The sequence below is a fragment of the Megalops cyprinoides genome, chromosome 20 (genome assembly GCF_013368585.1).
Source record: "Megalops cyprinoides isolate fMegCyp1 chromosome 20, fMegCyp1.pri, whole genome shotgun sequence".
NCBI lineage: Eukaryota > Metazoa > Chordata > Actinopteri > Elopiformes > Megalopidae > Megalops > Megalops cyprinoides.
This window is the reverse complement of record NC_050602.1, coordinates 3,402,633-3,474,721: the sequence shown is the minus strand read 5'-3', so window position 1 is coordinate 3,474,721 and position 72,089 is coordinate 3,402,633. Positions and strand designations below refer to the sequence as shown.

General features: G+C 44.0%; 3 protein-coding genes across 3 annotated transcripts in view; 2 read left to right on the top strand and 1 right to left on the bottom strand.

The window, feature by feature from the left end:
- Positions 1-2,665, top strand: part of LOC118795572 (influenza virus NS1A-binding protein homolog A-like) — a 15,688-nt gene extending 13,023 nt beyond the window's left edge. Inside the window, exons 11-15 of the mRNA XM_036554152.1 lie at positions 1-18; positions 116-242; positions 587-718; positions 993-1,166; positions 1,457-2,665. The exon at positions 1-18 is cut by the window's left edge and continues 104 nt beyond it. Coding sequence (XP_036410045.1) covers positions 1-18; positions 116-242; positions 587-718; positions 993-1,166; positions 1,457-1,713 — 708 coding nt within the window. The 3' untranslated portion in view covers positions 1,714-2,665. The remainder of the gene's footprint in view (positions 19-115; positions 243-586; positions 719-992; positions 1,167-1,456) is intronic.
- Positions 2,666-29,191: 26,526 nt separating this feature from the next.
- LOC118795561 (E3 ubiquitin-protein ligase RING2-like) lies at positions 29,192-35,479 on the bottom strand. Its single transcript, XM_036554133.1, has 7 exons — positions 35,416-35,479; positions 34,158-34,253; positions 33,667-33,827; positions 32,760-32,975; positions 31,884-32,156; positions 31,299-31,470; positions 29,192-30,347 (listed from the first exon to the last, which is right to left on the bottom strand). Exons 2-7 carry the CDS (start codon positions 34,242-34,244, stop codon positions 30,246-30,248), a joined length of 1,011 nt encoding a protein of 336 aa, XP_036410026.1. The 5' UTR covers positions 34,245-34,253; positions 35,416-35,479; the 3' UTR covers positions 29,192-30,245.
- Positions 35,480-36,205: 726 nt separating this feature from the next.
- Positions 36,206-65,991, top strand: LOC118795704 (protein Niban 1-like). The gene is made up of 14 exons (XM_036554389.1): positions 36,206-36,382; positions 51,084-51,214; positions 51,905-52,033; positions 52,730-52,844; positions 54,278-54,442; positions 55,803-55,918; positions 57,271-57,375; positions 57,996-58,158; positions 59,250-59,437; positions 61,325-61,471; positions 62,107-62,214; positions 62,836-62,943; positions 63,320-63,431; positions 64,148-65,991. Exons 1-14 carry the CDS (start codon positions 36,328-36,330, stop codon positions 65,254-65,256), a joined length of 2,751 nt encoding a protein of 916 aa, XP_036410282.1. The 5' UTR covers positions 36,206-36,327; the 3' UTR covers positions 65,257-65,991.
- Positions 65,992-72,089: the final 6,098 nt, after the last annotated feature.

Genomic DNA, 72,089 nt, shown 5'->3' with positions numbered 1-72,089 from the left:
CAGATGGCAGTATTGATGGTACATCCCCTCTGTTACATCTCAGACGCAAGGTCTGCCACTGTCTTCAGTCAGTGGGAAGTGTTTCTGATCGCGGTGTTCCCTTGCTCCTGCGCAGGGTCAGCTGTACGTGATGGGTGGCTCCAACGGCCACTCGGATGAGCTGAGCTGCGGGGAGACCTACACCCCCCAGTCGGACGAGTGGACCCAGGTGCCCGAGCTCCGGACCAACCGCTGCAACGCAGGTGAATAGGCTGGCCCAAGAAAACATGCACACGCATACATTTTCCCTTGTGCTGGGGATAAAAAAACTTCCAATAGAGATGAATGTACCAACTTGAATATTCCAATTGGAAACTTTATTTAGCAGTGTAATCGTGATGTTTAAAAGTGAGGTCTAAGGTTAGGTTTTCGACCCTCTTTCCAGACCCAGAGCCTTAATGGATGAAATGTTGCCTGATTTTTACGATTCCATAATCCCAGCATTGAGGCACTGCAACACTGTAGGGGTGGACAAGTTAGTTTCTAGGGCTAGTTTCTGCAGGAGGTGCCAGCCGTTCCATTTCTGACCCCCTAGTGTGCTCCACAGGTGTCTGCTCCTTGAACAACAAGCTGTACGTGGTGGGTGGGTCAGACCCCTGCGGGCAGAAGGGCCTGAAGAACTGCGATGCCTTTGACCCCGTCTCCAAGACCTGGACCAACTGTGCCCCCCTCAACATCAGTACGTTGACCTGGGTTTAAATTCGTGGCAGCTGGTGGTTCTCAGCCTGCTTCCCAATGCAAGCTGCATAGGCCAGCCAGATCTGCAAAGAGGTTTGGGGCTTTCTGCCCTTTTAACCAATCTGCTTGCCACCTACTGATACTGTATTCTGATTGGACAACAGGTTGAGAACCATTGTTTCAGACCTGTCCTCCCTGGGTTTCTCTCTTTAAAGTTGAACCTTTAGAAGAAAGTGTGAGTGTTTTTGAGTGATGGGGGCTTCTTCTCTCCACAGGGAGGCACCAGGCTGCAGTGTGCGAGCTTGATGGCTTCATGTACGTGATCGGAGGGGCAGAGTCCTGGAACTGCCTGAACACCGTGGAGCGCTACAACCCCGACAACAACACCTGGACCCTCGTTGCCCCCATGAATGTGGCCCGACGAGGGGCGGGCGTGGCTGTGCATGAGGGTGAGCAAGTGAATTACTTTGCATGTGACATTGTAGCCCTAGCAACAACTATAGCTACCATTTAGACAACTCCTACTATAGAAGGTATACAGTATCGAGCTAACTATTGTTATGTCCCTTGCTGTAACAGTAATTATCCTCTAATTTAGCTATCAGCTATAAGGTAGTTAAGTGGCTACCTATAGATATGTATGCCATCCAAGGTCTCTAAGTGATTCAGAATAAGAAAGGTTCAGTTACCTGCTGTGAAATGACCAACCCGTGTACTCACTTATACGCTCCCCCTACAGGCAAGCTGTTTGTGGCGGGCGGGTTTGATGGCTCCCACGCCCTGCGCTGTGTGGAGGTCTACGACCCGGCCAAGAACGAGTGGAAGATGCTGGGCAGCATGACATCAGCCCGCAGCAATGCGGGCATGGCCGTGCTGGGCAACATCATCTGTGCGGTGGGCGGCTTTGACGGCAACGACTTCCTCAACTCCATGGAGGTGTACAACCCTGAGACCAACGAGTGGAGTCCCTGTGTGGAAGCCTTCGCCTCCCAATGAGGATGTGGTGCCCCACCGCACCGCACTGCTTCTCTCAAACTAACAGGCTTAGTGATGTCAATGTGTAGTTCTCTGTCTATGAGCGGGTTGGGGGGAGGTTAATGGGGGGTGGGGGGAAGGGTTTATTTTGTGATGGGCAGGAGCATTAATTTGGTTTGCTAAAAGAGCAACATGAAGCCTTTGCATATTGCATATGATATTTTGTGCTGTATATATTGTTTTTTTCTATTTCACTGTCTTACTAAAAATGCCAATGAGTACAATCTGCAAGTTTTTTTTTGTTTGTTTTTTTGGAAAGAAGGGTTTTTTGGAACGTGACACAGTTGATTTCCGTGCGAGTCGCCATGTACCTCATTTCAGCCTGTGCCACTATTAGTTGGTTTTGGAATGCAGCGCTTGATTGATCATGCAGATGGAGGGAATTCGATTGATTGGCTAGAGACCGACATTCTGCAGTTTCTCCTTACCAGTATGAGGTCTCTTATTTCGCATAGCTTTAGCTCAGAGTATCCGCAGACAAATGCCTTACTCAGAGAAAGGTTATAACACATACAGCCATCTATTTAAAGGAAAGCTTGAAATCGCTTCACCAGTATGGCGGGATCTTTTATGATTGCCTTTTTATATTTTTTGTATACGCTGCTGAGTGAGTTAGTCATAACATTGAAGTGGAAGACGGTGGTTAAAGGAAAAGCGATTGTGCCAGTTAGATTCGCACACACGCACACACCGCCATGCTTCAGAGCTTCTGTCTGCCGAAGAAGCCTTCAGAACTGCCATGTTACTAACTGTTCATACAGTTGAGGTGGTGTTTGAGCATTATGCTTTTCCTCAAGTGTTTTTTTTTTCCCTTGTTTCTGTTGAATTTGAGAATCGGAGAAGCTGGAGTTCTAAAAATTTTGTTACAAGCTGACTTGCTGATATTTCTTGACTAATAAACCAGTTCGACCCACTTTGCCTACAGCAGTTGTTTTGTTTGCCTCCATCCTTCTCTATTTCCCTAGTATCACTGAGGCTCTGGCTGAGTTGTGGTTGCTTGGGGGCTGTTGAATGGAAAAGAAATACCATTTTGTACTGTTTTCTCCTTGCGTTAAGGCAACAGTGGGGCTGCTACCCTTACCAACACATCCCTCAAAAAAGTACAGGCCGGCGAGGGGAATAAAATGAAACCCTTAAGACCAACGCAGCTTCTAATGTGCCATAGAGAATGTTTTTGATGGTTATCTCCACTCAGCTGCAGCCCTGCCTGAAAAGATCCCAAGATTTCTTTCCCTCAGCTCATCCATTTTGTTCTCAAAACAGCTTCATGTCTTTGGGACCACTCTTGGAACAGTGATTTCTTATTTTCCAATAGGCATCAAAGCTGCCGCCTCCAGAGTCGCTGAAGGGTTTTTCCACAAGGGCTTCATTAAGCGCTTTGGTGACTGCAGCACAGTCTAATTTGGGAAGGATTTGAGTAACATGACAGCAGAGGCGGTAGATGATGGGGGGATGCTTTGGCAGGAGAACGGCTTGCACAGCTAGCTTAGCTGCACGACTGCGACTGCAGGGGGAACCCAGCCACACCTGCAACTCCCAATGCGTCCCGGTGCTAAAGCCATGAGGTCATGGGCCGTTCATTCACAAAAAAGAAATCCCATACATGTGGCTTTACACATGATCCCAGATCGCGTGAATGGCTTTACACTGACTAAGTAGAGTGGCGAGCTGAATCCGACACAGATGAGAGAGGGTGAAGCTAATTGAAAAAGGTGCTTGGCTGATCTGCTGCTGCTCTCCCCCTCAAGGGTTTTATGAATCGTGTCTGGTTGCAGGAGAGGGGCAGGCAAGGAGGCCAGCATGAGAGCTGGGTCAGATGAGGATGAAGAGAGACTTCCGATTAGCTAATTGAATCACTGGGTTACCTGTGACGTGGCCAGACCTTTCTGGTGGTCCTGTGCACAGCTTTAGGCTAATCCTTTTTTCCAGCCCACTGACCTTTAATGGCTTGAATCCCTCCTGGACGAAATGTCCTCGGGGCTTACTTTAGATGTGTTACTATTAGGAGCTTTGTTAACCTTCTACATTTTGTCTACTATGTCATAAAGTATAAGGTTAACCATTTCAGTTGTTCTTTTTGCTCTCAGCTTAATTGAAGATCTGATGACTCAAGGTGAGATTAATGTGTGACTGTATAGAGATAGGCACACCTCTTTTTGGGCTCAAAGGGAAAACATTAATTTAGAGTTTTCTATTCAGCTGTCTTCTGAGGTAAAATGCTGATAAACAATAAGCCTTATGAAGTACAGTGGGGTGTTTCGTTAAAATAACCCTGCCCTAAAAAGAAAAAGAATCCTGATGCAGCATGTGCTCCAATGACCTAAAAACCCTGTCACATGCCAGGCCTTGTGGCCCTCCCAGGGCACAGAGAAATTCTTTAATATTACCCTGCCCTTCATGAGGTTGGGAGGCGGGGCCAGGGACACTGTGCCATGCCTTTGAATATCACGAGTTCTGTGTCACCTTGAAGTCATCGGTGGTGGGGCCAGGCATTTTAAATGGGCAGCTTTGAACACCGCATCCACACTTGTGGAAAATGACGCACTCACACTTCCTCATTTAGACACGAGCACTCACGGTTCATAATCTCTGCCTGCTCACGTCACAAATCCCCTAATCTTCCTTTCCTTCGTATTTAACAGACTCGCTGTCAGTCAGGACCTTGACAGCACGCTGGGGTAAACTCTGCCTGAGGCACAGACTCACCTGGATGAATTAGTAACAATACTGCGAACAGCAGAACAACGACTCAGTCGGGTTCAAGGTCCATTTTTATTTTTTTATTACTCATTGACAAAAAAATGCAAACTTATAAACGTTTCATTCATCCACTGTGGCGTACACCCTTGTGTTTGCATTTGAACCCAGAGGCAGAGGCAGTCCTGAACAGAAACCATCCTTTTCTTGGCACCTCCTTGCCTCCCCCACTCTCTTCTAATTGTGTCATGTTAAAAAATTGAACTTTTCATTTTTCAGATGATGACTGATTTCAGCTTGCACTCAACCTTATGACGGAGAGTGACAGAGAGCGTAGAGTCAGGACAAGACCTATATCTTAATGTGCATTACATCATCAGAGCCATATTTATAAGGTTAACAGGAAGACACGACAGGGAGGAGCACCATTTATTGTAAATATTCAGCTCAGGCATTCTATCAAACCTTTTATGGGCATATTATGCCCTTGTCAACACCATTGATGTTGTCACCCTTCTTCCTCTTATTCTTCCTCACATTTCATTATTTAAATACTTTGCAGATTATCCTGTGCATTCTTCTACACTTTACATTTTCTCAGTGTCTGTTACTTTTGCTTAAGTAAACAATTTTAGAGATGATACAGTCAAATATAAAGCCCATTTCTTGAGTTCTTGGTTCTTGTTGTTCTTGTTTAAAATCAGTAATTATACTTAAGTACTGCTAAGTCTGAGGTACTGTTTTTAGATTTCACCTGGTAAAACAGACACTGGTAAAACAGTTTAGAAAGTATTACATTATTTTATCATATTGTATATATAATGTATATATATATGTATATATAATATACAGATATATAAGTATTCTATTCTGAAGTTATGTGTGTCTTTTGTCATTTTGTGAATTGCTACTGTAACACTGGAATTTCCTCTTAGGGAAAAAATAAAGTACTCTATCTATCTATCTATCTATCTATCTACATCTGTTCTGCTTCAAGCACTGCTTACAAACAATAGTGCTCCTGGGCAATGTTAAAGAGACATTACTGTAGAACGTATCTTTCTTCTTTTGCAACCTCCACAGGCCAAATGGCGGAGATAATGACAGTCATTTAAATGTATCGAAATTAGTTAAATGGTAAAATTTTGCTGACTGTGATGAATATCTTGAAGAAACGAATGAGCACCATTCACTAGGTTTGATTTCCATTGGTGGCGTTAATCCACCTGGGAAAGCATTGTGCGTAACTCAGTAGAGTAGACAGGTATAACAGCCAATCAAACATTAATCAGACCAGGAAATTACAACAGAGCATTTAATTGCAACAGAACACAACACAACGGTCCACCTGTTACATCCGTGAAACGAAACAAGCGCAGCGCTATTCCGGCAATAAATCTATCCCAAAACGCATTGTTTCGATTTATGTTAGCAATTCACACGAAGGCAAGTAGGCTACTTATCGTTCCCAGTCGGTGCAGGCAACAATGTGAAGACGAGACTATTTGTCAAAACGACAGTTGTGGTACTGCCATTGTGCAAAATAAAGAGAACGGTGTAAATGCAGCATTAGAGGGGAAAGATCATTTCCTGCTTGTGGTGGCAAGGGGAAAGATACCCTGCCCGTCTCCCTGTGTAATTACCGGTAATTACATTCCCCAGCACTGTCCTGCAGCGCGCTTAATTGTTTCGCGCAGCTTGACTCGAGAAACTGAGTCCCCCGCCGCGGATTTCCAACCTTCATATGTCTGAGTTCACAGTGTGAATAATCAGAGTGAATACCCTTTAAACCACTGACATTTTCAGCACATGGGGGGAAAAAAATAAACGACCAACTCGAAGGGGATCGGAATAATTATTATCTCAATCATATTATTTGACAAACCCAAATGTAACTAGACTAAAAATGTTTCGGGAGAAAAAGTCCTCCACCAGCACTGGCAGGCAGAAAAGTGAGTATGAAACGTACACCTATACTTGAATATTAAGCGCATACCCATACCTGACGGCACCTTCCCACTAAAGAGCAATATACTACAAGCGTTAACGTGAACATTATTTTCTTTGTATATCATTAAGCACAGCACAATACATGCCTTAATAGTGGCTCCTTATGCAATTCTATGAGTCTATTTTAGAATATAATGTGAATTTATATTCTGAGTTTCATTTACATAATGTGTACAAATATACAAATATGAAATTAGGATTGTACTGTATCCTCATATTTATAACATACAAAGATAGTTTCATTTATTTTGTATTTCAAATTTGACCCTGCATTTAAAGATTTTTTTTTCAAAGTCCTTTGAAATCTTGTTCTCTCTGCGTCAGGTCTACGTGCCGCGAGTTCCAACATCGAGAGAGCAGAGGTCGCCTCACACCTCAGACACAAACAAAGGAGACACATGGGGAGAGTTTAATAAAACAGAGCATGCGGAATGGTCGGCAGGCGCTCGCTGCTTGTTTTTATTCATTTCAGGCCAAGATTACGCAAATGTGAAAGATTGTGTCGACACCTCCTTCTTATCGCCCTGCGCGGTAAAGTGACAACCCCACTCCAGAGACTCCTCACAACGCTGTGTGCTCCTTCTGCACTAAATCTACACCCACGTGCTGGCTGTTCGGCGGTTACGATTGTTGGACACGCCTTGTTTGTTGGCGATTCGCCAAAGTGCGGCTAAAAATGCAAAAAGGACTAATTCCATAGTCTGTTGAATCAACTTCAAAACAAAATGCCCTGTGTGTACTTTGGTTTGCATATTAAGCTTGAAATGGTGCTCTTGCCCAGGCCTGCTGGCCTTCTCAAAACATTTTGAACCTCTCAGTTGGTTTTGGCACTGTCTGCTTCAGGCAGCTGATCCTGGATCATAATTAAAATTTTTTCATTAAATGATTGGAGTTAGGATAAGGGCAGGCAAGCTGATCTTAGATCTGTTGTCAAGAGCCCTCACCTTCTGCAGGCTCTGATGTTAGTGTGAGCTTCATGACATCTCCGAAGGGCACCACCCCTTCACATGGATGCCATATAACATTTCTATTCGAACGAGGGCTACAGTGCAGCCTTTCCTGTGGACAGTCTGGCATGTCTTCAGGGTCCCCCTTTGACTATCCAGAATTCAGCACATCACGTAGGTAACATGCTCGTCCATACAAATGCACGCTTCATATTTCTGGGTTTTACTGGGTCACACTATCCATTCTATTCTTCTGTCGGAGATTCTTATTCCCACAGCAAAGCTTTTCCAAGCACTCTCAATTTCCCGCTGAAAATATTTCAGTTCCTCACCGGCGATCCGCTTACACTGAGGTCAGCTTTGTCACCATGGCTCATTAGGCAAGTGAAGAAATGTCTGTGCTGCTTCCACCTCTGGGTTAATACGTTTCCAATACTCATGCTGTCCACCTCTGGGTTCATATCATCTCTATGCAGTTCCACCGTTCTAGCAGCAAGCTTGCACACTTCCCCATGGGGCCCAGGAAACATGGTCTTCCCTCCTCTGAGACTGGAAACCCATCACACACCGAAGGGATTGGGACTCTTAAGCACACTGTTATCAAAAAGTGTACCCTGTCCCCTGTGTGCAGGTTTTTTAATTGATTTGGTGACCTTCAAGGTTTGGGAGACTGTAATCAAAACACTCCAGAAAAATGGCAGAATTGCACACAGCTCAGTTATCTCTCCCTGCAGAAAGCCCCCCCCCCCTCCTTGGCAATACTGTTCAGTCCTGCTAGACTTTCTCTGCAGTCTGTGTTTCTGCTCGTGCTTTATGGAGATACAGCTTACTCTCCCACACAATAGAAATATAGGCCAAGCAGTCCAACCATGCAGTTTCTTTAAAATGGGTAAAATAAACAGGGTGGAACAAAGTAATATTCCACTACTCTTAGTAAAGAACTCCTACAGTGGTATTGACAACTGGAGGCAATTTTGTCTCCCTTGAATGACTCTTGTGAGAAAAAAACAGCATGTCATTATACCACTATTTCAGATCCAAACGGCTGGCTAGGAAGGAAGTGTGAGGTGTGAACAGTGATGTCACAGCAAAGCTCAGGAAGACAGCGGAGCCAGAAGGACAGAGTGCTCTGTGAGCCAGATATTATACAGGATTTGACCAATCAGAAGAGACTGTGCATTGTGTCTGAAAAGGAACGCAACCTGCTCAACGTCTGTGCATCCAGTTTGAATATGAAAACTAATCCCACTACCCACAATACAGTGTAGCAGCTATCATAAACTACCAAACCTGCACTGAAATAGGCCTACTAATATCCAGTTTAAGTGTGGCAGATCCACTCAGAGTGCTTTAAAGATGGAAAAAAAGTATTTTAATGGAAATTCCAAAGCATTCATTTTGGCCAGAAGTGTTATCATGGTGTCACACATATAGCTGTGCGATTAGCTTTAAAAGGCCCCACATCACCTTGTTTGATCTGTCCTGGCTATGCTTTTGAGCCCAGTGAAGTCATTAATCTCGGTGCTGGCCCACGCTATTTTTCTGCCACCAACCCAGTGGCCATGCGCCAATATTTACTACCAGGGTGCTTATGGTGTCTCACCACTCCGTTAAGCTGCCGTGGGCACACCAGGGACAAGCTGTATACAGAAGCGAACAGAGAGCCATACCCAGGAGGTTGCAGGTTCCAGTCCTGGTTGATGGGGCACCACCATCATATGAAATAGCACACTGAGATTGCTCTACAAGGTAACTCTGTCTCCAGTGTTTGCAGTCAGCCATGTCGGACAATGCAAGTACTGTCAATGTAAATCAAACTGTAAAAAGCTTCTACTGTGCAAATAAATTGTGCATAACAGCATGAATTAATGGACAGGAGGGAGAAGAGTTGAACTGAGAGGAACATGCAGAGAGGAAAGCTGGGTGCAGGTCACCTTGGAGACCGGAACTGTCTCCTTCAGCAGTTTGCTCCAGCACAGATGGGTAGGTGTCCCTGCCAGAGGATGCACACGAACGTGGCTATGCTGGAGACAGGCAGGAAGTAGAACCGCCTGTTGCCTGTAATGCACTGGCTCTGTGCTCCGCCCTAGCAGGTGACCCAACATACCTGAAGAGCAGAAGGGCTTGGCTTGTTTGGGGCCGTTGTGAAGTAACTTGTGTAAGCACACAGATACACACACATGCTGACACATGCTCATGCACTCACACAGGTGTACACACACACGTGCATATAAACACATATGGACACACACAAACACATGCATTACATCTCATTGTCATTTTTCAGATGCTCTTACCCAATGCAACTTACATAGTTCACAGTTGTAACCATTTATACAGCTGGATATGAATGCATACACACAAGCACGCACACAAGTACACATACACACATTAAAGTCTCTGACACACACACGGACACAGGCACGCACATGCATACATTTACATACACACACATACACACATAACACACACACACACTCACTAACACATGCAGACACACACACACAAGCACATACACATGTACATATGCAAACACACACACACACATACAGAGTTTGATTGAAACAGAAGCGAGTTTGATTGAAATAAAAATAGTACTAAATTCTCAGTTCCTGATTGTTTATCTTTGATGAAGATAACTCGCAAACTCGCTTCCATTTCAAACTCTCACAAACAACTATTCTCATTCACATATCCTATCATTCTGTCTTACATTCACAATGATTATTTGCATTCACATGTACTACTTATTTCTCTTACATATGCCATTATTCTGTTTCAAATATAATATTATTCTCTCATACATATAGGCCTATTAGACCTTTGTTTCACATACACTATTAATGTCATTTACATATACAACCATACTTACATACATATACTATTATCCTCTGTTACACAGAGTATCATGCAAGCATATAATGTGTGTATAAGTAGCTATAGTTCTCTGTGCAAGAGAGAAGAGTGCCGTGTGTATGAGGGTATGATAGTAAATAGAGTATGATTGTGCAAGTAAGAGGGTATAGTAGTGTTCGTGTAAAAGTATAGTGGTGTATGTGTGAGATTATGATGCTGTGTGTAAGACCAAGCATGAATTATCTCTCAAGGGGCCTCTCATACACACAAGCACATACACATGTATACACATGTACACACACACACACACATACAGACACAAACACACACAAGAACATACACACACACACACAGGTGCACACACACACACACTCACACACATCACTGTATTGTGCAGAGGGTTGGAAAGAATCCTGCAGAGGCTTGTTATGAATACAGAGCACAGAGCACAGGGGGAACAGTGCTGGGGATTTATCAGGGGAAAAACAGTACTGCCCTGTGTCTGCGTTTCACATTGGTGGGCGGACCAGCTGTGGTCCACAGCCCTGCTGCGTGCCTCATCAGGGAGACATTCACCAAAGCAGCTGCATTCCACAGAGCATCATGGGAAGGACCAGCTTCTCTACAGAAAACTGACCACTGACAAAAAAGTAACCTGCTGTCCTCAATGCCCTTCAGTTCCACAAGCTGCACAAGGTAAGAGAACCATGTCCCTGCCCCCTCTGTGTGCTGTACAAGAGGATCCTAGTCTGTTACAGACTAGTAGCATCATAGCGTAACAGGATAACAAATCGCCACTGGAGCTTTGCATGGCTAAGGAGATTATGATTATGATTTCATACTGCCAGGTGGGCACACTGAAACCGACCAGGAATGATGCAAAAAAAAAACACCAACACTCACAAGCGTATTTACAATGCACACATACTTATGCATCCATACCCATACACACATACATAGTCACATATACGCATACCCATACATATACTGCCACACACATATACATGGACTTAATTACACACATGTGCATGTACACACAGCCAGTAAATCAGCATTCATCTGACACCAGCATCTCCACCTCTTCAAGTCCATGTCAACCAATCAGCACTGCTTCACGTTCAGAGGCGGAGTTACTTCACGTTCAGAGGGAGGGTTACTGCTTGTTTGTGGCATCCACCACTTCAGTCTCAACCACCACTTCACTGTAAATCACTCAGGCACGTATTACAACTTTAGTGGTGGAAATACATGGTCTGATGTCCCAGTTGGGTTTTTTAAGCGAATCCAATTCCCAAATCCCACATTTCACGGGTGCTCTTATACAGAATGATTTGCAAATAGCAAATTGCAAAAAAAGCACTACACTGAAAACTGTACATTCAGTACAGGACACTACTGACCGGTCAAGGCATGTGTCATCCCCTTACATAGGGGATGACACATCAGTTTAAGGCCCAATGCATATTCATAGAGATTTGAAGCTGAAAGGCCTAAATGTCTCTGTCTTCAGACAGAAACATGCACGCATATCTGAGGTCCTTGAACTTGTAGTCAAAGTTAAAGTTGAATGGCAACAAGAAGCGCCATTGTTTGTTGCAACCATACCAAGCAACCTTTTTTCTTGATCAAGAAAAACTGATATTCTAGTGATCTGGGCTATGGTGACCCTCCAGGTCCAGTGGAGGGAGGGTTGGCTTTCAAAGTAATGTGCATTCTTGTGTGTCCATGCATGTGTGTGAGTGAAGTGTGTGTTTGCATGTCTCTTGATATGTTTATGCAGCTGCAGTGTGTATCTGAGAGCTTATTGCTCATTGCTTATGAGTCTCTGAAAGGACAGCTTCAGTGACATGTGAGGAAGAGATGGAGTGAGAGAGGTGGGATTGGCTAGGCAGAGAGCCTCCTCCGCAGAGAGGCGGGCTTGGATTCGCCAGATCGGAAAAGTTTACAGGGGGAATCTGGCGCGAAGAGGGCAGCTGCTTTTCATTACAGCAGGGAACGCGGTGTTCTGACTCGAAACCACGGCAACCACATTTCCAGGGGCTCCCTCTGAACGGAGATGCCCGGTTAACAGAACACTGAGTGAGCAACACTGTGCTGAACCTGGCCCCAAGAGCGCAGACAGTGGCAACTCACCAAATGCCTAGCGGACACTCCGGACGGGCCTGTCGTGGGATTTGGCCACGGTCTAGTCTCTAAATGAAGGGGGTTGAATCGTGCTGCAGTGCAACAATTGCACAAAAAGTTCACCCTGTACTCTGCTCTCATTGGTTACGTGGTTTGATTCATTCCTGTATCCCTGAGTGCCAAAACAATGGATAAAGTGTTTTCAGACAGTGCCATGGCTTCCTGCCAAGAAAGAGCATATCCCCATCCAAGCAATGAACCTCTGTTTGCAGTCTGCAAGGGAGGACCTAATAATTATATTCAATAAAGCTGTGATACATGAATTTAACAAAGAAAGTAAAAAACAGAAAAGAAGCAAACAAAACCTTTCTTGCTGAGAGAAGCACTTGAGCGCATCTGTAAGCAGTAAGGCTCTGCAGACAACAGGCGACAGAATATGATATGCTCTAATTTAACAGAGCTGTGTGTCTAGTCAGTGTTACGCCTAACTACGAATTTATGCAAAGTGAAAGCCACCGATGCAATCAATGAGACGTCTGTGTTACATTTAACAAGTGGGAAACGGCAGTAATTAAGCAGTGTCTGTATGATTCTCCATATGGGTTTAATAATTTCACTTGTATGTTTGAATCCTCCTGTCCAGGGCCAATCAGCAAATGCTCACGATGCACAGCAGGTGATCAGGGTAGTGCCCCTCTTAGATGCTTGCGCCAACCATGACCTTAAAGCAGAAGGAATATACAACAGCGGGACTAACTACAACACAGGGGAAAAAACAGACGTAGACAAAGAGAGGGAGAGAGAAGAAGCGAGAATGCTATGGGAAGGAAAGAGAGCCAAAGAAGAGCGTGAGAGAAACAGAGAGGGGGGAGAAAGAGGGAGAAATCTCAAAACAGTGGGAAAGAGAGTGAGAGAGAAAAAGAATAGGAGGGAAAGGGAGGGAGAGAGAGAGAGAGTGGTAAAGGGTAAAACAGTGTAGAAGAAAGTAAGAAACACAGAAAATGGAGGGAAGAGGGGAGGGAGAGGGGAAGGTGAAAAGCCATGCAGCGATCTATCCCATGCATGATATATCATCACCCCGCCCCCTTCCCAACAAACAGATGCCTGCACTGCTGTGGTCTAAAGCTGTCTCCAAGGAAATGCCCACAGAGCTTTCACATCACTCCCCCCACCACGCAGACAAAGAGGGCATGGGCCCCTTCACAACACTGTATGCTCTACCAAGGCTCATTCAAATGGCATGTTTTGTTGCTGTGGGGCTCAGCTGTCCACTGGCTGCTGGCTTGCTTGGGGCTGAAAGGTTGCAGGTACTATACTTGTCCATAATTGAGTCAAATGACCTGAACTGTGAAAAAAATTCAACAATGTAAATGGGTAACTTGCTTGAAGAAGTAAGTTTTCTTCCCTGTTTTCCCCCTTAATGCAACCTGGAATAGCCGATTGCACATTGGGCTTGTCTCTGTGTGACAAGTGCCTTCCTCCCATACAATCATATATCCCATAGCTGTTTTTCGCAGTACAAGTCATACGGCGCACCACAGTGAAGTGGGTGCCAATTGGAGGATACACACTACTCCGCTGATGTCACCTGAGCAATCAGCAGGTGCCTGACGAATCACATTGTGCCTGAGAGTGGTGTGATGAAGAAACCCACCCAGCAGGCCTACCCACCCCTATCCCTGCTCATGGTTGGCAGATGACATAGTTTATGTCAAATCCAGAGCTGTATGGCTTAGCCTGCACTCAAGACAAGTGTCTTACTGACTGAGCCACTTTGGAGAATAGTAAATAAGTAGTTTGATACAAGGAATCATACTTCTAAATAACTTCAATTGTATTCATTTCTGTCTGGGGCTGGAGAGTCCAGAATAATCTTGAGTTGATTTCAATCACTCTGAATATTCTGCATACAAGGAACACGTCCGGAATAAGTAATGTGAAATTCAGTTTGACAATAGAAACACAACAGAGCTGAACAGAAACCCCACTCCAGCTGAAACCTAGCGTGATGCTAAATCTCCCCATGTATGTTCAGTTCAACTATAAAAACACAACAAAGCTAGAACCCCACTCCAGTTAAAACATAGCGTGATGCTAAAGCTCCCCTGTGTTACTGGACATATGGTATATATGGGTGATTGTGTACGCAAGGTCTCTTAATTGACAGGAGCATGGGTTAAACAAATGGCCAGGTCCACCCCAGGGCACTAATCCACATCAATATCGTTGCACAGCTGTGCTTTAAGTCTGCCATTGTAGAGCTCAGCGCGAGAAGCAATTTCATTAGCCGGGTCAGCCTGCTGTTTGCACGTCTCTCTGAGAGCATGCAGTGCTGACATCGTGGGAACCCCGCGGCAAAATCCTGTCTGCTCCAGCTCACCAGTGACAGGTTTCCTATTCGACGTCACAGGAGACCTTAGCCCCTGCCGGAAGCTTATTTCCGGCTTTAGCAAACAGGAGGAAGGTACGTTTTACGTAACCCTTCTGAGGAATGTCCTACATAGCGATAACTGTCTGCTCTTACAAACGAATCACTGCTATTCATTATTGCAAACACACCATCACCATCCATTTACTGAAATTACCACAAAAAATGTAAAATCACATTAATATGGCTTTATCTGCAGCAATGGCAATTCACTTTTTTATTTTTTAGATTTCACATCTACAATGTTGTCTGTTGTGAGAATTGCTACTTGTCAGATATGTCTGAGTTCCAATTAAGTTCCAATTAAGTGTGATTTATTAAAGACAGTAAACAATCGCAATGTACAAGTACACTAGGTACTGCAAGGCAGGACATACACCAATAAGTGTTACTGAGTGAGTGTCTTTATACCTCACAGCACCCACCATCATCACAATCATTTTCCTAACATGACAACAGTGGTGACTGTAATGTTGATGCATGGACCAAATGGCTTCCCGTAGACAAGACCTCCTGCAGACATGTAAATCAGCCATCCTGAGACACCAGGTCTGTAAACCAATTTAATTACAAGAACATTTAAGGAGACTGAGCAAAGCATGTGGCCCACTCCTCACAATGTTTTATATAACAGCATTGTTTACTTTATGGTATCAGTTTCTAAGTTTCTAGTACAGGGAAAATAACCAGTTCAGGGAACAGATACAGAAAACCAGAAAGGTTCAAATATTTCCTTGAAGCAGAACTGAAACTGTAATAACACAAATTTCCAGGACAAAAACCCTATTGAAAAAAATCTGAGGAATGTTTACAATTACAGATTAACAGAGAAGTAGCAATCCATTGGCACGTGGCCAATATCAGTGAGAATTACTCAGAAAAGTCTGTGCCTCCTAGCACATCACCATGATGACATATCGCCATGTCGAGGTGGCTGACATAAATTCACTTGTGCAACTTCATAATTATGGTGCCCCATTACAAATAGCTACAATATTTTTACTGCTATGTTATAGTTAATGTATGTTTCAAGATAGTTACTTGTATAATATAATATAATATTTATTTGGGACAAGTAGTTGGATAACCTGTCTTTATTTGCTGTAAATGTTTTGACGTTATTATCAGTCTTGTTCCCATGTGAACTTTAGAACTGCTACCTCCTCACTTGCCTTAAGCCAGAGACATGGAATGTTATTACCAGAGTAATGGAGAGTAATGGTAGACCCTGCTTTTAGAAATGAGTGGTTCACCTGAAGGATATCAATGGGCATACTGACAAAAGAACACTGGCCAGCTAATCTATTGTGAAAAAATACACACTGCCTTTTTTGTTTCAAGTACCTGCATATTTTCAGGCTTTGCCTTTGATACCACTATAAATTCAGTGATCCACAAAATGCAAGAGATGTAGCTAGCTGGCTAGTGCCCTGTGCTTATGAGTTCAAACAGTGAGGCAGGGCAATAGCTTACTGATTATAGTCAACATACAACTTAACATCTTATTAAGAAGCAAATAAAAGTATCTCACTAATAATGACACTCTTGGGATGATTCGGGTTTGGCATGACAGTTGTGATTATGCATCCAGGTTGGAGGTTTATGCGTATCAAACTGATAAATGTACATAACTAGATCTCTACCTGATTAATTTGGGGAATGTCCTTCAATGTGTTGTAAGCTGGCTTGCATATGCCACAAAAGTAGTCCGATCATTATTTGATAGAACTATCTGAAAACAGAAAAAACAGAAAAACTGTTTTGAGTAAACTAATAGTACAGTCACAGAGCATACTACAATATTGCTGAGTGCTGCACAGAAAAATAGAGATGGGATACATTTAAAAAAGATACATAAATATGTATGAATGTATGAACTGTTATTTTATTTTGTTATGATCTGTTAGGTACTTTGGTATGTGCCCAGAACACAGCTATAAACGATGAAGTGTTTCTGTTCAGAATGAACCAGCATGGAAAAGAAATTCTGTTCCCTGGTGCAGAATAAGCACTATTACACTAAAAACATGAAAGGAGCACAACCAAGGACTGCAGCCAATCAGAGCTACTCGAGGTGGAGGAGGTTCAATTAATTGATGTGCAACAGTGCTGCTCAAGTCCACTGTTGAAGAAAGGCCTTCTCTTTGAAGCCGTCCTGGCCTAAAGAGGTCGAGGGATGGCAACTGTTCCTCTTCAGACCGAAGCTTGAGAAGATCTCTGCTGCACTCAAAGCATAGCTACCGCTGGGACGTTGGGCTGATTTTTTGTGCGAGTACACCTCTGAATCCAATCTGACCTGCAGCCCTGAGTGATTCATGCTACCTTTACGGTCTCCTTCCAATTAGGATAAGCGCTGCCTGTAAGAAATCAAAGCTCCGTTCAAAAAAAAAAAATCTGAGAAATTCTGTGAAACACACAGTGTGTTCAACAAAGCCTTGATTGTATTAAACGTGCTGTATAAGGGTTTACCGATTCCAGCGACAATGCTGGTTTTTATCCCATGATGCTTTTGCTGGAGAAGTGATAGCGAAAGTACAAGCGTGGCCTCAGATCAGCCCTGGAGATGCACTTCTGTGGGGGCGGAAATGGCCAGGGGGGATTTCTGAGGTGTAAATGAATCTGTGAGAGGCACTTTTGGGTAGGGGCACCCACATCGGAATCTATACTAGTATAGAACATTCACATTCAATTAGTCGGGTCCCCAGCACAGGGAAGTCATCACTCCTTATAAGGCAGGGCATGATAGAAATGTTTGGTAGCTCATCCTGGTGTGGGTGATGAGGCCTGTCAAAGATAAACCCACCTGTCTGTCACCTGTGTTATTATTATTGCCATTTACTTATAATTATTGTCCTTTACTTATAATTTGATCTATTTAGATGTCTTCACATAACACCCTATTAAATCAAAATTTACCGCTGACTAACTCTGGCAGAGTGCTACAGAATTTTTGCAGTGACCAAGGTTATTATAGTTTTCGATTTTCAAATTCGTTTTTATTTTGATAATATGTTTGTATTCAGTCTGAATTTTCCGATTAGTTTTAGTTAGTTTCACCAGTGGTTTCATTAGTTTCAGTTTAGTTTTTATTTCATGGACTCATTTATATTTTGTTTTAGTTTATTATAGTTTCAGTTTTAGTAATTTTAGTTAAGGACAAAAATTGTCAAGGATTAGTGCAGCGTGAAAAATAATCTGTTTATCATTGAAGACATCAACATTTCAAGACTAAACTAACATATGCGATACATTTGTTACAGACTGAAAGTCTGTTAATATACATAAAAGGCAAGAAGTATTAAGTATTTCAACCATTTACTTTAGGTAAACAATATGACATGGGTTTTCACGGTCAACCCTACCAGTATAGTTAACTAAAAATCCCTAAAGAACTCACATGTGAACTAGCAGGTTGTTAAAAACCTGTTAAATTTGTTACATTCTAGCCACTACCAAAACACACAGAGTAAAATGCAGCCAGTGAATAACATCTAGATATACTCTGTGTGGCATTCTGTTTTTCAAGTCAACTCAAAAAGTAAGAACTTCACCAGTGACTTAATAGTGGACAAACTGTACTGTATTTCTGTTAATGTATGTGGAGCATGCATGTATTGTTATTGTGTGTGTATTGTGCATTGTGTGTGTCTACATGTTTTCAGGTATAGAACTTTCTGTTAATCTTCAAGAAAGCTCTGTGCTCCAGAGAGTTTGTCACCCTGTCGAGATGATAGCTGTCCACAAACAGAAAATATCCTCTCAACAAATGCTTGTGATGCAGGTGCACAAACTAAATCCAATGCCACAGGCACAATTTTAGAATATACAGTCACCCGTCCTTGCCAAAACTGTGGAGTGGAGTGACAGCACTAATGCCTTGCTTAACTTCTTCCAGGTATTTCTGCATTCCCTGTGAGGCGCTATTAGGGCTGCCACATGAATTCTGGGTACTCATACTAAACATCTTTGTGGCAAGGAATTTCATTTCTGAAGGGGTGCAGCAGTAGCATTTTCGGGCACTGCCGGGGCTTCAGGAACATGGAGGTCTGGAGTGGCTGCAGTCTAGCTGTCCTTTGATGCTTCGTCAATGACAAACAGCTCTGCTGCTCTCCTTAGAGGCAACATCTCTGGAGTTGTAAGCACCAGGGAGACTCTTGGGTCCATGAGAGATGCTGCAGCAGCTGTAGAATCAAACTTGTCATCTGTGGGGTCCAGAAGGCCTGCAAACCTTTGATGCAGAGACTTCAGGAGGGCTTGTGCCATTTGCTTTTCCACACTGCTACACTGCAGATGTGCCTCGAGATTCAACAATGCTGGCAACACATCAGACAGAGGAAGTCGATCTGTGTGTGTGGAAAAAGGCTTTAAGAGTTTCAGGTGATTCTCTTCTTTAGCCAAATCACTGATAAGAAGTGTGTCAATCCTCAGCTCCTGAAGGACTTCATTTAGAACAGGTTTGGATTCTACCAGTCTGTCAAACATGCTGTTCCAATGTGTAGGGCAGTCTCTAATTAGTGTTCGTCCACACCTTAAACAAACATAATGCCAAAATGCCATCATGCATAGCATTTATCATAATGAAACTTTCCATTTGAACAAGCACAAGAGACTCTCAAAGTTAGGCCTGGTGCACACTAGAAGATTTTCAAATCTTAACCGATTTTAAAAACGTAGGAGACCACAGACATAACGACAGATTTGACCGATTTTTAATATCTTAATCGTAAGAACGCACACACCAAACAATTCAGTCAAGACGCAGGACCACACACTAAACGATTTCAGAGTGGCGATTCCAGGGACTTGGGATCTCACAGAAACTCGTGATCAAACGTGACTTCAGAGCAAAACCAACACGGAGGCAGACCATCGTCTTCAGCTTGTTTCACTTGTGTGTGCTATGTTTTGCACCGAAAAAAAAATAGGAGACAAAAACTGTGGATGAAGTCATGGCTGAGAAGACGGAATCAGCATGGCTATACATTTTGTATAGTTTTATTGTTAGTCTCAAAAGGGGCTTGTGCAAGCTACTGCTACAAGCTATTTGTTATTTGTACACAGGTGGAGGGGAGAGTGAAACCTGTGATCATTAGAAATGTAGTCATTTTTATACATTCTCTGACCTTCCATTGCCCTGGAGATGCCGTTCCATATTAATATTATTGTGCTCTGAGCTTGTACAAAGGTTAACTGTCAATTGCTGGGTTGGTGATGCTTCCCGGTCAGCTCGCTGTCATTGGCTATTGCGGGCTTCTGCTCAAGATTCCATCGCTAGGCCTTTCACACTACAGGATTTCAAGTCGTAAATATCAAACATGTTTGATATTTATGATTCGAAATCGGGGAAACTCTGATCAAGTCGGTAACACTAAGATTACGTCTGCAAACCCCTCACACTACAGGATCATTTGGGCAGACAATCGGTTCTGACCAGCCCCGACTCAGGAACGCCCCCCCAATCGTCAGGAGGGGCGAATCAGACCCAAATGCGGGCCAATTATCCTCTAGTGTGGGGCCAGCATTAATTGGCTGGGCTGGATTCCCTGGAGGTAAGTTGGTGAGGTGCTGGGAGCACGCATTCCAGGGAAAATTGAATGATTGTTTGATTGGCTCTTGGGCGGCGGCTTCGGCTGGAGTGTGGGCTCGCAGCTGCTCCTTGTTCCTGATTAGGGTACCGGGCAGGTATTTAGGAGGGTTGCAAGGCTTAGTTGTGAGGGACGCCAGGGACGAAGGCTCTGCATGCAGGGAGTTTTAGATGGGATTTTTCCCCAGTTTAGTTTTTTCTTTTTCATTGTAGGGCTGGCCATTTTGGGAATCAGTTGGCGTTTCCTATTTCTGTAGTTTCTTTTGTTTGGTTTTGGTTTAAGTCCCCGGGGGTTGCGGACCGGGAACTTTATTTTTGTTAGTTTATCAATTTATCTCTTTTTAATTTGCGATTCTTGGCTGTGTGGTTTGTGTTGTCTGTCAGGGTGGAGTGGACTACGGGCCTTCCTGGTGGCAGTCCCCAAGATGGAGGAAGGGGGGAAGACAGCAGGCGGAGAGTCAGCGACCTCAAACCCCCCAGTGCTGGGCGTGAGACGGGGAGTGGACACCCCGCTGTCGTAAGGAACGTCTGCACCCCAGGGAAGCATTGTAGGTGTGTGTGACCGGTAGCAGCAGGGGGCCGGGGTAACACTGTACAGTGCCGCACAGCTCTGGACCTGACAGTGCAGCGTTGACGAGGAGGATCCGATGACTGGGGACAACAGCAGCCGCTGGGAGGCGTGACAGGGAGAGCAAGAGTATGTGGGTTTTTTTTTTTTTTTACATTTTGGGAGGTAGTAAGGCCTGGCAGTGAGGTGTGGGCCAAACTACATCCCACGGTTATTGTATTTTTTGTTTTGTGTCTTTGGGTGAGTGCGTGCGTGAGGGTGAGGTTGAGTCAGCCAAGCGGGACCCCCCTCCCGAAAGCAGGGTCGGGTGCAGGAGGGGCCAAAGTGGGGGCACCTGGAGTGGTTTATAGCACGTGTGGGTGTAGAAGACCTGAGCGGTGTGTGTGTGGTGTGCTGTGTGGGGGTTGCCCATACCTGCGGGTTGTCTCCAGGCTGGGTGGAGGAGTCTCTGAAGGGGAGAACAGGCTGGAGAGGGGACCGAACCAGTCTGGGGGGAAATGGTCTTGGCATCCCTGTTCGTATGCATTGTTTTTAAATTATTCATTAATAAAGTCTCGCCTTCTCCTGACATGAACAAGCAACCTTGCCTTGACAACATTACTGGCACTAGGAATCTTGAGGGCAAGTTGTAGGGTGTGTGCCATACATGGCATGTGCTGGAACCTTGTGAAGTCTTCATCCTTGAACAATTCAGTTGATTCTGTCATCACAGCAAAATAAATTGGCCAACTACATAATGGCTCATGAATATCTCATAAATCATTTAGCTTTAAAATTATTGTTCACTAATATCAGCTAGCTAGCAAGCAAACAGGGACAAATGTAATATTTTAAAGCCACAAATCACTAACTCACTTTGGAATACCCCATCAACATTTTTGTCTTCAGAATCGGATCCTGATTTGTCTGAATCGCAGTTAGCCAGCAAAGCACCATCTGGATCCTTTTGTCTTTCTCTCCTCTTCTTCAGCACCTCCACAGCTCTGACCATGTTCGAACTGTTGTCTGTGACAATTAGCATGACACTGTGCTCCGGTATCTCCCACGTCTGTAGAGTCCTGTCGGTACACTCAGCTATTGCCTCCCCAGTATGCGGATGACAAATGTAAGGCAAACTAAGCAGATCATGCTGAGGTTGGTTGATGGGAGCATGGTAAAAACATGCTGATATTCCCAAAAATGGCCTCATTTTTGGGAATATCAGCATGTTTTTACCATGCTTTTTACCATAGTTAAACCCTTTTTAGTCCAACCATCTGTGCAAAGTGTCACTTTACGTGCCCCTCTCACCATTTCTTTGACACACTGAGATGCACTTTTCAGCGCAATCAAAGAATTGATGCGTGTAGCTCCTGGAGTTTTGAATTACGGATCAAATGCAGCATTAAATTCTTTGAATGCTTCACATAATCTGGTTGACATGCCTGTCTCGTTAAATAGATTTATGAGTGTGTTCTCCCTTTTTTTGTATTCATTTGAACTGGTCACCCATGCTTCTGTTCTTTTTAAACAGTGTGTTAGGGTCTGCTGCCGGCTGGACATAGGCCTATTGCTGACGTTACGTTCGTCACTCACGCTCTGTCTCGTTACATGTTTTCCATGAATAATGTGTATTCCTGTCGATGTTAACTTTGAAGGTGAATTTTTAAGATTTGTGGAATTTTTCCCTTTGATTTCTACGCCACAGATGCTGTTACCTGAATTTACCATGCATTTGCTTGTACTGCTTTCACAATTAAATTCCAAATAGTCCCATACAAGGTTATAGTTTTACATTTTATCATATTTTGATTGTTTCTTGATATGATAATGTTTCTTTGATAATCAGTTTATCATTGAAGATATCAACATTTGAAGACTAAGCTTAACTAACATATGCGATACATTTTTTTCAGACTACATAGAATTTTGGGAGTGTGACCAGTGGTGGCTCCTGCCAAATCTCTCGGGGGGGAGGGGGAAATTGTTGCGATGATGGCTAAGAGGTGACCTGTTCAATGGGTAAATTAAAAGCTAGCTAACTTGACATTGTCACATTGAATTGAGCAGGGGTAGCAGAACAAAACGTTACCTACTTCGCAGCCTGCAAGCCACGTTTTCCGCTCATACCAGCTTCGCGAAAATCCCCAGTTATACGATTACACCCCCACCCCCTTTTTTTTAGATACTTGCTTGATGTTTAAATTTGGTCTGAGTGGTCCTAATTCTTTAGTTGCCAATTTATTCTGCTTACTACCACGACTGAACGGTATTTTTTTAATGCGACGATCGAGTTGCTCTGAGTTGAGGTAACATTAGCCATGTTGACCTTGAATGTGACAAGATCGCTGGCTGCCCCAGCGATCCCTACACCAGGTTCCGTATGACGAGCCCACCCAGAACCCATACAGATTGCATTGCAGCGCCTGCAGTTCGAAAAAAATGCCTTAACATGAGAGTCTATCAAAGCGATCTGTGCCATTTTCAACCAGACTGAAATCCACTCCACGGAACACAACTTGACACTGATTGGACTATGATATTCAGAGGCAGGACAAACTGTCTAGAACAGTCACAGCTAGCGTAGCACTGTGGTAGGATGTGTGATGTGAAAAATTCCCTCCCTTTACACCTTTGGTGGTGCGTCGCCTGATCGCCCTAAGGAACAAACCGCCCCTGACTGTGACACCCGCCGTCTTGAAACGATAACGACAATTATTTTTTGTCTTTTCTTTTCTTATTTTATTTTTATTAGTTTTTTTTAGCAATCATTATTAGTTATTAGTTTATTTCGTTTAGTTTTACATTTTCTTTGGGTAAATTATTTTATCAATTAATTTACGAAAATTTATTTAATTTATATATATATATATATATATATATAATATATAAATTTAATTTATTTATTTATATTATAATTTAATTTATATATATATATATATATATATATATATATATATAATATAATTAATTTATTTAATTTACGAAAATGTCAAAAAAAAAAACATTACTTTTCGTCTTAGTTTTAGTTTTTGTATACGACAATAACCCTGGTCCCATACAGGACTCACACGTTTCCTCCCTGACATATCTGACTTCTTCACTTGATAATAAGGCCTACTTCCATTAGTTAGCGAGTGTAGGTCCTGACACACTATATCGCCATCTTATGGTTGTTGGCTATAGCTACACAGAATTTTGGGAGTGTGACACAATGGATATGACGTCCGCCGTCTTGAAACGCTAACGACAGTTATTTTTTGTCTTTTATTTTATTTTTGTTCATTTTTTTAGCAATCATTATTAATGTCATTTAGTTTTAGTTTTACATTTTCTTCGGGTAAATTATCTTATTTCAATTTTTTACGAAAATGTCTCAAAACCGTTTTGTCTTTTCTTTGTCTTTGTCTTAGTTTTAGTTTTAGTATATGATAATAACCCCTGCAGTGACATCGACGGTGACGCACTTGATGATGTGCAGGACAAATTTCCCCTGGTGATGAAATGTTCTGCTACAGTGAGACAGCCTCAGGCAGTCCTGACGCCAGTCCACAGCACTCTGAGTGCTGGGAACAGGGCCTGTGCTGCCAGCTGGCCGAACACTTGTCCCCCCACCTCAACTGGCCCCCTGCCCACCTAAATGAGACTGCAGCAGCCTGGCCCTCAGTGGGACAGTCTGCCACTCTTGTCCTCCGCATCAGAGAGGGCCTTTTATAAAGAGAGGGCCAATTCAGTAAAGACCTTTTTTAACATGGGAGCCATTTCAGGGGGAAACTTTTTAAAGGGAACTGGTTTTGCTGGGTTTGGCTGAACGACAGAGTCATTTTTTGTCTATTAAAAAAGTGGTGGGTAGCTGTATATGCAAATATAGAGTTGTACACTCAGGGTAAGCGATTGCCTAGGCAATGTGAATGTCTGTGTCTGTCAGTGAGTGCGCAGTGGCGCCATCTATGTGTGAACTCCCCCAGGCCTCTTCAGTCAGCTCTGTAGACTCCACCTCGGGGAAGGAGAGTGACATAAGAAAAGGGAGCGCACGCTCAAACAGGAGGCTGATGCAAGCCTGAGGTCGGGCAGTCCCTCTCTCTGGGCCCAGCCATCCCTGTGAGGTCATCCCAATCCCCACTACACCCCTCCCCACACAGGCAGGCGGTGGGTCCGCCCTGGACAGGAGGAGCTGTACTTTTCCAGCCCCTCCCTGGCCCTGCACTTGAGCATGGCCCAGTCTCCCTCTGGGAGCAGGGGCTGGCATGCGGCCAAGGCCTGCGCGCTGAGGTCACCCCAGGCGCACGGTAAACAGTTGGATGGGCAGACGGGGTCACGCACTCGCTGTCTGCACGTCCAGCTAGGACAGACACAGCCGTGTGGGAGCGCAGACCACAGATACTCTGTAACATGGCCAGATCTTCAGCTCTGCACCCCTTCCCACTGAAAGTTCTGTGTCTGCACCCCTTTGCACTGAAATTTCTCTCTGCCACTGCTGAAGCTGTGTATTCTCTGCACCACTTCAGACTGAAAATTCTGTCTCTGTCACCACTGAAGCTGTATGTTTTCTCATCTGCTAGCTTGTTGCCTACACTGAAAGGGGCATGGTTTAAGACAGAACATCCACAGGAACATGGACAGCACTGGTACATCCTGTTATCCAACTGGAACCATCAAGACAGAGGATGGAACAAACTCAGGAGCTGAATATCTGGCTGTAATATAGAGTATCTGTGCCCAGTCACTCTTCATTCAGTTCACTCTCAGTCAGAGACTGATCCTCCTTTAGCTGTTTGAGGAAGCTCCCTCAACACAATGCTTCATTGAGCTGAGTCACTGACATTGTACAATGGCCTCTATACACTGAGATCACTCTCAGCTGGCTTTGTCCACCTCTTTCTGCTCAGGTTTATGCCTATCCTGGGGGATCATTTTGGTTGAAGCAAAAATGCAATGAACTGTTTGTAACCTTGAGAATTAAAATTCTTAAGAGTTGTCCCACCAGTGTATGCATTAGTGCCTGTCTGCCTGTGTACCTGCAAGAGTGCGTGTGTGTGTGTGCATGCACATGCTCGTTATTCTCAGGGACAGAGAGAGAGGATAGAAAAACAAGGAAGAGAGGAGATATATGATAGGGTGAGTTTGTGGAGGGAGTCTATGGGAGAGGAGAGATTCGAGGAAGGGTGTGTCCATGGAGGACGACACCTGAGTCAGTTCCCTTGTGCTCTGTGTGTAAACCAGTACCCCAGCTTCCCTGAAAGAACTGGAACCATCCCGTTGAGCAGTCAATTGTTTATCAGTTCAGCTATTAAAAGTAGTACAGTATCTGGAACAGATACCCTTTTTACCCTAGTCAACAGCTGACCTTAATAGGCACGGTTGAAATAATGGCTACTCTCACACCAAGACAGCTGTAATGAGCCTAATTCCATTTGTAACTCAGGTGCTATGTACCACGGAAATCATCCTGACCTGGACTGGGATTAAATCAGTTCTATTAAAACAGATTACCATCGGGTGTCTTTATTTAATAGTCTGAGGGTCTTCGGCTGTAATCCATAGGGCAACAGATTCCGGAATTACAGATTACAGTTAGAGAGGTTAGGCGGAGTTCAAGGTCAACACATGCTCTCTTGTGTGATCACTGAATGCGTTTTCTGGCTTTTCAAGCAATGTGTTCTATGAATGCTATATCTGGCTTCCGTTTTCACAGATGAAGCTTTTACCAGCAGCTAGATCCATCTCTATGTAATGAGCCAGTGAGTCAAAGGCTAGTACAGCCTGCAAACACTGAAGCAGCACAACCTTGATAAAGAACTTGTAGTGTAGCGAGGGGGTGGTGCTTTCAAAAGGGGAGCTTGTTAGCATGCTGCTACCACCACCTGCTGCTGGATCAGGGTATTTCTTTTATGCAGTCGTTCAGCACAACAACCTGGGACATCAGCAGATGTGTAATAATTATTACTATTATATCCTAATAGAATAAAACAGCACTGTGCTTGATTTACTTATCGATTCATGGCAGACCAAAGGGTCTCAACGAGCCAGGAGGTGTAAATGTTCCTGTGTCATCATTCATGTTTGTAATTCCAGTATGGGCCTTATTTACATTTTTGTGACATGAGTGGTCCTGTAACTGTTGCTGTGAAGCAGCAAACCCAGCACCTGCCTCAAACTTCAACTTTTGACACTTCAGCAGTCCCAGGGCTTCAAGTGGAGTTTGACAGGAACACCAAAGATGCTGAATAAGATGAATATGCTTTGGATTCAGCAATGGCTTCTTTCTCGTCCACCCGAACCCGAACCCGAACCCCAATGGCTGATAAGGTCACAACTTGCGAATTCCCTTTTTTGGCTGCGAGTCTGTCTCAGTGTTTGAGGTGGTGGATCAGAATTAATCGGTGAGAGGCTTTTATTCACAGGGAACCAAACCATTTGGTTTGGTTGAAGATGTACACTCACTGATCAAACTGTTGAACCTAAATTTCCATTGGTGGAATTTGGCTACAGTTCAGGGGTGTGGTTCAATGCAAGGCATATTACAATTCTGTACAGCAGTGGTCTCCACCCAGTAGTTTCCATGTCACCCTAAATCACCTGTCTTTACAGTGGAGCCCACTGCTCTGTAACTCCGAAACCGCTTTATCATCCAATGCCCTCTAAATAGGAGTTTGTTGTTTTTCAATTTGCATACAGTACAATGTGTACTTGTCTATGGTTTGCTCAGATACGTGGCATGAGGTGTCAATGATGAGTGAAGAGCACCCACTGTGTACTAAGCCAAAAATAAACATTCCATGGGGCAAAGACATTTCAGATTATTTCATTTCAATGGCCACTCTGCAATTAGAGTCTGATGGCGATTCAGACATTTTCTCAACCTTAAACAGTCACTTTCTTAGGTGTATACACAACATGCTCAACAACATAACACAACAATGTGCTGCCAAAACACTTTTTCTGGTTTGAAAAAGAAGAAAATGCATATTTTATTGCTTGTGGTGAAAAAATACTGCCTTTAAGTTTTAAGAGTTAAGGCTAAACCATCAGGTTTTGGACCTGATGCCTGAATGGTGCTGTGCTCGCTCTTGCTGGTCTGGGAGCGTTAGCCTGGACTGACTCTGCTGCTCCTTTGGATGGATACACTTCTGTTGTCTTCTGATGGAAGTCAGTTTGGATTAGAGTGTCAGCTAAACAAATGTAATACGAAGCAAATATGCAATCCTTATAAAATAATATTGCGTTTAACACAACAAGGGAGGAACTCTTTACGTATTGGCCAAGATAAAAATGTATTTTAAGAGCAAGACTTTAACCTGAATTGACATCAGTCCTACCCGATGATGTCATGTGTAGGCAGGCAGGTTTGCATCAGAATCACAACCACTGATGGAAACGACACCCTGCAAACTACTTCTTCCAGGTTTTTGAGCTCAGTTTAAATTCACAAGTGATAAACCGTCTTCAGGTACTTTTTCAACATTGCTGCTGGCCCAAATACTACCAGTTACTTTTCTGTTAGCTGCTCCTCCCAGGACCCCTACAATACAACATCCCTTTTCAAGGGTTCAAGTGGCATAGCCTTGCTTTTGTCCAATGCTATGGCTTTTGTACAGCAAACTTTTATCCACAGATAGTACCTTTGCAGCTCCTCTGAGAACATGTACTTAGAGGAAATGAAAGCTATAGAATGGCATCAAGAGGACATTGATTTCACCAGATGGTAAGACATATTTTAGGGCCTTGAAAAACTATGTGCTTGCTAAAGGCAAAGTATGGATTGTTTTTGCAAATCAACATGTTGTGACACAGCATGACTGTATTAGGAGTAAGACGGTGGCTAAACCCGACTACAAGGTCATCCACAACACCTTGTAGTAATACATACAATGATCAATTGCTTCAATACCCCTTCAGGTTTAGGAGGTGCGCTGGGTTTAGTACTTAGCTCGAGTACAACAACAATGTCCCATCTGGGAATCAAACCAGCAACCCTTGCGTCATAAATCCTGCATGTTTCCACTACACAACAATCCAGCCATTTTCACTGTCGATAGAATGACAACCCATATTGAACTGCTTGCCTCCAAAATACCATGGCATGCAGTGTATTTTATGGGAGAGGTACAAAAGCACTGCTCTGTGAAGATTTATACTCTATATGTGGTCATTATTTGACTGTATATCATGAAGTGCATAGTCACATACAGATGGTACTTTTTTATTTTTCAAACAGATATTGCAGTATAACTTTTTTTCCCTCAAACTAATCATTATTTTTGCAAAATACATTTTTGACCTAAAACTTAACATGCTATAAAGGTTTTCGATGTGATTTTTCCACATGACTTTTTATGTTTTTTTCTTGTTTAATTAAAAAAAAAAACATCTGGGTCCTTTCTCAAAATGAAATGCTTCATTTATCATGTATGACAAAACACGATTCTAAACACCTCCCTAAAGCTCATGAATGTCATCTGTGCAAGAGTTCAATATTTAACTTCTGCTGATCACATTGGGTGATGTGTAGCTGTTTCTGTTGCATGTTAACACAAACACGCTTCAGTCTGAAAGTACTACAATTCTTTGGGCACATCAGTCTGTTGGAATAACCAGATGGTGTTACACACTAAAAATGGCTCTTCCCTGAAAATGAAACAAATGTAAGGGCAATTTCTCCGTCAGGCTATGGTCAATGGTAAAGGCTGTAGACTGCTTTGACCTGAAATCAGTGAAGATTCTTCAGATGGGGTCAAGGTGCATCTCTTTCTTATTCCAAAAGCCAGGTGTATTTAATCGGTGGTTGATGGTGCCAAATGCGAGAATGTTCACTTCAAGGGAAAGCGGCTGATTAAAAATCCATGCGCTCTTCCATAAGAGCTGGCATTTGAACCTTGCTCCCGCGCAAAAAGGCAACCACAGATCACAACAAACAAAACGTAAATTGTCCTCATCGTTCAGTGGTAAAACCAACAATGCTCATTGTGATCATGTGACCTCCAAACAACATCTGATTAATCTTTAAGGCTCCACAGCCTCTGCAAGGGGGGGGGGCAGTTTGAATTATTTTCAAACTAAAAGAGTGATTGATTTGGACGTTAAAAAACGGTATGTATATACAGGGATAGAAAAAACAAAAAACTGGCACAGCCCTCCAAGAAGTAGCCCACCCCAAGCCCTTTCCCCTACAAAAGACGATTTAAAAAAATTAAAGCAGCCATCGTTATCCAAAAGCAGGCGCTTCTGAGACAAGCGGATTGGACGGGTGGAGTAGGTGGAGTTAGCGTCAGTCCGGCCCGTCCCCTTTCCATGCTGGGCCTATTTGTGCTCCTTGGTTGGGGCAAAGTACAGCTCCATGGGTTTGTTGACCTTCCAGTACTTCTCGCTCACAAGCTCCAGGGAGAAGGACCCATTCAGGACCTAAGGAAGGGTTCAAGAGAGAGGACAACCATCACACTGTGTGCCTGTTTTCACGGTGGCAGAAAACGTGCTGCCGAAAACAAATTTCACTTCATTTAATCGTTACATTTCAACTGATAGCTCTGTAATTCGGTCAGAGGTGTTTAATATGTAGTATCGGTGTATAACTTCTAACTCTGCTTTCTGGTCAATGGCTGTGGAAGAATTCTTTTTTCTTGTTTTTGAGGGCATTTCTTCTGAAACGTTGTGAAGAGGATTTGTTTTGTGAGAGCAAGGCTCATTTTGTGAGTGTTGGGTTTTGTGTTTTGTAATTTTACTGCAACAATTCCTTCTCATGATCCCATTCATCGATGAAATCATGGGAGAAAAAATATCTTCATGACAATTAAGGACTTCTGTTAAGATCCTGGAAAAATCAAAGCCACAGGAGAAGGTGGTCTCATAATGACAGTAAAAAAATAATATGCATGCTTTTTGTCATTTTAAAATGAAAATGACAATTTTTTTCACAGTGCATCTGCTTGCACATGTGAATGCTGATGCATACATGCACAGGAGTGAGGTTTGCTGCTTTTACACTTTTACACATTGGATGTTGTCATGGGAAATGCTGAGTAACCAATGCAATCTCTACAAAGTTAGAACAGTGAATATTGGCTACAGTAAACGACAAACCACCTGCACTGTAAACTCCCTGTGCTCTGGGAACAACTAAACCCCCTTAATTATATGAGCACCTGCATGGTACATCCTCCTTCCTTCTCCGTACGTTCTGTGGGTTGAGCTCAGAGCTCAGCTGAAGGGTGCCCCTTGCTTACAGAGGGTGACTTGGTGCCCTAGTTCCGCCTTGTTGCAAGGTTCACTGCCGCTCTGTTCTACTCTGACTAAACAGGCTAGTGATGTGCGCGACCCCCCTTTTTCATGCACCCCTCTGGCAGTACGGGCATCTACCGTGAACTGGCTGCCGGCGGTAGGGATGTAGATGGTGTACTGCTTCTCGCTGGCCGCCTCCACGGTGACTGGGCTGGCTTCCCCGCTCTTGCGGAGCTCCTCCAGGGCCAGCCTCACCGCTAGGTACTTGGACAGGTGGTCCACTGTGGCCTTGCCTGATGTCTTGATGTACCTGGGCAGAAAACAACACTGTCACTGAGAGGCAGGTGCCCACTGAAACCGAAGAACAAGGGGCTTCGCCTTCTCAAATGCCTATATTACGTTCAACAGTCTTAAACCACCTGAATGCACTTGGTCCATTAGTAAGTAGTATTTTTATTTTTAATACTGATTTCATGTGTATGATGCATAATAATAATAATAATAATAATAAGTTCAAGGACTGATAAGCTGTGCATTCCCTCTTTTTGAAAAGAAAAATATTCACTTCCCATCCATCTCAGAGAAAAAACCAAAATCTGAGGGTGGCCAGAAAACCAAGACACAGAGAACTGGGAACTGGAGCTCTGTGAGGAGTCCGAATGCAGCCTATCCCAGATGTAGCCCATCCTGGACGGCCAGACAGACTGGCAGAATCTGCCCCACCTGGTCTGTGCCGCCTCATCCTTTTCCATCAGCGTTGGGTGCGGCCGGAAGACCAGTTCGATCTCGCTGGCTCCGTCCAGGGCGGCATCGCCCGCACCGTTCTCCGCCGAGTTGTCCATGTCCAGGCCCGAGTCATCCGAGGTCTTGGTGCGCTTGATGCTGGGCCCCGCCTCCTGGTTGCTGTGCACTGAGGCGTTGCTGCAGTGCGAGCTGTCGCCGTTGTCCTCCGCCCCGCTGCCGTTCTCCATCAGCTGCTTCCTCACCCCGTTCCGCCTGCAGACCAATCAGGGTGCAGCAGGGAGAAAGACACTTTTAACTTCAAGTGTCTACTTCCTGCCTAATAAAGTGATATCTACCAAGAAGCAGCACGAGCAAGTGTTATTTGGAAGAATTATTTTATCTTCTCATGCTATGAAAACCATTCTGCATGTGGGTGTCTGCAACATACATACATGACCGCATAAATGAAGAAATAATAAAAATAAGATCGACTGTACTCTGTCACCCTGTGCAGAGGCAAATGAATAGTAGGACTTCGAAGGACCACTGTCCAATTGAAATATTTACTGATCCTCTTTCTTTATCCTTGAAGAAAGAGTATGTGGACAGAGACATAATTATAATATGTAAAGCCATAAACAACATTTGCAATTTAGATTCTTGTTCATAAGCTCTGTGATAACGAAAATGCCATGAAATCCATAAACACGCAGATTTTCAAGGTATTTCACTGGGATTTTAGGCCTGCTAATACTTATACGTCAATACAGGTATCTGAAAAGACACACAACGAGAAAACTGTGTTTTATCGGTCTGAATAAACCCTAGTGTCAATGATAGTGGCTGGTAGGGGAGGCAGAGGGGCTGGGGTCTGACCGCTTTTTGGCCTGGATCTTCAGGCCCTCTTCGATGCTGTGGCTGAGGGCCTGCTGGTTGTTGTGTTTGCTGATGCGGGCCAGGACCCTCTCTTGGTGTGCCTCGTACTCGTCTCTGCTGGGGTAGATCTTGCTGATCAGGGCATCGAAGTTTGGGTCTGGGCGGAGGGAGCGCTTAGACACCAGCTTCTTCCTGCAGGTCGGGCATTCCTTGTTCCTGGAGGACATAGAGCATATGTTTGCTTTGGGTTACCCGTGACTGGCTGGGATTTCAATCACTGTAGTGACAAATTGGGATTTCCATCCCTTCAGTGGCAGACAAGGAATTCAGTCATTTCAGTTAGACACTGAGAATTCAGTGATTGAAGCAAAACCAAAACCTACTTAAGGGCTGAATTATTCTCCCCTCAGCTCACTGCCCTCAACCTGCAGTCCCTCTGTGACCTTTTCCACATGCACTCCTGACAGCTACACACAGTTCTGATAAACCTGCTTTCCTCTGGCCTATCATCAGTACTTTATGAAGCACCATCCTAGGAAACACAGACCTGGACCTACCATATTCAAACCCCATCAAGAAATAGGAGAGGGGGGCCATCTCCTGAACTCAAGCAAGCCAGCATTGGTCAGAGATATAAAAACAAGCCTCTTTAGGAACAGGAGGCTGCTGATTGTAGTGGTGCTGGCAGGCCAGTAGGGGGCACTTTCCTTTGTTTACCAAGTAAACTCTGAGACCTCCCATTTGGAGACACTGCCCTATATGAGGCTATATCTTTCAGACACCAGAAGACATGGGTGACCCTCTCTAGACTCAAGAAATAAGTATTCTTCACAGCAGATCTGTCTGCTGGGCAGGACATAATGGCCACCCCTAACCCCTAAAAACACACACAATCACTTGTACAGACCCCGACCGCAGTGCGGTGATAATGCAGTCGGCGCAGAAGCGGTGCAGGCACTCCTTGGTGGTCATGGTGTTCTTCAGCATGTCCAGGCAGATGGGGCACATCAGCTCACTGTGCAGGCTGCGGGGGGACACAGCAATCTCCAGGCTGTCTGTGATTGCCTCCTGCAGTGGAACACCATACACACACAGAGCCACAGTGCCCGGCCGTGCCTATGTACTGCACACCTTAATCCGAAAATCCCATTAATGCACACACTCGCTTCCTACTCAAGAGGTGCAACATACAACATGTATAACGTACCACAACATATCAACTCGTTTACTGTGAATTATTTTGCATAATCATAGCCACCAACACCCTTGAGAAAGTACACTTTCAGAGTCGTTCGCAACCATGAGCAAGAGTGGCATGCAGAATCCAAAATTCCTCAGGGAAACACACTCTGAGTATAGCAACAGTAAGGCTCTGGTCATATTCCCCTGCTCTCTCACCTGTGGCGTTCTTTGGAGCTCATACAAGCTCAGCTCCCACGTCTTACTGAGGGGCTGGACCCCGTTGGACTGAACCATCTGGGTCATTTTCTCGTGCTGGAAAGATAAGGCATGGGAGACTTTTGGCAGCACACACAAAAGCACCTATATCTGTGGTTAAAAATGACCCAGCTCTCTGACATCCAGAGAAGCTTACTTTCAAGGGCACAGGACTAGGACCGCAGTAAAGCAAGCTACAGAGTTCCAATGGACTGCTGAAAAGTTTAATTAATAATTCTGTCATGACGGATGCATGCAGTGGGACTTGATCTACCTTTTTGATTGAAGTCAAAACGCATTAAATTAAGCAACTGTGTTGTTTCAGAGCAACCTTTACATGGTGTTGCTCCCAATTATGTGAATCATCTAAAGCTTTATCTTTAACATTTCAGGTCAAATAGTACATGAAGATGCTATGATCTTTGGCTGGATAAGTATAGCCTTTGGTGAGTAACGTCTCTTTTCTGAGGTAAATAAAGCTTCACACTAGAAAATACTTTAGAAAATACTGTCTACAAACTGAAATAACGTTGAAATCATACATAGTAAATATTATGATGCGGTGCCTGACAGTAACGTTTCCAAAAACAGTTCGGTACCTCAAGAGTCCCATATGACCCCGTTTTGGGGGGAAAGCTGTTGCAAAGTGACTATATTAATAGTACGAATACCACTCGGATGGTGTACCATCTCAGTAATGCTTTTTACGCAGTTATGAAGCAACGAGTTTTTCAAGATCTGTAATGTTTACAAAAGGCTTTGGATGGTTGGCTATGCTCTTTGTGTGTTGCTCTTGGTATACGCTAGCTGAACTGGCTAGCTTCAGCAATACACTCGCCAACGTTATTTAGCTAACGTTACCTACTTCCTCTTTTAAATGACAGCTTCGGTTTAAAACACATCGAGGGTATGTGACAGAACATGAAAGAGTAAGGTACACACAAAATACTCATATGTGCTGTCGCTTCTATAAAGGTAAATGTAAAAATCCTTGGGTGACTGAAACGTTATCTCGAATGCTAACAACGCTACCGAAATTTTAACTACTAACGTTAGCTAGAAAGCCCACGAGTAGCCATATAAGAAACCTTTCAACTTCATAGCCAACCATGCTCAACAGTTATTCTCCTAGTCACGACGTGCACTTTTGTTCTAATTTACACACAAAACATCACACAATATTGTTTCAACCTGTTTGTTTATCTTGCTTGCTACTTACATTTTGTGTTGTGGATACACGGTACCCAGCGCGTTCTTGCAAATCTCAATATGGCGGAGTACAGTTTCGCTATGGACTATGGGAAACGTAGTAAAAGTAAAAGTAAAAAAAAAAAAATCATAATTGTAACAATAATCGCCTAACAAAATCTAAATCTAAATAATCTAAAATGATTGCCGATTTGCAAAACACAAGTAACGTGTAAACTGCAGTAAACTAATTCATAAAAGCTACTGTGTGAGATTGTGTAACATTTGTAAAACTTGTATTTGAATTTCTCTCTGTAAAATGTTTAGTAGGCCTAAACAAGCTAATTTGTACTTTTGCAACAAGTTAAATGTGGCTTACAAATTCAGGGGTATGTACAATAGGCCTATAAAACACAAGGGGTATAAATATGAAGGAAATGCTACTATAACTGTTTGCACTGATGCAATGCTATAGCCTAGTCATTTATTAGGACATTTCGTTAATAGCCTACATTACTTCTAACCAACCGAAGACCCTCAACCTATTCAATCAAGCGTTTTTATTTAATCCATTCCACAAAGTATACGCAAAGACGTAACGTAACCATGCTTGTTTACAACCATTAATAGCCTACTCATAAACTCCCTCAGAAACAATACAATTTCTACATGTCAAAAACCACCCGCTTGCATTCAAGCTTTTATTAGTAGTGAAAGCGTGCGAAATCTAAAGGATGTAGCAGGCGGCGCTGCAGTTTTGAGGAAGTTTACGCTACATGGGTGATGAGGGGAGTTCACAAGCAAACGCTCGCCTGCTTTCCCCGCCCGTCATTAATGACAGCCACGACAGCCAAGGCGTTTCACTGCAACACGCTGCAACGAGAGAAAGGCAGAGGATTAATACCTGAACCGAGAATAAAGCCGAGGATCACCTTGTTGCACTATGGGAGTGTCCTCCTCTAGTCTTCTGGATGAAAGTAGATCCAACTACATAAAAGGTAAACAAAAAAGTTACGAAACGTATCGTGAACAAATGATAGGCGAAAACTTTGAGCGGACGACTCTGTAGCCTACCTTCATTCTTTTGTTGAAATGTGTCACATTTTTCAGATCCCGCAAGGTTTTTTTTTCGAGGTGAAGACTAACTGTAAGAACCAGTTTAATAGTAGGCTAAGACTTAACTCGGGTATTAAAACCAACAAGCATTCACAGAGATCGTCCCATCTAAGACTAAAGCAATTTCAGCAACTGGTCACTATTTTCCCTAATATGTTTAATTTTCACTTTATCTTAGAAATCGTAACCTATCAGTTAGCCTATTGTATTGCAAGTTTTTCTTATGCATACTAACAGAGTTCAGATTTATTCGATTGTATTTATTTTATGAATTTATTTTTGAGCGGTGTTTTTAAGAGATGCACACTCTATGGGTATCACGTTTGAATTTCCATCAAGTTGCGACCTCTCCTGCTTGAAATATACCGTTATCTAGTAATACCTTTTCGAGGCGTCAACCTTTCCGAAATGTCTGTCACATGAGTCCATGTACAGCAACATTATTAATCGTAGATATTAATGTGTGTGTGTGTGTGGGGGGGGGTCCTCAGTAATACACCAAATACAATGACATGTTGACATATGAGAAATCATTCTAGCTAAACACTCTATAAGAAACTGCATTAATAAACTAAGACAAAAGACTATTAATTAGACTTAAGGACTGTGAAGATAAATTAAAGTGACACATGGAACTGGACATTTTGTATATTAAACTGAGTAGTATCCAATATATTTCCACAACAAGCATTTACAAAATTTAGAATGCTGTTACTCCTTTGGCTTTGCATTGCCAAGGGGCCTCGAGATAAACAGATAAACGAGATAAAAAGTTTGCAGCCCATGTCAAATGCAGATCTTATGCAAAGTTTTTATTTGAAACATAACAATGCGATGCAGTGGTCCGTGTACCTATTATATGGTCCTAGTCCTCTATCTGCACACTACTCTGTGTACCTCAGTGGAAGGAAAACGTTCATTTAGCGAGCTATATTTAGAATACAATTTTTCTCTGGAGCTCCAACGCCACACTGCAGATCTGCTAAGATAATTGCACTCGCAAAGAGGTGAATGTTGCGGCTAAGAGGCGTGGGTTCTTTCTAGCTCTTGGGTCAGTTAATTAATACCGAAAATAGCCATTTAAGGCACGGTAGGTTCTTGACATTGGGATTTGTTTAGATTCTTATGTTTTAGGCAAACTTAGGAGTGTGGAGGGAATGTGCTTCCTGCCTCCGAGCTGACACCACGCAGCCACAGTCACTCCTCAACACCTCGGGTTTTGTCCGCTTCGTCGAACGCTTTGCTGGTTTTGTAAAATAGGCTACTTTCCTCAAAGCAGGAGTACATCCCATATAAGTACTTTAAATATAGCCATTCCATTATAGGCTCTAAAATGAGGAACTGTTCTTTTCCATGTGAGATGAGTTCCATTTTTCAGACACTGAAGGCATGAGTAGGGTGTATGACTTCTGTCTTTTTTTTTTTTTTTTTTGAATAGTGAGCATTAGCATTCGGCATACTGTTAGTTGCCACCGCTACCATCACAGACATAATTGTGAAATGTTGGCACGTCAGGCTAAGGCAGAGTGTGGAAATCGTGATTCTATCACCCTCACTCTCCTGTCGCAGTCATTGCTTCACTGTGGTCTTCTCGTTGCCAGCTTACAGATAGCCCTACGGTCTCTTCAGTAGGCCTACACCGTTTATATATTTTTCAGTATAAACAGTGTAAGAGAAGCCATTAATAGTTTTAAGTACTCATTTCATTACACAAATCCCAATTTAAAACTTCTGTGTGGCTTGCACACTGTCTGTGTTAAGGTAGCCTGCTTTGAGTCATCCCATGAAAAAAGATGAAATCTTGATTACACGTAGCGTAATATTACAGTGAGCTTACGCTCTGTGTTGAAAGACGACATGCATTTCGGAATTAAACCCACAGAGCGTGTTCGGTTGGACCAAACACATCAGGTAAAAGGCCAAGTCTAGACGCCATTTAAAGCACTGTCATTTTATCTAGGCTGAAGCTCAGCCACGTGAAGTGACACTGTAGAAAAAGAATTCTTTCAGCGATGGAATGAATTGGCTCCTTGTGTTCCACAGGCTCAAATTACTTTTCTGGGAGGTGCCATATTTACATTTGGCTGCCCAGCCTGCACTCCAAACACTTCTCTGAGGAAAATTACGGATGACTGAAAAACTACCGCGACGACACCGTCGCGCACCGAGGAGACATTCAACGTCTCAGAAGAAAAAACAAAAAGAAAAGATCGCTCTCACTGTACTGACAACTGAAAAGGTCATCTGCGTCGGGCCACAGACAGACACGATTATGATACCTTTTAGTCTGCTGACTGTTCAGAACACAATTATACAATTATGATGAAAATTGTTAGTTTAATGTTGGTTTATTAACATAAACTTTTAATGTCGCAGCCCCACGATTTTTTTATGTGGAGACTGTGAAGCGCGACTGTAAGTAGAAAATATACCCTTCAACAAATTTTGTAAAAAAAAATATATATATATGACAAAGATTGCTCTGAAAATTACAATGAAAACCGGGCACACCCACCAATGCAAACAAAGCCAGTCAATATGTTACCAATTAGAATGACATAGTGGATATTCCCCCCTTCTGAATGATGTCATATCTTATTGCCATCTGCTGGAGTCCAATTGGCAGAACAGAACACCCTGGGGTTTCTTTCACAATGATGTATGAGAAAGCACAGAGGACTGAAAATGACCTTATTTGCTTTTAAGGAATATCCACAACAAAGAACAGTCTCTATGCAAATGATATTCTCAGTAGTGGAGTGGAGAATGAGATTAGTCAAATAATCGAGGACAAGTAACAGACGTGTTTTACACCGTTTGACAATTGCCTCGCAAACTGTCTTATGCAGAGAAACTTACATACCTTACAAGCTTTACATGTTATCCATTTCCTACATGTGGATATTAAGTGAGAGAAATACGTTGAAGCACTTTGCCCAAGGGTACAACAGCAGTGTCCCACTGAGCAACTGGGGTTCAATCATTGGGGTTAGTCCTGCTCATTACTACAAGGCCTCTACCCCACTACTGCCCAACGTGTGTCGAAGCATACGTGACAAACACGCAGCTGTACAGTTATAACGTCACATTTTAAGTGCACTGGTGCAGATTAATCAGTGTATGCACAGCCGTAATAATGCAGTCTGTGACCCCAGGGAAGGCAGTAATTTTGCCGGTGACAGGACAGAATGCCCATGAGGACAAGTGGAGCTCTCCAAGCCCAGAAAGACTCATTCGTGACTTTAATTTGCCAGTGTGCCTTTCCAAATCTGGACCACAGGATCACATTTTCCTGGCAATAGTTTGCAAATCTCAATGTGATCAGCTCTCGGAAAAATGACAATGCTGCCTTTAATTTGACAAAAATCGCCTCCTCTGCCGATGACCTAAGGGAGAGGGAAGAGCCTGACTAATGCGTTGGGAATTAACGGGCTTTCGGTCTTACAGCCGCCCCATCGTGGCTCCTTTATCAGAATACTAGTCGGGTTTTTTTTATCTCACACGAACAAGCTTAAAGGATGCCGCTTGATATTTTTTTTTAGATATTTTGTCCATTCTCGCTGTGATCCCCAAAGAAAGTGCCCAAATGTGAGGGCAAATGATAACAACGGCGCAAATAATCAGTGTTGATGGAGCAAACATTCGCAGCGAGGTCACCGCACACTGCTCTCACTGTTACACAACTTGTAATTGGAAAGTGCCCGAATGGTCGAAAAGACGTTAAATTCTGATTGCCCGCTGCGATCGCCATGGCATTCGGTCGCCTCGTAGGAGGCAGCAACAGTACACAGTGTATTTTGGTGGAATGTCTCCAGAGTCCCCTCTGAGAAGCCCATTCATTTGGCAGTCGCCCTGCTGGTTGGGCTCCTCCCGCGGCTCGCACTGTTTCAGGGATGAGGAACTCAGCACAATGGTCGTCAGTTCAGTGCCCAGAACTTTTCCATTAGCTTAGGTGGCAGCCAAAGTGTGTCCCGCGAGAAAAGAAAACAAATTGATGACCCACATTTTTTCAATCAACGTTCAGAAGCCCATGTTTGACCCTCAAGACACAATTGGCGTTTTCAGTATCTGTATTTCCAGGTGGTATAGAGGTGTCCTGATTAGGTGTCACGTGACACACACTGGAGTATGAAAATGGAAATTAGAATTTATCACAATATGTTGTTTTCATAGTTACAGATGTTTTCTTAGGCTTTTTTTCTTCATGCAGCTCTGTTTTTGGAATTGGTGATTGTATACAGTAGTAAGCTTGTCTCACCAAGATGAATGGAATCCACCCTGCAAGTCACATGACAGATTACAGCAGAATGAGTTTTCGTTGGGGGACTGGTCTCTGCTGACATCATCTGAGTTATTCATAGGAAACTGACAAATCACAAGATGTTTGAGAGTGGTGAGGCAAGAAACCCCTGCTCACATATCCACCCTTATTTCTTATTTGCCACTGTGGGCTCCTGGTCATCACTAGTTGATGACATGGGTGGGAACAAATGCGGACTGTAGGGCTCAGGTTGCACTCAAGGGGTGCACCTTAACCACTGCACTACTCAGGAGACCTCAGGGCTTACATTTAAGTCAACAGCTCTGAAAGTGTATGACAAATTACACATAAAGTCAAAGGTAACTTACGCTCCAAATGTTTCTTTGTACCTCACAGCCAGCTAACTGCTTAGCTTCGGCACAACAGCATCCTTATGTCATTGCGTTTCATCTACAATTTTCCAGCACCTCCCTTGGAACCCCCATCCGGGGTTTGTCCATTCCTGTGCAGTGTGTGGTTGAGCATGTGTTTCAGACCGGTTTGCTTGCAAAATTTGGTTTACATCTCACACATTCAGCAAAACTCAGTGAAGTGAGCAAGTATGGGGACATCCAGTACAGACAACAACATTGCCCCCTACAGCCAAAACTTTGGTGCCGTTATCTCCACTGGCCACAAACCTTGATCTTTAGTTTGATGAGTCAGTCATATCATTTTGTGTGCCGTGTGGGTGGAAACAGAAACTCCACTTGTTAAAAGCCATATAAACATATTTTTAAAAAGGCAGAGGAATGTTTTCTTACATTAAACATTGCAGTAACCTTTCAAGTAAACAACAATTTCAACAGCAGTTTTTGTTGACATATGTTTACTGGTGTAATCCTGCAGCAATGAAGTGACTGAACATTTGCTTGGTACTTGCTGCGATATTAAGAGCACAGGCCGCACCATCTGGGCAAGCTTTCACTGAGGTGTTGCATGATGAAAATCAGATGCCAAACCCACGTTCCTTCGCCCATATGGCTAAAAAATTTCTCTGGATGCGAGAGGTTACGTGGGTCAAAATCTAAGGCACTGTAAAATACCCTGGGGCCAGGGGGAAAATACTTTGGCTTAGGTTGGACTTACTGTAGTGATTTAATTAAAGTTTCCTCTTTTGTTTTCTTCTGCTTATGCAGGCTCAAATTCAAATATTATTGGGTCATCATGAGGTGTGAGTGATGACATCAACAGAGCAACCTCTGGAGACAATGGAAATTAGGCTGCCGGAACCTATATTCCTATTGGGATTCAATTTGTCTTTTTATTTATTACACATTTGTAAAAAAAAATCAATTCCAAAAAGTAATCTTCATCTCTGCATCAAAGTAATGTACCTCACTGAGGACTGCAGAATTAAGGTTAAGTTTTAAGGGGAAGCCTGTCCATATTAGGATGGTATCTGCCAGGGGTAATGTCAGTTGCTTCAGCAACAGCATGGAAGATGGCTCCTTCCCAAATGTGTACCTAGAGTGAGAGCTTTCTTTACAGAACAGGGTGCACTCTATCTCCGTGACTGTGAGGGAATTTCAGTACAAAAACTGAAAAATGGAGTGTGCATGGAGTTGGTGTAGGTGGGCGGGAAAGACTCCCCCACACGGGATGACCGGGCACGCAGGAGTCCCCCTCTCTCCCCCAAGCCTTATAAACGAGGTGATCCGTTACGGGGGGTGTGTTCCATATATGAACCAGAGGACTGCAGGGAAGCCATGGTCTCCAATCGTTCATGCCAGCTCATTTACTCATATGACCATGATTTATAGTGTGTCTGGATGAAACATCCATGGCTGTGGTGTTGGAGAGCCCCGCCTTATGGCTGCTGTTTATGACTCAGGCTCGCACACGTGGCCTGCAGCAGGACGAGCGGAGGGGTGTGCGTCTGCTGAGGTGATTGCATCCACTGTGACTGCATTTGTGGCTCTCGCTGCTGCAGAATAAGTACCCCTCAGGATCTGCGTGCCGTCCTCCTGAAGGATTATCAGAAAGGAATGCTTGGGAATGAGGTGGAGGTCTTTTTGTCCTCTTAGTGTTCCCAACAGTGTTAAGCAAAGGCCTTCTCTGTTTATTCTTAAGGTTCTCACCGTTGTGTGGAGAATGTCGGTGGAGCCGTTTTGACCTCATTTTTTGCAGATTTCAGATTGTACGACAGCTGCACTGTGAAAACTCTAGGGAGGTCTCATTAAAAAAAAAACACTGTGAATAAAGGTCATGCCGTTGTTCATAAATATGATCAGTTTTTTTAAACTCATTTGAATAAAGGGTGAAATCTTCTAAAGGAAGTATCTCAGGACCTCAGGTTTAACCATGGTCCAACCATGTCTAAAACTGGGGGGTGTAAATCTTGTTTGCTCTCTTTCACAGTCTGTGTCGGTTTAATGGAGCTCTTTTGAAATGAGTAAACAAGAAAGTCATGCGTCACTATGCCGCCTCCTTCATTTCTACTTGAAAGCTATTAAACAGTGAGCCTGCACATTACATCATGAAAAATGGCTGCATTTGCAGTGTGGATTTCATTTGGGTAAAATATTAGCATATCTAATGAATTATACAAATTGTAGCTACATAAACAACTGTGCAAATAGGGTCTGCTTTCACCATCTGAGGTAGCTAGCTAACTAGGTAATACATGGTAAGCTACTCTTGCTGAAACACTAGCTACAACAAGCTACTTTTTGTTTTATATAGCAACCCATGTGTGTAGAAATACATTACTGTAAGATTAATAGCAGCAATTATCTGCAGGAATGCTTGCTGGTGTTTTTTTGCAAAGGTGGTTGAAAGAAATCAAGTCTAGTCTAGAAATCTAGTCCAAGGCCTGGCTTGAAATAGCCTGACTCACATTAGCTGGGTAACCTTATTTCACAGCACCCATTTAAGGCTAATATGATAATTCAAGCTAATGGGAGCATTGTTTATTAAACTGTGCATGTCATTTATTAAATAGAAATAAGAGAAACGCCAGCATATTTTACAATAACTAGTGGAAAAAAACAGTGATATGTGCCAAGCAGAGCACAGAAAACTGTCCAAGTGGGAAATGAATTCAGGCAACATGTTTAGTCAAGGAGGTCTGTAGAAGTCTATGGTTCACTCCATTAAAATGTAACGATAGTATGACAAGGAACCGTAATATAGCAGCTTGTGCAACAGTGCCGTATCAAAAAAAAAAATCTTCTCTCTGAATTGGCATCAACAACCTAATGTTTTATCACTAGGTTTGAGCTCATTTGAGCTCAATTAAAATTATATTTTCATTATGTGACTTGATTAAGATGTTGTGTCCCTCTAGAGGTGCATGCTCAGAATTTGATGCAATGCAATACATACACTAGTGTAACCGACATGCCACTTTTATGTATTCATGTTTATGTATAATGATATTGGGTGGCACCAACTCTTGGTGCCGTATAGGTATGGTTCATGCCCTGCCAGCCCAAAATTTTGCAGATAGCATACCAGCAAACACAATGTAGGTTTATTACTTTGTTTGGAAATGGTACTGAATTAATATATTAAAGTCAGTGTAATATTTGGAAATAATCAAATAACACACAGCAGGAACTGCACCCTTTTACCAATAATCTGTCATCAAACCCTATATTCCTTGGTGGTCAAACATTGTGGTAATTGAGGCTTGTTGCAGTACAAGATTGTCAGATGAAAGTAGTAGTATATATGTTTTCCATAGTAGTGCTGGAGTACCATAGTAAATTTCCTCACAGTGCTTCCTCTCAGAATAGCTTGTGGCAGACTTTGTGAAGGTGTTAACTGAGACTGAGCTCTACTGCCCACTTATGTCTAATTGCTAGCTTGGGGCAGCAGTATTAGCAGACCATGCCTGGGGCCTTGGCTTCTTCATACCCAAATAGGTGCTGGGTGCTCAGTTGTGAGACAATGTTTATTCCAAGTTCCTCAACGTGGTCAAAAACACAATAAAAGCTGGAATTTGTGTGTCAGTGTGTGTTTGTGTGTATGAGTGTGTGCAGTCTGGTCAGTGCTTCAACTCAGTGTGTTTTCCGCTCTACTGGTCCAGTGGGCCAGTGTAAAATTTTCCTTGTTGTCAAGCACTGGAGGGAGTCAGTATTGGGCGCACTGTAATGACTACGCTGCCAAAGTGAAGGTCTTGAAACCATTAAACTGTAAACCTGGAAATGTTGCCTAAATTCTAGGAGCCAGTGTCACTCCTTGGTTGCTCTGCCAGGCAGCTGTGCTGGCTCCTCATGGGGCGTGTTCTGTTGAATGTGCAGACTGAGAAGTGGTATCCCAGGGAGTTGCTTAGGCCCTCTGGGAATACTACGAGCAGCTCAACGCTAACTCATGGCCTCGGGCATGCTCGCCATACAATGCAGGGCTTACAAAAACAGGAGAAAACCACAGGGACTTGCGACACCATGTCTTATCGGGCTGGGCCCCCATTAGACTCAAATTCATTTTCTGAGGATATGGCACAGGAAGGGAAATAATGTAACTGTCGGCATAAATCTCTGTCAGATCAAAAGTTGCCTCACCATTGACTGCATCCTAAAATTTCCCTCCCAAGAAATGCTGTACTCTTCCTTTTTTACATCTTACTTATTGTGACATTTCCTGTCAGCATAACTTCTCGATTTTTGAATGCATTGACGTTAAACTCATTTTGTCATTGTTCTGCGGAAGGGATAAGAGTGGCATGGATTAGGCGCTGAGGCAACGCCACACTGCTTGTACATTAAAAAGCAAATTCGACACTGTATAGTGCCATTCGCACTCCTCTACGTTTGGGTTGCATGGACTAGCATTTTGTAGTGAGGTTACATAATGAGGGTTAGCGATTTCATAGTGGATGGTTTTGAGGAAGGACATGCTCAGTCATTTCAAATCCAGTTCAGTCTGTACAACATTACAGTGAGCAAGCCTAAATCTGCTTTGCGAAACACTGAGAGGGTTGAAATGTCCAATATCATGTATACCGTGTCTGAGAACTAATTTAGACTAATGAGGAGCAGCCTAGATGTGCGCTGCAGATTAACCACGTGGAAATGAACACAGGCAAACACAGAGCTCTAGAGTGGTTATATTGGTGGTAAAACATCGGGTTGGATTTTGCTGCAGCTCATCACAAACCAGACCTGCGACACACATGAGAAACTACCCAGTTATACTATAATTTTGTGCATTCTCAAAACTAGTGCAAGTTAAGAACAGTCAGGTATGGAATGCACAAAAAACAGGGACCAATCACAGCCCAGTTTCTTCCTCTGGCAGATGCAAACAAATGTGAAGCCCAGATTTAATATAACCTAACATTTGATTTTGATTAATAGATTCAAGCAAATATTTTTGTTGCTTTCCCAGCACTGCGAGGTCAGCAGTCATTTAAGCAAGTCATTTAAAAAAGAGAAAGAAACAAAAAAGTAGCATTTGCTTGAATTTTTTACCCAGGAAAAAGGGCACTGTATTTAGGCTGAATCTTGGCCCAAACCAAACTCTACAGCAATTCACTGGAAAACGTGGTGTAGTGTCCAAATTCCTTCAAAAAAAAAAAAAAATTGGATTACATGACCGTGAATATATTTAACTGAGTTTCAGAGCGGTTTCATAAGCTTTACTATGACCACATCTCCAGTGCTGCTGTGCTCCTGTGCTCTGATTGGCCTGGAAATGCTTGATGACTAAGACAGCGCCACAGGAAGGTTGTTTCCCTGACACTTCAGCTGCAGTAAATAACCTTTAGAGCCAGGCAGCCATGGACAGTGCAGATACAAAGAGTACAGATTCAGAGCGCAGGAGGCTTCTCAAATAGGAATTCATTTTTCAGACCGTGGAGAAGTGGAAAAACACTCTGAGACCAGAGCATCTGCCAAGCCACTCTGCCATCAGATTGTCTGGTTCTGGTTTATGCATTTGCATTTCTTAATATGCAGCACAGCAAAGGACTAATATGGCCATTAGAAACAAACCAATGGAGGCGTTGCCTTAAAACATATCATAATATATATATACTAAAATTAAACATAACACAGTATTAACCGTAATTTAAAGTACTTCATTTCAGAAAGTTTTTTTTAGTTTGGTAATTTAAAAAAATATTGGAAGGATAAAAACAGAAGTAGAGAGGGTCAGGCATGGAGCACCAAAAAAAGCTAAAGGATAAATTGAGAATTTGTCCCATGGCTGTTCTTGGCATTGAAAGATCAAGTTCTTTGTGTACTGGGCTCCAAGAACTCATGTGAGCCATCACAGAGGTAGGGGGCACATTTCGGGCAGGGGAACCAGAACAACTGCAATTAAAGGACTGAACAAAGGGAAGAGGTTATGTGCTGTAGGACAGTGTGCTTGCTTTTGTGGAATGTGTGTGTCCACAGGCAATGCACACACTGTGGTCAGCCAGGTAGAGCTATGGCTATGGAACTAAGCCTGAAACTAGGTTTAAGGCTGGGTTGCAGGTCTGAATCCTACAAGGAACACTTCCTTGATCATGGGACTCATCCACCTGTATGAATGCATAGGATGTAAGCTGTATATATTACCTTGGTTAAGGGTATTTGCCAAGGAAATGAAGACAATAAGCTATGACAATATTCCTGTTTGGACTAAGATATCTGCCAATAGGAAAACATGATCATGATGTTATGCATGGGTAAATATGCCCCCGCTTGGTAAATATATTTAAAATGACTTGGTACCATTTTGGCAGATTTAAAGTGTTTCAAACAACTGTCAGGTGGTCACCTTATTTCTGATTTGATCAGACATTGGCCTAGGTTTGGTGCCTGCCATCCCATCAAACGCTCGTGCTCAAATCGTGCACTGTGGCAGTCAGCAGTTGCACCTTGTTTCCTTCAACACGGCCTTCAAGAATAGGTCTCTCTCATCTGCCAGGTGTAAGTCTTTTTTTGTGCTGAAAGGAAGGACTGAACGAGAGAGGCGAAGATTCTATATATACATATGTGTGCGTGTGCAGTGTGCTTAAGCAGAGCGGTGTCTGATCTCACATCTGCTTTGCAGGACTGTGCCTTTGATTGTTGGGAGGAAATGACCTCATCTGGTTTCACATTGTGCTCCTCGCTCACTGGCATGAGAAGGGCTGCACTCCTTGGTAGCGTAGCTTCTTTGTCAGGTTGCACTTATTCCTCATTTCCCCGGTAGTCTCTCCCCACTTCCCCCCTACCCAATCTGGGGGCGCCTCGCAGACATAACGTCTGACTTAGCGCCCGTGAAATGAGCCCGATATTTACTGAGGCTGGAGGCGGATAGGAGCACTTGATGTTTAGGGCTGTTCCCCACGGGGGGCCGGTTACGACAGCTGTGCTTCTCCAAGGGGAGGAGGAAGGTTCGGAGAGCATGACCCCCCCCCCCCCCCCCCCAATCTCTCTCTGAGGAGATGTGCTTGGAGATAGGGTCCTGTCCCCAGCTTCCTGCTCCAGAGGAAACACTTGCATTCCTGTGCACACAAAAGCACGGAGGGGCGGGGCTGGGGGCGGGGTGTGCTATACAGCTCCCACACCAGACGGCTCAGGATGTCCGTGGCTCTGCGGGAAAACGTGGTCGAGCGGCCCTCTGGCAAGCAGTTCTGGTTTAATCGTTTGTGCTCCACCTACATGCCTACAGGATGTTTTTACTCTGATTGGCTGAGTGCCATCTGAAAAGGGCATGCTGTCATAAAAGCAATGGCTGGCTTGTAGATCCTGAGCTTATACCACTTTCTGTAGGTCGAGGTACTTGCTATACAAATACCCCCATCCTTTATGGGAGTGAAAGCAGCAAGCCATCTCTTTCACTGCTGACTGACTAGCAATACACACACACACACACACACTCATACACTTCTGTCTACTATCTTTCTACATTCTATCTACATTGTCACATCCTGTACTCACTTGCTGTAGTAATCACAGTGCAATTATGTCCAATTACAATGATTATCCCCTTTGAAAAGGGCTTAGTTTTAAGGTACACTGAGACCCGGTCAAGCCCACTGTCCTGTGAGTCTGCATGTCATGGAAAGGGGAACAGAGTGAATGATTTGATTCAATACTGACTTGAATGAATGATAAGATACTATGCTGTGATTAACACTGCATATATTGAAGTGTTTAGGACTCTCATATGATGTGTGATATCATATGTGTGAATAATAAAAGCTCAAATGTGTAAAGACTTGATATAAAGATCTTAAAAACCTAATATAAGCATTTTAAAGATCTGATGTAAGCATCTTATTTTTCTGTGAATAGTGAATATTATTATCTATTATTTCATTGAATGCTAACCGCTGGTTATTGTTTTGACTTTTATGCACCTCACTGAAATACGTTTGAGGACAACACAGGGCATTATGGGATTGATTGACCACCATCCATCACAAAAATAAGATTGTCAGGTTTATCTATAAAAGTACTGAAGATGTGTAACACTGCTCTTATTCTGGTGATTGTGGTGTGGGGCAGACATCTCTACGTTACTGTGGCTGCCTCCAAGGGGGCTGTGTGATAAAGCTAGCACCAGGCTGAGTAAATGACTGGCCAAGAGCACCACCTTTCCAGTCTTTCCACCTGCACTCCTATGCGGCTGCCCCTTTCCAAGTCTCTGAGAGGCAAGGCTTCACGCCCCACAAGCTCTGCTGGAAACCACCACTCCACCTCCACATCCTCCGTGTTATCACTTCTGGCCTGCAGAGCGCTTTATCGGCCCTGTGCTGCAGAGTGCTGTTTCCCACTCCTTGTTTCAGACCCTCTGTCTCCATTCATTAGTCAGCTTCCACTCCTTTTCTCTCTCTTAATCAATTCCAGCTCTTTCTCACACACACTCTCCGTCCACTCCTTTACATTTGTATAGCAGACTCTCTGAGGCTTACATTTTTGTTTTATGTGCAGGTGTTGTAACCCATATCACGACAGGTGTTCAGGTCCTGCCTGGGCTAAGCAAGCGAGACTTAGCTCAAATTCAAACTGTGATGCTATCTGCAATGCTAGCATGGAGAAGCAGGCCAGTGTGCAATGTGTTATTCTTAGTCAGAAGGGAAACCAGCCAGGAAAGGTACAGCTCCACAATGTATATTCCCCTTGGCGGCCATCTTATTGCCAGAGCCATTATTGCAATAAATAAAAGGATTCGCAGAGTAAAGTCTGGATATGTGCAACAAGCTCAAAGCAGAGTGGTGTTTTTCTGACTCAGACACAAATTTGGAGTGAAGAGTGGAATATGCGTGAAATAAACTGTGTTATCCTGGCTTTGTTATTTTGGCAGTGATTTTGAACCATTGGTTTCAGCCCAGTTTGCACTGTAATACATCACAGCAGTCCCTTGTGTCTCTGTGTGCTTATTCGTAATTCATTCCACCCTAAAATGAAGTGGAAAGATTGAAGGCTTTTTTGATTCTTTTTCTTAACTACAGGCCTGTAATCTCTTATATCCTTTTCATATCAACATTTTAGTCCCTGTAATAATTTCCCAAACACACAGAATAGGATATAGAAATGTATCAAAAGGTATGGGTGAGATGATCAAAGACAAATAGAAAAATACACCTGCACATTGAACTACAGCTCCCAATGCATCTTTGATTTGCTTGTGAGTGTAGAATAACAGCGTCTCAGACTTTGTGTGGTCTTTGGCAGGGCCTGGTCCACTATCAAATAAATAATTTATTGGAAACTATACATTAATGTGCAGCCCTATCTTCTTATTTGCATATTACCACATTTCCCTTGTGCCTGAAAGATACCGCATGTGCCAGTGTTTTTTCCCAAACTGATTTGAGATGGTTCAAGCCCAGCATTCTTCAACATTGTGTCATATTGGTAATCTCAAAGATGTTGGCATTTATATTATTATTACGAGATAAGCGTGTTCTTGTGCTGGTGATATACTGTATATGCTGGTTTTAGTCCTAACTGGGATCAGCCTGGTTGCTGTGATGTTTTTTGGTTTCTAATGGGGATTTGATATCTTGTGGGAAAATAATCAGCAAACAGAACAGGCAAGCATTAACTTGTGATGAAAGTTTTATTGTCAAAAAAAGTTATTATTGGCAGTAACATTGATTAGTGAAATAAAGTGGTGTCTGCTGTAATAATTACTGTTCACAATAAACATGATTGCTTTGTGATGATCAGTAATATCACAAAACAGGTGTTATGATCTTTTGTGTTGTAGTGAGCAGTGATGTCACAATTAATGGAGGTTTGTTAAACCAGTCGACGATGGTATGATCACGGTACCTGGAAGTGTGTCATTCCAATCAGTGATGTCACAGTAAACTGGTTTGTGTTGTGATGATCAATATTGCTTTCTTCTTGCAGGCCGAACCGAGGCGGAGCTGAAGAACTTCAGTCCGCATTACCGGCGGCAGTACTCAGTGGCCTTCTTCTCCCAGCTGCAGGAGGAAGTGGAGCAACACCGGACGGGCCATACACAGCTCCTCAAACAGAGGGTACAAGGCCAGAGACACCCCTCACCAAATCCCACACTACTGTTCTTTCACAGCAGTGATTCCTCCAGTCAATTACTTAGATAGATTCTGCACCCAAACACTGATACTGAGTCAGTTTTGTCATCTCTGTTATAATGGTTGGGGGTCAGGATTAAATCCAGATGCATTTTACAGCTCAGAAGTGGGTTCATTCACCAATGTCATGCACCAATAATCCTTTGTGGCAGAATACTGTTGGCTTCATTTCACTGATGTAGAATGGATTTTGATTGCCAGGGTCCCATCTTCGCACCACTTTTGACACCCCTGCCATTTACCAGGCAGCTATGAGTTGCTCTGATGACATCAGGGAACTGTACTTGTCGTCGGTTTGTTGTTCTCTCCTGGTGCACTATAAGGATAAGGATGTTTTATTGTCATTCCAGGACATGTGATACATGACAGGATGGGATTTGTAATGTAAAAAACTCATTTTTGGCATGTGAGTGATTCAGAGGATTGCACCTTCTATGCCTCTGTCATGGTTAAATAAAGCTAACGTACAACTTGCAAGTGTGTTAAGGGGGGAAAATGAAGAAAAATGCAAAAAAGGAAAGATTGCGTGACCTGATCTCGCATCAGTTGTTGCAAGCAGTATCACATGGGAGCAGCACGGCTCTCTGATTGATTATCCCTGTCTGTCTGCACAAGGAGGCACCAGATGATGCCAAGATCCTGTATGAGGGGAGTGTTCTGCATTTCGATGACAGCAAGAAGTGGAAGGAGAGGTTTGTGGTGGTGAGAGCCAGCTACAGCCTGGAGTGCCATGACAGCAATGAGGTGAGAGAGGCCTGCTTTTCAGCCAATGAGGACATGCCACCTCACTGCTGGCAATGCTCAAGAACCGCCACAATCGCTTCGAACTGTGTGGTCTCTGATATTAGCTTAAGAACGTGGTGGGCTGGTCTCTGAAAAAACATTTTTGGTAGCTTTTCCTACAATTATAATTTGACAGCTATATCTAAATGGAGCTTGAAATGTGTTTTACACGTTATGGATGAAGTCATTACACATTTCAAATTAAGGCCTCAGGGAAGATCTTAATTGGACTCGCCAAGCATACAGTAACTCAATGAGTCAGTGTGGCATATTGGATGAAATGCTGGGCTTGTAACCAGAGGATTGCAGATTCAGTTACCAGCTGGGGCTCTGCCATTGCACCCCTAAGCAAGGTCTTTAACCTGACCTGATTTATGAGAAAGAGCTGGCTCTATAAATAATACATTTTTATTATAATATATATAAAATGTATTATTAAAATAATGTTTATGGAAGTGGCTCCAGATGAGGATGTGATGAGGGAGGCAGTGTTGCATAGTGGTAAGAAGCAGGGCTGCTGTTTTGATTTCTCACTGGGGCACTACTGCTGTACCCTTGGGCGAGGTACCTAACCCAGAATTACTGTAATGGGCAATCATTGTTTTGCCCCCCCCCAACCAAAATTGCCGTTCTAACCCAGCTGCTCTTTCATGCCAGACCTTCCTGAAAGGAGCCCCCCCGCGACTGAGGCTCCTGCCAGCAGGGGGCAGTGTGCTGATGTCGGAAGAGCAGTACATGGCTGCGGTGGACAAGGCATTCCCGGATCCTAATGGTGAGTTGCTCGGTCCAACCTGGGGGCTGAGGTAGCTAATCTGTCATAAAGCGCAGAAGGGGGGGTGTAAAAATCCCATGGCTGTGTGAAGCAACCTCTGGAATGTGCAGCCCAGCCCCCTGCTTCAGCTTCTGATTCCTCGCTTTTCGGGTTGGGGGGGCAGGTGCACACCGGAACATGCTCAGTTTGGACAGTGTCAGGTTACGGCCAGGCTTACTGGCCAGCTCCAGGATCTTTCTCCTGCACAGTCAAGAAACTGGCCTCTGTTTTACTGTAAGAGGGCTTTCCAAAACGCTAGAGACGCCCTCCTCATTGAGTCTGCATGCCAGGGCAAACGCGCATGGAGAACAGCTAGGACTCGCCACGCCTGAGCACCTCAGTGCCTCAGCACATGCTTCCCTGCAACTCCAGGTTCCCTCTGTCCAGACACAGCCGTCCACTGGATCAGCTGGGGGGAGACGCATGCTTTAGCAGCTGCTCCGGACACGTGTGCTGGAAGCAGCTGGATTCACTGATACAGCACATCTTTTCCTGGGTATCTTGATCTCACGTTCGGGGAAGCTTGTCATAAAACCTATGTTGGGGGTTTTAAAGCCTGCTCTGGGAAACTCATTCTCTCACACATGTTGATACAAACATGAACACGCTTTCAGCTTAGTGCCTTCCCACCACAGGGAAAAACAAGGAACTCAAAGAAACCAGATGGTCTGTGAACTATGTGTGCATTTGTACAGTAAAAATACCCAATATGCACGTTACGAAATGTTATAAAGATGCAAAAAAGTTGTCCTCCAGAAAGAGGAGGAGGTGGCAGTATGTTAGATAAAAAAGGAAACTGGATGGTCCATAAAAAACATCAGGAGAGGATCCGCTCTGAAGCCTGTTCAGGTACAGCACTGTGGTGTAGTGGAGAGGAACAGGGCTGGTAACCCACAGGTTGCCCGTTCACTTCCCGGTGTGGCACTGCTGTTGAACATCTTGGCAAAGTACTTAACCCCATTTACCTCCATAGACATTCATCTGTGTGTAAAACAATGTAAATGGCTCTGCACATTGTCTTTATTATTGACATTATTGTCATCATCAGTTTCCTTTAGAAGCAGTAATATCCAGGAGATCTCCCAACATACCTTTCACTCAATCATACAGCTAGATGTTAACCGATGCAGTTCTTTGTCGAGAGTATGCAGCTGGGGAATTGAACCTGCAAACCTCTCCCTAATGCTACATAGCAGTGAGCTCATAAAGGAGCCATATCCAAGGGGGGCTCTCTCAGCATCCTCATCTGTTCATCTAAATGCACTTCTTTCTCAAGGTTATTACAATGGTGCCAAGCTGGGTAATTGAACCTGCAACCCCTCAGTTCACAAGGCCCCACTCCCTAACTGTTACCTTGCAGCCCGGGACCTCACTGCTCTGTGTGTGTGTTTCAGGTGTGAGAGAGGACTCGGCCCAGCCCCTGGTGGTCATGCCCGCAGAGTTCCCTGTCTACCTGCACCTACCCTACCACAGGGACGCCTATTTCTGCTTCCGCCAGGAGGAGCCCCGGGCCCACTTCACCTCCATCCTGACTGACTGCATCCGGCACCAGAACCACGGTACAGTACTACGGTGTTGCATGGCCTGGCAGAGCCACCTCACTGTTGCTTATGCCAAGCCACCAGCCCGTGCTACCTGGCAGCCCTCATGTCCTGCAGAACCTCCTGTCAGCATTTTTACTTTGTTATCTTGCATATCAAAAACAGAATTACCGGATCAGGGTTTAATACTGTGTTGAGTACTTCTTCATCAGGTTTATTGGTCTGGTCTGGGAGCAAAGTTTGACAGGGCAGCTATAAATAATGCGAGCGGAGGAGCGCAAGTGTGTGCATTCAGAACCCGAAAGAAGCAGAGGTGTAATCCCATCGCACTAAATGTGGTTTTGCACCCCTCTCTCTGAACCGCTGCACATGCTCTCCAGGCACTTGCATGCAAACTGCTGGCCTGAGTTGCTTGGCAACTAAATTTTGTTGGGTTTTTGTTTTTTGTTTTTTTCAGAGGTCTTTGCTACATGCTAATAATATCCAGCTTGGTAAAGCCTACTTCCTGTGGGTGAAAGCTTCGTCATCCTCTTGTCAGTTAGTGGTGTGGTTAGCAGCTTTTGCAGGACAGAGCTGCTACTGATGGCCTATATTTGTATTAATTTAAATATTCACAAACAATGCACCACTTTGTGACTCAGATGTGACAGCATGTGACAGCATGCAAAAGAATTAGATGGTGTGTCTCCTGCTCGTTGATGGAAATGTTCCTGAGGTTCAGTATATCAGCCTTGATCTAGGAAGTTGGTTTTGGGCTGCTGGCTTAATCTTAACTTTTAAATGCTCTCCATCCCTCTCTCTCCCTCTCCCTCTCTCTCCCTCACTCTCTCCTTCTCTCCCTTGCTCTCTCTCTTTCCCTCTCTGCCTCTCTCCCCCTTGTTCTATCTCTCTCTCTCTCTGTCACCTTCTCTCGCTCCCTCTGCCAGTTTCATTATGACATTAGTTCCCTAATTCTCACATTGAGTCATTGTTACATGTGAATGACTAAATATTCTCTTGCACAATCAGTCAGAATTATGTTTAATGTTCCAGTACATCATTGTAGCCATTGTACACTGGAAAACGGTCATTGGTTTTGTGGCTCTGTCACAGATATTCTATATCATGACCAGATATTTGGCTCCTGCACTCCTTCCATCCTCTGTCTTTCCTTGTTGTGGAGGTTCTGAGTAATAACAGAATCTGCATTCCTATGGAACCATTAGTTGTGGATGTTCTGTTTCATACCACTTCCCTTCAAGAATGTTCATTAGGATCCAACTAATGAGAACCTTTCTTGCTTTAAAAGAGACAGACAGACCTTCCAATGTGAAGCACAGAGTTGACAATCTGTTAGATATGTAGAGTATCTGTGGCTCTCTCTCTCCGCTCCTTCCAGACGCCCTGAAGAAGGCAACCTGTGACGTGCAGGCCTTCCTGAAAGCCATCCAGTCCTACAGGCAAGAGAAGGGCCACTATGAGTCATGGGACATGCTGATTGGGAGTGAGGTGCAGGTGGGTCCCACCTCCTCTGTCGCCGTGAGGTCCCGTCAGGGAAACATTTACACCTCATCACTCAACACCCTCTCGGAGAACACGCCCTCGCCGAAGGGTCAATGAGACAAAAGCCGGGAGGAGACCCTCAGAAATTCAGAGTTTCAGAAGTGTCCATGTCAGAGTCGGCGTTGATTACATTTCAATTCAGTCAATTCAAAGAATCAGTGGAAATCCGGTCAATTGATTGAAAAGTGTCCATTTTTTTATGAAGAGTATTCAGTTTGTGTTCATTGCCTGAACTGAATGAACTGGCCGAAACTGTAGTCTGCATCCATCACTCCATCTCTAACGCAAGACTCAATTCAGACTTCATTCCAAAAAAAAAAAGAAAAAAAAAAACACAAGGGAAAAGCTGTGGCAGAGCCCGCGTTTCTGCTGTCTGTGTGTATCATCTGAGCCTCGGCATAGCTTGCTGCGTGGAGGACAGTGTGTAACGAGGTGGACATCACCCTGGGCTGTGGTTGCAGGTCAGGCAAGGTCTGTTTTTGGACTCAGCCTCTGTGTAGGAAGTAGAGCTGCCCCGCAGGAAACACCCTCGTTTTAGTGTGGGTATTGTTTGAGCCAGACACCTCTCCGTGCTGTAACACTGTTACAGCCACAGGACAGGAACAAAGAAGGAAAAGCCGTGTGTTTCTGACACACAGATCACACTCAAGCAGTATGTCATGTCCCAGTTTATCTGAAAAGAATCTGTAACTCAAGCAATACCACAGTGAATATCCATAATTAAAGGATAATAACCTATTAATACTCATTGTTGAAATGCACGTAGGACAGCATGACGTGCATCAGGATCTATGCAGAGTCTGTGTAGATGTAGTAAAGCTGATCTGTGCTGCATGTTAACGCATCCACACTGCTGCTCTGCATGGGTCAAGTGATTGTGCTCCATGGTGCATTCTGACAATGAGTGTGCTCTGTGTTGAGTGACTTTGCTCTGCTTTGCAAGGCTGGCAGTAATTGCTTTGTGTTCAGTGACAGTGCTGTGTGTTCAGTGATTCTACTGTGTGTTTAGTGACAGTTCTGTGTGCTCAGTGACTGCTCTGTATTTAGTGACACGGCTGTGTGTTCAGTGACTCTGCTCTGTGTTCAGTGACAGCACTACATGTTCAGTGACTCAGCCCTGGCTGACAGTGTCTGCTCTATGTTCAGTATCAGTGCTGTGTGTTGACTCTGCTCAGTCTTCATTGACTTTGTTCTTTGTACTCAGTACAAGGCTAACAGTACCTGCTCTGTGTTCAGCGACTCTGCTCTGTGTTCAGTGACTGTGCTCTGTAGTCTGACAGTACCTGCTCTGTGCTATTTTTCAGGTGCTGGCTAACCTCGTGATGGAGGAGCTGCTACCTTCTCTGCAAACAGAGCTGCTGCCGCGTCTCAAAGGGAAGAAGGCCGAGAGGAAGAGAGTGTGGTTTGCGGTGGGTGTCATCCCCGCTCCCCCTCCCCCACTTTGGGTTGCCAAAGGGGATAAGGAAGCATCTAAAGAACATTCTAAAGACCTCACGCCTTTCTTAATCTGTGTGTCCAAGAACAGATGTAATTAAATAAGTGAAGAGACCACAGCCTTAACCATGTTAGTTCACCAAGGGCTGTTTACCTATCACTCAGAATTTATTTCTCATTGGTGCTAAAAATGAATTCCGTGCCTTTTGCGGGGGAAAAAAAAACAAAAACAGCTAAATTATTTGAGAAATTGAAAGCATTTGGTTAGATGAACTGAGCACACATCAGATACAGGGATGTCCCACATCTGCTTTGCAGGTGCTAGAAACTCTATGTCCAACCAAATGCTTTCCCTAGGTTTGTGTTTTCTAATAGAGTAACCCTGTTTGACTTGAGCTCAGTACCTTAAGTGACTCCTGGGCTGGACAGCAGGCAGTGTGGGTATTTGGTGTGTATTTAGCTTGGACTGTGAGAGGGTGATTATTCTGGGCCTGGCCCTGATAAAGGCAGTGCTGTTTGGGAGCTGTGGGATGGCGGGGATGGCAGTCAGTGGAATTTCCCCCTCATCCCTGCCTTTCTGGCTTGGCCCCGGCAGACGGTGGAGGCGGCCTACGCACTCGTCCAGGATCAGCTCCAGGAGGGGTTGGCAGCGCTGAAGGAGGAGTGCAGGGCGTCGGCCAGGCAGCAGGAGGGGCTGATCCGCTCCGACATGGACCAGATCATCAGCTCCAGGGCATTCCTGGAGGGCAAGCTGCAGGGTACGTGAAGACCCCCCCCCCCCCCCCCCCGCACCTCCCCCACCTCCCCGTGTATGTGCACTACTGTGTCAGTATGTGTCTGCATGTGTATTTGTGTTTTTCTATGTGTTTGTGTTCCTGTGTGCATGACTATATCTATGCATGTTTATGTGTACTTGTACGTGTGTGTGTGTATGTGTGTGTGTATGTGTTTGTATGAATAGTCACCTCTCTACACCTCTACACCACCTAACTACATACACTATATGGACAAAAGTATTTGGCCACACCTGTTTTTCAGGGTTTGGGCTAGGCCCCTTATCTCCAGTGAAGGGCAATCTTAATGCTTCAGCATACCAAGACATTTTGGACAATGCTATGCTTCCAACTTTGTGGCAACAGTTTGGGGAAGGCCCTTTTCTATTCCAACATGACTGTGCCCCTGTGCACAAAGCAAGGACTATAAAGACATGGTTTGTTGAGTTCGGTGTGGAAGAACTTGACTGGCCCGCACAGAGCCCTGACCTCAACCCCATCGAGCACCTTTGGGATGAACTGGAATGGAGATCTCGTCCAACATCAGTGCCTGGCCTCATAAATGCTCTACAGAATGAATGGGCACAAATTCCCACAGAAACACTCCAAAATCTTGTGGAAAGCCATCCAAGAAGAGTGGAAGCTGTTATAGCTGCAAAAGGGGGACCAACTCCATATCAAAGTATATGTATTTGAATACAATGTCATTACAAGGTAATGGTCAGGCGTCCGAATGCTTTTGTCCATATAGTGTAGGTTCCACTGTGAACCAGCACAGTAACTACTGTGTATATACACATTGTGTGTTACAAAAGTTCATTCAAACAAGCTACAGACAGGTTTAACATTAGTAGGTACTGTCTGTGTGTATGGTATACAGCAGTGCCAGTTCACCTTAGTAGCTGCAGTCTAAGTACACAGGTATTAGGGCCATTAATGTAAACTGGGCCCAACATGCATTTGGCCCTGGCTCCTGCCTGAGGTCAGGGTGGACAGGCCCATGATTCCCGCCAGTGACCCACTGCCTCCTCCCACCATCTCTTCCCCCCTTCCCACCATCTCTCCCCACCCCTTAGCGGCCGTGTCAGAGCCAGCGCTGAAGTTCTGCGTGGAGCACGTGCAGCCGTACCTGACCTCCATCCTGGAGGAGCTGATGGGCCCGGTGAGTGCCGGCTTCCAGGACGTGCGTGCGCTCTGTGAGGGCCGCATGGACGGGCTGTGCCGGGACCTGCAGGAGAACAGTGACCCAGAGAGGCTCAGACAGGTAAGCTGTGCTACCATTTAAGGCTGTGTTCACACGTAGCGTCTTTTTTGAAGCTGTCAGCCTCTGTTTTACATAATAATCCTATGGAGTAGACCATGTTTTCAAAAACGTCCTGAGCGTTTTTTTTTTTTTTAACGCCGTTTTTCTTCTGCAGCTCAGGGCGTTTTTTTCAGTTGAAAAAAGTTCAACTTCTCAGAAAAAATGCCCTACATCAAGCACTTTTTTGGCAGCTAACCAATCACAAGCGGAGCTGGAGAAGGTAGCGGTGGAGAAGTTAATTGTGCTAGTTTCTGAGCACAGTGAACTGCACAACATGACAGTTAAACGGTATCATAACATTCATCATAAAGATTCAGTTTGGAGTCAAATTGGACGAATCCTAGGAGTTTCTGGAAAGTGTTTGTGTTTACTGCTTGTCGTTAGCAAAACTAGCCTGTTAGCTAACGTTAGCTCTGCAACAATGTATAGCCAGCTAGATCTCTTACAACATGCTACTGTACATGCTACTGTTGTTATGGCAACCAAAGACGCTCTCAACTGCTTTTTTGAACAAACGCTGCCAGCGTTTTTATTTTACTTGAAAAAATGCTCTGGCCAGCGTTTTTCGTCAAAAAAGTGCTACGTGTGAACACAGCCTTATTCACCATTCGGTTAAAGATGGAAATTTACCTTTGGCTTCCAACAGTTCAGTAATAATTACCAGACAAAGACAGTACACATTGTACACACAAAGACATCTCAAATGAAACTCAACAAAGAGGAGTTAGTTACACTAGAGGAGAGCAGTATTCAAATACAGTGAGTGATATATACAGTACAGGAAGTGCAAAGCAATAGATAGATAGATTAAGAGTGGTAGAAACACTACAGTGATTTTAAAAGTGAGTCAGTGTTAATACAATGCCTCTGTAGTTTATTAAGTCCTTCTCTTAGTGGTATTGATCTGGGTTATAGCTGTGAGGATATAACCCAGCTCAGAGGACCTCGAGTCTGTGGCGTGAGGGGAGTAGCTCAAAGGCACAGTGTAGAGGGTGAGGTAGGTCCTCCAGGAGTTTGTCTGCCATTCTTCTGCCTAATGGTCAGGCAGTTGGGTTTACGTCTCACTATTTATCTTGCTCCCTTAGCTGACAATTTTTCCTAGTTTAGACTTATTGTTTACTGTGAGGTTATTGAACTGAGACACTAGGTTGACTGATATGGCACTTTCCACAGACACCTGAAAGGATGTCTGTCCTCACATTGAAGCGTCAGAGCTTCCTCAGAGGGTGGAGCTGTTGTTGGGCTATTTTGAGCTTTTTGGGATCATTTTGGGACAGCACTGGCACTGGAGTGCTGTGATGAGCATCAGGACAAGGGAGTTTCTCACTTCAGTGATCTGAATACCATTTAGGGACGTTCTGCTAGAAAAGAAATAGTTCTGAAAATAAATGGGTGCCTCTGCTGGCAAGTGTTTGGTAACACTGGCAGTGAACATTTTTTGTGCTTAGTACATGTGACTAAATTGAGCTGAAATCAATTCATTATTGATTATTATAGTACTTAGGCTATTTTCACTACAGCGCCAGTTATTATAGCACTGTGTGATGGATTGAAACTCAGTTGTGGGCCAAGGCTTTTGTATGTACTCTTGTTCATTGGGCTTTATTATATACAGGTATGTACCTTTGCTTTGGAACTCACTCTGGATAGCAACATCTGCCAAGTTCACAAATGTAAAAGCTGATTTTAGAGTTAGTTCTAGAGTTAATTTTCTTACACTTGCCGACTTTTCCTAGTTGATTGTATATATCCCCGCTGCCACACTCGGTGACCTACACTCTGCCCTCTATATCCCCGCCTTCATGCTCGCTCACCAATGCCCCTGCCCTCTGTGTCCCCGCCCCCCAGGCCCTGGAGCAGCTGCAGCAGACGCGAGTGCAGGATTGCTACCATCGCGTGGACGTGCTGCGCGAGCAGCTGCACGAGCTCCGCAACCGCTTCAAGTTCTCCAACGCTGACCGTCTGGTCCAGACCACCCAGATTGACATGCAGAGGGTGAGACCTCTGAACGCTGCCGCTCCGCCGAAAGAGGGAGACAATCCGTGTCTTCAAAACTTTTCTTTTTTGTTTTTCGCCCATTATTAAAATTCTGAAATTCTGCGAAACCTCTGAGACTGAGGGGTAGGCTTACAAGATACTGTCAACAGAATGGTCAAACAGGCATATCAGTACTTTATAAACTGTTTATATCATAGAACATGTAATATTTAAACTTTGACCAGAGTTCGTCTTTTTTTTGGTCTTGGGACAGATGCCTGTTGGATTTTTTTTATCTCTGGCACCCTCTGTAGGTTGGAGTGGCTTATTACAGCTAGCGACCCTCAGGAATTGTCTTTCTACCCTGTAGATCAGGGGTGTCCAAACCTCTCCTGGAGGACCACTTGTCCTGCATGTTTTAGATCTCTCCCTGCTCCAACACAGCTGATTCAAATGATCAATTCGTAACAAACTCCTGAAGCTACTGAATAACAAACTGATCATTTGAATCAGCTGTGTTGGAGCAGGGAGAGATCTAAAACATGCAGGACAAGTGGCCCTCCAGGAGAGGTTTGGACACCCCTGCTGTAGATTATTTCCTCTGATTCCTTCTGCATGTGATGCTTGTGTGTTTTGTGTCACTGGTTTTTTAGCTGATGGATAATGCAGTGTACACGTTTGAGCTGCTGCTCCAGACAGCGCTGAAGGACAACACCAAGCCAGGCACTGCCATTGAGAAGGCCAAACACAGGGTCCTGAAGGTGAGTAGGCTGACCCACACTGAGCCTGAAGCCAAAGGACCAACATTTCATCTTCCATCAATGCAGTTTTATGCAATCATAGTATCTGCTAAACCACTTTCTCTGTGCTGAAATAAGACCAGACAGTGTGTCTGGGTTTATTTTGATGGTCTTTTTGCCCCCTTGTGGTAGGCCCTGGTTACTGCAAGTGTCATTAACCAAGTCTTATTTTGAAAATGAATGAGAATGTGTGAACATAGGGCGAGGGAGAGTGCCTTTTGCGGTGTTGCCTTCTTCAGTCACAGCCATAAAAAAGCCTCTTTACCCACACTGCAGTAAAGTCTCCTCAGTGATACAAAAGATATTGTATATGTTGACCAGATATTCTGCTCCCTGTGATTCATGTTTCAGTTCCGTCTCTAGCATAATTCAAGGTATGTGTTCTGGTTTGCTAGCTATGAACATTCTTGAAGGGCTGTGGTCCAAAAACAGAATACCCCCACACAAACGTGGCAGGAACCTCCTGTTACCAACTGGAATGTCCTAGAGACAATGAAGTATGGGGGATAGAAGGAATTCTGGAATCAAATATCTGGCATTAGCGTCGAATATCTGTCGTGATTCCTACTCTTTGTCTGGCAGCAATACGACTACGACAGCAGCACGGTCAGGAAGAAGATCTTCCAGGAGGCTCTGGTAGACATCACCCTCCCTGCCATCAAGAGGAACCTGGCCCCCAGCTGCAAGCTGGTATGTCCCTGCAGTTCCCCTGACTGGACAATACGTGTGCCACGTCCAAGCACTGCTTCTGCAGCCCCACAGCATTGTTAGCCAATCAGAGCAGCCGATGGCAGGGCTCGTTCACATTCACATAATCGCAACATGTGTTGTTAGAGAAACTGCCATGCATTCTGAATGTAGTCTCTTGAGTGGCAGGTACAATTCAAAGAACTCTACTTGTCTAATTTTCTATTTATCAATCTGTTTACTGTGGGTGTGAGTCAAATGAAATAACATCAAGTTATGGTTTATAACATTAACTGGAGAAAGTGTATGTCACTTCAGATTGTAAGATCTGTAACAATCTGGTGATTCTTACTGTTGCATGTGCTGTTTGAAATTGCAGGAACTACAAAAGTTTGAACAGTATATCTTTGCTGATTACACAAATTTCATACAAGTGGAAAATGTCTATGAAGACATCTTGTTGAACATACTATCCACTGAAGTCAGCAAAGGTATGTTATATGCTTCTGTCATAAATGTAGCGTATGCATGTGACATGAATGTTTGTAGGTGAAGAATATGAATGTGATTGGAGGGTGAAGAGTATGAATGTGATTGGAGGGTGAAGACTATGTATATGTTTGGAGGTGAAGAGCATGAATGTGATTGGAGGGTGAAGAGTATGAATGTGGTTGGAGGTGAAAAATATGTGTGATTGGAGGCTATAGAGTGATTGTGTTTGGAGGGAGAAGAGTATGAATATGATTGGAGGGTGAATAGTCTGTTTGATTTCAGATTCAGAGTAGGTGGTAAAAAATCAGACGAAGTTGATAGATAGATACCACTGTTGATAGATAGATACCACATCAATTTTGAATACAGCAATGTTGATAAATGTAAATATCTTTTCTAATTCTATCAAACAGGTTAATTTATTGATCATCTTTAGATGTTTCAGTATTTATTTGAAAAAGTAAATTTATAACAAATGTTTTTTTTTGAACAAACAACATTTTGACATGAAATTTGACATCTTGTTGAAAAATCATTTTATTACATTTCCACTAGAGGGCACTCCACTGCCACCCACAGGACTATGGCTAAATCGCTAAATCAAAACTGCCATTGTGTCTTCCCTTCTCTGTGAGGTCAATCTGGATACTTAACTGCTATTATGTCTGTTCCTTGTGGCTGTATTTTTATAACCTGCCCTCTCTCCCTTTTGCAGTGGTGAAAGAGGCAGCCAACCTGAAGAAGCACAATCTGTTTGTGGACAGCACAGACCTGTACAGTGTGAGCCAGGCCAGCCTGAGTGACAGCCGCACCCCACCCAGATCCGCCCCCTCCAGCCCAGCCAAAGTCCCGCCCATCCCAGCGCAGGAGCGCACGCCCCTGCTCCAGGGCAATGGTCTGGTGGAGAGCCAGGTGCAGCAGGACACACCCACTGCGGGGACGGATGCCTCAGACACCGCCCCACAGAGCTCCAAAGCCCCTTCGCCTGGCGACACAGGCACTGTTGCTGCAGATGACCCGGCAGAGTGCAGCCTTGTGGCCTCCCGTCTCAGCGACGCCCCACCTGTGGTTGCCGTTGTCACAGATGGTGCTCCAGCTGCTGTGGCACCCCTTGATGGACAGCAGGCGACAGACAGAGCAGTCTACTTAAACCCCGCTACCGAGGAGCAAGAGAGAGGGATAATCCCTCCTGACTGTCCCACTGAGGGAGAAGAAAGGGGTGAAGTCTGTTTAGCCTCCCCCGTGATGGTGAAAGAGAGTGGTTCAGTCCAACTTGACTGCCCTCCTGAGGTGAAAGGGAGTGGTACAGTCCACATTGACTCTCCTGCTGAGGTAGAAGACAGTGATAAAGTCCCTCTGGACTCCGCTATGGATGGTAAAGACAGCAGTGTGGTCCATAACAACTCTTCTACTGCAGAGGTCAAAGGGTCTGGTGTTGACTTTGAGGAGGATGTTAAAGAGGGGGGGATTGCTTCCCCCTGCACCACACATCCCAAAATCGCAGAAGAAGCTGGGCCTTCCTCCCTTTGCCCTGACCCTCCAGTGACCGCTGACTCCACAACATCCGACACCGCAAATAAGGTTGAAGAGTCACCTGTTTTTCAGGGTGCCGCTGAGAGCCCAGTAGGTGGCACCACTGGCCAGCGCTCTGAGCTTTCCTGTGGAGGGAGTCCCTCTGGACAGGACTGTACCACCGAGGTGACAGAGTGCAGGGGGGAAGAGCCACCAGCATTAGACAGCGTGAGGGAGATCCGGGATCTGGTAGTGGAGATTATCGAAGTGGAGGATCTGGTACAGGGCAGTCCCGAAAGCGACACAGCCTGAGCAGGGGGGTGGGGGGACAAGTGACACAAAAACACACACAATACACAGCACTGTATAGGGATGTCTGAGTGCTCACATCCCAATCAACAGAAACTGAACACCGAAGACCAAGTGAGCAGTCCAGAAGGTGCTGGAAGACTACCAACACAGCTCGCATGAGGCCTGCAGTCGAACAGAACTAAAATATTGCTAAACCAAAACACCAATTCAACTAATACTAACACAAAACTTTAACAGTATTTCGCTGCCATTTTTTATTTTAGATTAAATGACTTTTTTTTTTTATAAACATATTATTTTAATGAATGATTTCATTTTGACTTGCTTGTGCCTGTAAGTAGTGTTTCATGTGAGCAGTGTTACTGCTGCCGTAGGCGTGTAGTCGAAGGACCAGTTATTAACCTATAGTCATGTTGTACATATTGATTCTGGTAAGGACTCCTCACGCACACTTATGTTATGACTTACTTACTGAAAGGAACCACAGTAAGTCTCAATCGTCTGCAAGACTTCAAAGAGTGTTTATCTGTCAATCATAGTACCATACCATAGACAAAAGAGGCTCTTGTGTGTTAAGGCCTCTTGCCTCCAGGGTGATTGCCTGGGGCTTCATGTCCTAATGGCTGATTGGCTGAAGCCTCCCCCAATCACATAGCTTTTGAATGTTCTTCACCATATTCTTATCAAAACTAGTCAATTTTCCCCATAGAACAAGCATAACTTGTGAAATTACATATAATAATGATAATAGACAAATAGTCCTATTCTGCTTTTTTACATTCTAAATGAAAGATGTGAAGGATTTAGCTGACAATCAAATGTTGAATGAATAAAGACAGTTTCAGTTATATATTATAATGTTAATCAATTTAGCAAAACCAATAAATAAACTGAATATCAGATGGCTGGATATTTTATTTCAAATGAAAGATGACAGCCAATGGAGAGTGAGGCTTTGATATGTGGGTATCACCCTCAGTGACTGACTCGGATGAACCAATCAAATGACCTTGCGGTATATGGCAAAGCATTGTGATTGGTTGAATTGAAAGCAAAAAATGACTCCACCCATTTTGGTGTTCAAGAAGAGCCCCAGACTCCCATCATTACTCCTGGCTGAAACCTCTACCCCAGTGGAACTCCCCAACATTTAAACTCACATATTCCCAACTTCATTTAAAAACTCACCCTAAAATTAACATTTGTATGCATGGAACTATGCAATCACTATTGCAATGCAGAAACCCACCATTGTAGCAGGTACTAGTGTAGCTATTTCACTGTACAGATACAACTTATCAGTTGAATGTTAAGCTTCACTTAGAGACTCGGAGGCAATACTACACAGTATGATGCCCTGCAGATGCTAACTCCACTTTCAATATAGTATTATCACACAGAATACTGTGAAACTGCTCTGTGAGTATGATAATGTATTTCAATAAATTTGTGTTCTTTGTAAGAACCTGTAATAACACAATAATTACAAACAGATTTCAAACAATTACATTCAGGACCACTGAAATAACTGCTTAATAAAAAGGATTACCAAAAAAAAAACATACAGCAAGATAAGATAAACAGACACTGTGCACTGTCATGGAACTCATGGATGTTAGTTAGGCACTATCATAGGAAACTAAAACATCTTTTTAATTGTATTTAGTAATAGACTTGACAAGCAACAAGAAAAAAATCTTTTTTTTTTTTAAATTTTGCTCCACACCGCCACCATGAACACAACAAGTCACAATAATTTGCTCCAAACCAATCATGTAAACGCAAACACATTAAGGGCCTGATTTCAAGATGGGGTTATACTGAGAACGGTTTCTCACAGAACCCAGCTGCCAGGGTGGGACTGGAGCTGGGATTGTCAAAGGCCATGGTCAACTTCAATGACCGCAGGCCCACAACGCTACAGTGTGGTGAAGAGTGTAAGTGAAGAGCACGCGGGGGGGTATGTGTGACCACTGGGGCAGAGTTCAATTTATTACATTCATCCAACAGCTATGTCTCCAACAGCAGTCAGCAGCTAGGTACAGTTAGCGTCTAAAATACAAGCTGTTTGCTTTGCCCCCGCACTCTTGCACTGGCGAGTGTTGGCTTTAGCCCCTGATTGCTTCCAGCTATTCGTCACTTGCTCGCCTGAGCCTTTTTCACACGCTCACTCTGCCAAGGGGCAGGAAACATGCCTTTACACCCGATGGGCCGAAGCCGTTGTTGGGGTACGCTTTGACTCCATGTAAAAAAGGGGGTCATATTCCTGGGGCCTGGCGGTCTGCGTGGGCCAATGGCTCTCCGACTGGCACCCCAGGTTCTGGGCTGAGGCTTTTCAAGAAGAATGTATATGGTGCAGATGCAGCACAAGGGATCTCCAGACTGTCCAGGTCTAAATATATCTCCCAGAAGAGTTTCACAGATTATAATGAAACACAGCACAGTTTTCCTTCAGGTTGTGCCTGAAGACAGTGTCCCCGGGGACCAGAGCGCCTTTCACAAAATCTCAAGCTGCATTTTTGGTCACCGCAGTCTGTTTCAGCACCACCGCATGGCATTCATCACACCCACTGCCCCAGCGGATATTGGACAGGGGTAACGAGGAGGGCTTGTCACATACATCTGACAGCACACTGCTGCCCCCCCCCTCGTGACATAAAAACCCCTGTTGATATCGAGGCCTGAGCTATTAAAGTTCAGCCTGTCACCTTATTCTCCAGAGCACCTTAAAACCCTGTACGTGGGGGGGGTCAGGGCACAGGGGCAGCCGGCGCAGGGGAGCAGCCTCCGTGGCGGCTGAGCTGGGGACAGGCGAGTCGGAGCGCCTGTAAAATAGAGGACGGGGACTTTTCAAATGGACCCCATTTTACTGTGCTGCTCTGGAGTCAGCTTTAGCACAGGAAGAGGCCGGCGCTCTCCCCTTGTTCTCTGTCCACCCCCACCTCCCACACCCCCACACCCCGCCCAAGGGCTTTGATCTCCCTCGCTGTCACCTCTCGGGTTGTGCAGCCCCCTCTTTTACAGCAGCTAAATCGACAGGGAGCCCCCTTCCTGCTCCCCTCTGACTGACTGACTGCACCAGCATGTTGTTCTCTCTCTCCGTCCTTCCCTCAGTTCATTTTAGACATGCGGTGTGTTGTTCGGCCCCAGTCAGGAAAGGCTGTCAGGGCACGCACAGATGCCCCTCTTCTCCTCTCTCCCCGTTAAATCTCCATCAGCCTAGGGCACTTTTTAAGGAAACAAACCCTTGTGGAAGCGTCCATTTGGGCGTAAATCAGCCTCTTTGGGGCCGTTCACTCCGAGTGTGCTGGGAGCATCCATAAAAATACCTTCCCCAGGGTTGACCCAGAATTTATTGAACTTAACAAAAAACTACAATTTTCTCAAGAAACCTCAAATCTCTCAAATAGATACGAGCCTTAAATGACAATGCTATAAACCCCAGATAATCTCACAGACAATATCCACAGGCTCCTTTTAAATGAACAGGGTGGTAGAAGGTAGAGAATTTAATTAACATGTCTCTTTTGTAGCTGTCTGAACAAGCAACAGACCAGAATGTGTCGGCAAAGACTTCAAGTAAGCTCTGTTGCTTTCTGACTATATCAGGCACATTCTGAATGTGAATGTGTAGAATGTGGCCTTCATGTGTTCATTCCTTTAGACCAATGAGCACTCTGACCTGGAGACCGACCTGATTGGATGAGTACAGGTCAGACTTGAACCTCCTTGATCTAAATTTATTGGCAAATGGGCATGAGCTAGTACACCCTACAGTTCAGTGTCTTACCAAGGGGTTCCATCTGTTATTCAGCTGAGTTTTACCCACCTCTGTCTACTATAACACACACACACACACACACACACACACACACACACACACATCTCTATGTAGAAATACTGTTTAAAGGGGGCTGGAATCATATATCATTCATGACTGAAACAGAAAAATGCCACAAGCTGCTACTTTTATATGACAAAACACTACCTTAGGTGTTCATACCTAACGTATTATGATTTACTGTGAAACTACTGTCAGGCCGTTCACAAACAGAGCAGCATCTCCATGAGAGCACCAGACTCCTTTTTGCACCATGTTTCACATGGCACCACACCAAAGGCCTAGTCTGTAACTGATTGTTGTCGTAACCCCATTAGTGAGTGTTTACCAGCCGAGTTAAAGCATTCGGATCTGATCCCGCAATTCCCCATTCTCTCCCGGTGTATTTAAAACGTATCACTTGCAAAGAACTGTGAAAAAAAATCCAATCCCTCCTCCCCATGGTCCAAACCCCAAAGCTTTGTAGAGCTCTTGACACACAACCCACCCCCCTGCCCCCCATCCCTTACACATGATCCGCTCTCAAAAGTAGCCAAAACAAACAGGCCGGCTGAACATTCTGTAATAAGGCCTTATCTGGGAGAAAACCATTCTTAATAATAAATAAGACAGATTGGAGCTACATCTCCAGTGATGTGCTGTTTATGCAGCACATGAAAGAGGACGGCAAAATTAATTTTCTCAACGTGTGGCGTTCTGACAAGTCCCAGACATCAGAAATGAAGATGAATTTGAGTAATAAATGAAATCTCATGGTAATTTGCCAGGGAGTGCTAAAGCCATTTTTAACTACAACTAAACGGGTGAGAGTGGTTAATTCTTAGGCCTGCAGTAGTGCAGTGAAAAGGAGGGAACCAAATATATAGAAATACCAGACCAGATACTGCACTGAAAACAATGGCGGAATGTTTGCAAATTTGGTTGCTGAACAGCAATCACAATCTAATTCTATAATAGAAGCTTCTTTGATTTAAGAAGGAGTTCTGGCACTATGTGTGAGTCCACATTAGATTTTGCATTACTGCATATAATAACCCTATATCTATGTGAACTTCACACTACTATGAAACATCATTCTCCTTTAGGCTTTTTTCAGAATCAATTGACCACACGGATTAGCAGATGGTTCTGTTTCACATGGCTATACAGATAGAGCATTAAAGTTTTGCATTTTGTCACTAAGTAAACACTCTAGAACAACATACAAGAGAAGCACACATAACATTGCATTCACATTGTTGATGTGCAGTAGATGCTCTTATCCAGAGCAACTCCAGAGACTTTAGGAAGAGTTCTAGAATAGCAGGTACTCTATGTGTGAATCCACATCAAATTGAACAATGTCTAATCTAATAAGTCTATATCTATGCAAACTTCACACTAGTACAAGACAACCTACTTATAGGCTTTTTTTCAGATATATATATTGGGAATAGACCTCCGATTCAAAGACTGCTCAAAATGAATGGTCACAATAAACAGTAGATGCGCTGGATCTGTTTTACACAGCCAGCAAGCTAGAGTATTACATTTTTACATTTTGTCACTTAGCAGATGCTCTTATCCAGAGTGACATAGAAGATAAGTATTTAACATTACATGCATAACAACACATTGTTGACATCAAGTAGACGGTTTTATCAGGAGCAACTAGAGAAGTCAAGCACAAATGGGCATCCAGCAAAACAACACAAAATATTACACAAGCAAGCAAGCTCTGTACTGGAGAAAGACACATGCTATTAATGATGTGAGATGAATAGGCTGACTTGTGATTATGAAGATCAGGGGCAGGAAGGTCAGTGTGATATCCATCCCTTCTCCATGGGACATGGCTCATCCCCTGCGCCTCTTCCCAGGGCCTGCCACCCCCCTCCCCTCGGCCCCCCGGCCCCTCGCGCCCCCCACGCCCCCCATGCCCCAGCTGCTACGCGACGGCTTACGCAAAGTCAGCTTAATCAGGCGGTCGCAGCGCTCTCTGGCAGGGACAACAGGCCTCTATTTTCCTTCCTCCGGAGCACACGGTCCCTGAGGCCAGCACAGGTCCACAGATTAATCACCCAGACAGCAGAGTGGAGACTCTCAAATGGCCGCATCCCCACCCAAACCCAGCCATGACACTTTCTGTCAGCGTGCACATTTATTACATCCCCAACGGCTTTCAGACATTCTCTCTGATGGGCTCTGATGTGAACCCATCCAGGTTCACATGGAACGATTACGAGTCATTAATCAACCATTAATGACTGAACTTGGAGCTTTTTTGGGTGGGGTGTGAGTGTATGTGTGTCTGCATGTGGCAGGGAGGCTGCAAGGGTTGCACTTGATGCAGGTGCAAAACACAAAGACAGATTTGTGCTGCTGACATGACTGTAAAATCTCTGCATAACAGAATAACTTAATGAGCAAAACATGCCGTCCATAACAGTGGCATGAATCTGCATGCGAAGATAAAAGCGGTGTTGCTCTGACCCTCCTCTCACAAAAGGGTCAATCTGTGTGAGGGAGCTGGCCAATGCTTCTCTCAAAAACACAGCAGGAGTAAAAATTTCAAAATTTCAACCCCAATTAATTCCTTTTTAAAGCAAGACAAACATGGCCTAGCCTCGAGAACACAGCCACAGCAAACCACTCCCAAAAAGTGTGACCCCGCTCTTCCAGACATACAGCTGGATTTAATGAACTTCTGATCACACAGGCGAAGCCCATTAACCAGTGCTGTCCCTGAAACACATACAATGACAATTCATAATTAAACCATTAACCCGTTTGAAATGCATAGGATGGAGGTAGGTCTGCATTTGGTAGAATTGAGTTGTATTAAAGATAAAGGTCCTCCCATGAACATTCAACATTTTCACAATTTGAAGGCTGAAACAATTAAACAGTTTTGTGGGGGATAGCTAAAAGTTCTCCTTCACACTTTGAAAGCAATGTAGTTTACTGCGCTGCACGATCACGCCATCAGGTAAATTGTAGCAGATGAGAATGC

Excerpts from the sequence above, each read along its gene's own strand:
- LOC118795561 (XM_036554133.1), bottom strand. The coding sequence starts at position 34,244 with ATGACCCAGATGGTTCAGTCCAACGGGGTCCAGCCCCTCAGTAAGACG. Across the intron at positions 32,157-32,759 it reads AAGATCCAGGCCAAAAAGCG|GCGGAACGGGGTGAGGAAGC; the intron begins GTCAGACCCCAG and ends ATTGGTCTGCAG. Across the intron at positions 31,471-31,883 it reads GATGAGGCGGCACAGACCAG|GTACATCAAGACATCAGGCA; the intron begins GTGGGGCAGATT and ends TTTTCTGCCCAG.
- LOC118795704 (XM_036554389.1), top strand. The coding sequence starts at position 36,328 with ATGGGAGTGTCCTCCTCTAGTCTTCTGGATGAAAGTAGATCCAACTAC. Across the intron at positions 51,215-51,904 it reads CACAGCTCCTCAAACAGAGG|GAGGCACCAGATGATGCCAA; the intron begins GTACAAGGCCAG and ends TGTCTGCACAAG. Across the intron at positions 55,919-57,270 it reads TGATTGGGAGTGAGGTGCAG|GTGCTGGCTAACCTCGTGAT; the intron begins GTGGGTCCCACC and ends GCTATTTTTCAG.